We start from the raw sequence: 72,089 nt of genomic DNA on the forward strand, positions 1-72,089 counted from the left end.
AGAGAAGAGAAGAGAAGAGAGACAAATTATACAAGTTCAAAGACATTACATTTTTCTTTATTTCTCTTCCAATTATTATTACAAAACTCCACCCACATCCTCCAGCTGAGCTGAAACTTGCGGATGTGACAAGAGCCAAATTAAAGGCCCCTAGAAAAGTACTCTTGTCATGTGACTAGCCTTGCACGACATATGTAGTTTTTCCCATGATCACTACAAAATTCTGTTGCAGAACAAAACTGCAAAGCTGTGTCCACACCAAAACCATCCCTAACCCAAGCCTGTCAGTAATGCAACATTTCTGCAGATTTACTTTTACTAACAACAGTGAAACAAGCAAGAAAAATGGCCACATTGTACCCAGACCAAATCCATTGGCATTGTATGTCATGAGGCCATGTTGTCATGAGAGAGCAGTGTTTCTCAACCCTTTTTTTAGGCGAGGCACCCTTTCAATTCATGAAAAATGTCAAGGCACCCCAAACCAACAAGCCGTAACATGGCATCGCATCCGATACCACAAAAGCTTGGAAAAGTAACACATTTGGAGACGTTCAAAGTTGCAACTGACTGGGGCGACCTGTATTTACTTTATTGTGCGTAAATGGCAGATGAAAGATTCCACTGACTAGCATTAACTTATCAATTTAGACAAACATGTATTATATTACATAATTTAATTATCAGCCATGTTTCCGCGGCACCCCTGTTGAGAAACACTGAGAGTGCATCTTAATATGCGACCTTGCCTCCTCCACTTGCCTCCTCCACTCGCTTCTCGTCATGATGACATCACTGACAACAGCATTATATTTCAATATCTTGCAAAATCTCAATTGTAGAGTCTTTTTCTCGTTTGCAATTGGGATGGTGAATGAAAAACAGTCCCTCAAAAGTTGTTGTGGCTAGGCTGACAGCTAGGAAACTTTATCGTTTTCTCCACGGAGGAGGGGCCAGGAGGCGGGGCGAGGAGACAAGCGCAAGTGGAGGAGGCAAGGTGGCATATTAAGACGCACTCTGAGATAGATGCTTACCGGTCCTTCTTCTGTCACTCTGCTTGCTCTTTCTAGGGGGAAAAGATGAGAGATTTAGGTTGGTTTTACTTTGTTGTATTTTAAAAATATATATATGTTTTCTTTTTAAAAAAAATTTTAGGGGGGCTTTTTTACCTTTATTTGACAGGATAGTGAAGGTTATGACAGGAAATGAGTATGGAGAGAGAGAGAGAAGGGGAAGGGACGGCATAGGACCCGGGCCGGGAATTGAACCCAGGTCGGCCGCATAGCAAACGTGTGCCCTACCATTTGCGCCACGGTAGGGCCATACTTTGTAGTATTTTGATTGCATCAGTGAGTATACCACTGAGTATATTAAAAATGTGTAGTAGTTAAGTCCTCAATATGCCATAAATATGTGTGGTATGGCCACTGACACCATAAAGTATGTCATTTTAGGGGGAGGGCGTCACTTTTCTTCTCTTCTTTTGCATCAAATTGTTTATGTCTACTGTAAATATGTGACAAGCTATAGGAAAACAGGACACACATCTCTCTCAGAGTGAAACTGAAAAAAAGACTTTCAGGTCTTGAGGAAGATACTCAATGCTTTCAAAAACAATATTAAAACATTACATTACATTACATCTGAGCGGAATTTCCTGCTTTTTTCTGTCTCTACTTTAAGAAGTGAACACATTCAAAAGGCCCCACATTCATCAGATATCACCAGATGTCCATGTGTAAGGTGCCATTGTAAAGCTTAGACTCTGCACTATCAGACTATATGATCAACTCAATGTACCCCTGGGGCCTACTTGTGTCCTGTTTCCTTCTGGCTAGTCACATGCTCATAAAATGGAGCTGCCCATGTCCCTCTAATGTGGCAACCCCCATACACACATCTGGCAATCAGCATCAGAACCAGCATGCTGTGTGTGTGTGTGTGTGTGTGTGTGTGTGTGTGTGTGTGTGTGTGTGTGTGTGTGTGTGTGTGTGTGTGTGTGTGTGTGTGTGTGTGTGTGCGTGCAGGGGCGGAGTGGCCCACCTTTTCCCACCGGGAGAATTTTCCCCTTGGCGGCCCTCTTTAAAAAAAAAAAAAAACCAAAGCGAACAACATGGTTTCCTAACCAAAAAGACAAAAGCCACGAAATCTGCAGTCGTACTACATGTGGACATTAGTGTTGTCAAAATATCAACCTGAAGTGGAGAATTGTAGCCTACACCTTGATGAAATGCACAGCCAGTGGTGTAGTCTACGTAAAACGCAGGTATACGCACCCATTTCAAAATTTCAGGGATTACAGTATACCCACTTAAAATTGATTGATCCATTATTTACAATAGCACAGTTCTCTTCCTTACCACTTGGTGGAGTCTGTTCGTAACCCAAGTCAATAACCACAGAGCAAGTGAATCTGGACTGAAAAGACTGTAAACTGTAACAGTCGTGTGGAAATCGGAAAATAAATCATAATTTATTAATATTTCCATCCTTTGGTAACCAATATACATATCACAGGTTCTTCAAATACTGAAAACGAAACTGTGTTACTAAGATCTTGTAAACTTCCGCGATCTACGGTGTATGAAAATTATCAGTAGAGAAGGGGTGTGGCCAATTTACTGTTTGACACCGTCAGTGAGGTATTGCCGTCTGGTATACGGTATAAATACTGGCTAGTCAGCTAAATTCAAATATATGGAAGTAGAAAGTGGGAAGTCAGTGCTCATGAGTATACTTTCCAAACTTTAGGGCCGGGGAAGAACGCAGTGCGGCCGCATTATTACATTTCACGGCCGCGGCCCACCGGGACAAGTCCCCGATCTCCCGACGGCCACTCCGCGCCTGTGTGTGTGTGTGTGTGTGTCCTCATACTTGAGCATCTCCAGCAGATGACTATGGTTCCTCCCAGCATCAGGACCGCCAGCAGCAGACGTATGATGAGGACGATCCACACTGGGATGCTACAGGAGTCAACTTTGGTTCCTAACAAAACATAATAGCAGTTTCAAACATTTATAATGATCCACACAGAGATACTGCCCCCCTCAGGCCTGGAGTCTGTCAAAATGCACCACAACCACAGATATAGGTAGAGATTTGTCACTTACTGTATGTACTCTCACGGTAGCCTGGGAACTCCCATACTGCCTTTAGTTCTACACAATCATTTCGATCTCACTTGTGATTAGGTTTGGTGTTAACCAGGCAACTCTCACGGTGCATTACCGGATACTGAACGAGGCTGTTTGGTTGCAGTTCCACTCTATTTCCTTGTGGGGCGCTCGGCTTCTGGAGACCCAAATGAATGGAGTCCTATGGAGCTATACCCCGCAAAGTGCCCTCATCTCAGGATATACATTTTTCTCTAGTAATTCGAATTTTGTTTACTAAAGAGGCTATATAGAAAATACCCATGGCTGAGTGTTAGAGTGTTCGAGTAAAGCATTTGCTTAAAAAGCGATATTAAGTAAGGGTTAACGTTCGGCAAGAAGGTCGCTACCGTGGAATAGCAGCACGACAGAGAGAATCTTTAGACCCCGACGCGGAGCGGAGGGGTCTTGTTCTCTCTGAAGAGCTGCTATTCCACAAAGCGACCGACTCGCCGAACGTTAACCCGCTTATTTTATGGATATACTTAAATGATTCACACATGGCGGGGACATTTCTTTAGGCCTATTTAATGTTAAGTTTATTATAGTTTTTCATGTCAAAAGATTGTTTCTGCGCAAAACAAAACAGTGCCGTTGTGGAACACCGCTAGGCAACAGCTAGGTAGCCAGGACAACAGGTGTTGTCTATCACAGCAGCTGATTAGAGTCTTGTTGAAAAGTTGCTTTAGCAGTGAAAAGTCTTGTTGCCATTGACAGCGGTCTGATATAGACCAACCCGTCCGTTATCGAAAAATAACAGACGTGCGAACGTTGGGGAGCCCCATTGAAATGAATGGAGCATTCGACCGATGACGTCACACCATATAATAAGTGTTGATAACATCTTACACATAGCAAAATGCTAGCGTGTTGTGGGCAACAAAAACTCACCCTGGAAAAAAATCAAAAAGACATAATATGTACTCGTCATTGTCGTTCATTAAACTTTTGATCTAAACCCCATATTGAACTCCCAAGAACTACAAAGTTTGTACATTAAAATGAGAGCGCTCTTGACGAGAACTGGGTGACCCATAGGGTTTATAGGGAGCTCCATAGGTAGCCTGATTATCATTGATGTTCAAATCTCCTTGAGACTTGGTCTGACCAAGAGCTTAACAATTAACCTTTCTCAAACGGCATAGTTGACCTGCCACACTTGGTTTGCTTATGGTTGTTTGCTTATCGACAAAGTGGGAGGAGTTCCCTTATCTGCAGGAACTCAGGAAGTAGGCCTACTTGCTCTTGACCTGACTAGTTGCAACGCTGAAAGTGTTGCGTCACTAGGAGGGCACAGCCTGGCTACTTCATAGGGCTCCATATTGCATTCTGTTGATTGCCCCCAGTGGAAATGTTCTGGAACTGCAGCTACTAAGTCGGTACAATAGGACTCAACAATAAAGTGGCAAGGCTGTTCTAAAGAGGATGTGCCACAACCACATATCCTTTTAATGTGGCACGACAAAAATGGTCATGTAATGACTGGAATGACCAGCTGGAAATCCAAATGTTTGACCAAATTTTCAAAGACAGAGAAATATTTCACACTATATCTCTGATGAGAAACGACTGCAGACAAAAAAAACAGCTGTAACTGTAATTTTTGAGTCACAGAGAGATATCAATGTAAACAAATGTCATTACCTTGAACATGCAGTGGAAAGAAGTTTCCTCCACTGCCCAATCGACACATGTAAATTCCCTCATCCTCCACAGTCAGGTTAGACAGGTGTAGAGTTGTGGACACCGGAGAGCTTGAGTTGGATGTCTGCAGTCTACCCTGGTAACGCTTCTCATCTTTAGCCGTTAAATCCGTTAAGTCAGTAGGCCCACTGCCACACCCATCACAAAATGGCAGAAACACCCATGAAATGTCATCGACTTCACTCTGACTGTCTTCACACGAGCACTGCAGGAGTACAGACTCCCCAGGTGATCTGTAGACAGCCTCATATTCAGGGGCACCACAACCTGCAGACGCAGCACAGTATATACACAAGTTGTCTTGGTTTGTTTGTTGTTTGATGTCGGCATATCTGTCACATGTTTAAATACATAAGGGATACATGTTTTACAGCATGCTCTAGTAGCTCCTGTAGGCCTATGAACTAGCTGTCAAAAGATCCGCTAAAATAGCCTACATAAGATAAAGAACATTTTTTTTCATACAAGTACATCCCCATCTTTGTCTATTTTTGTCAAATGTAACTCGCCTGCAATGGTGTCCAGAGCTGCATAAAGCACGAACACAACCAGCTTCATCTCCAGGTCAATACAGATACACAACCACACTGACACTTCACTTTACACACGCTTCTATTTAAAATCCTGACTTGTGATCTGCTCAACTACACACACACACACACACAGATAGACACAGACACACACACACACACACACACACACACACACACACACACACACACACACACACACACACACACACACACACACACACACACACACACAGGCCTGACTTTAGACATGACGTGCTTCTGTTTGCCACATCCTGTTGGAACGTGTTGTAGGTCATCAATTGTCATGTCCTTCTTCACACATCTAACAGTAAGGAAGACAACACCCTACTGTGTTTGTGACAGATAGAGAGAGAGATAGAGAGATAGAGAGAGAGAGAGAGAGAGAGAGAGAGAGAGAGAGAGAGAGAGGGAAATGGAAAGAGATAGATGGGGGGAGAGAGAGAGAGAGAGAGATGGGGAGAGAGAGAGGGGAATGGAAAGAGATAGATGGTGAGAGCGACGACAGAGAGAGAGAGAGAGAGAGAGAGAGAGAACCAGACAGGGTGCATGGAGGGATAGGGGGAGAGAGAGAGAGAGAGAGAGTCATCAGCTGAGGCAGGAAGAAAGAGACCAGAGAGAGCTGCTGTTAATGAATGACTTTATTCATATAGAAAGTGTGCGTGTGTCTGTGTGTGTGCGTGCGCGCGCGTGTGTGCGTGCGCGCGCGCGCGTGTGTGTGTTTTAAAGACGGCATCTGCAAGAGAGACAGGATATGGACAGCAGTCAGTTTTCTGATATGTTCACCAGGCTTTTCAAAGAATAAAACGTCTTCTTTGAAATAGCAAAACTTAGAAGCAGTGTTGCCAGATTGGGCGGGTGCCCGACCAATTGGGCTACTTGGGATGAGCGTCTGCAGGTAAAAATCTGAAAAACGCCATTTGGCGTTTTTTTTTTCAAAGCCGTTTTGGGCCCATACATGTCAATGTAATTTGTTGAATTTGGGCGGAATTTAGCGCATTTTGGCAGTTTTTGAGAAGCTTTTGGGCGGGATTTAGTCAGACACATATGGCAACACTGCTTAGAAGTAATGAAGGGTCACCATTCATCTGTTTAGAAGGTGCAGGATTCAGTGGAAACATCTGTACGAAAAGGTGCAATCCACACACTTCGGGTCTTTTCTTCTGCAAAGCCAGTAAAAGATTTCCACAAAAAGACCTAAAGTGTGCAGATTGTCTCATTTTTGTACAGAAATAGCAAAATATTAAACACACTAGTTTGAGGAGGACATACTGTATACGGTATGTGACAGGACACAAACAAAAGAGGACATACACTGTGAGCAGAATTATTAGGCAAACATGCTTTTTGACCATATTGTCTTTTTCATGCATATTTTCAAACAGCAATCTATATGCACATGAAAACCTATTGGATCTAAGCATTCCAGGTGATGTATATTTGTGTAATAAATAATATGGGGGTGTTGTCGAAGGTGCCCAACACCTTATATCAGGTGTGCATAATTATTAGGCAACTTTGTTTTCTTTTGGGAAAACAACAACTGAACAAACTAACAAACCCTGAAAAGTATATAAACAATTTTGAAGTCTTCTAGAGGGATGCGGCTGTTTTGAAATATTGGTCAAGATATGATCAAAAAAATAGTTTGCCTAATAATTCTGCACACAGTGTAGAAAGGTGGTTGAGGAGCCTGTTCGGCAGACAGAACGTTGCAAGTTCAAGCCCCGCTCTGCCTGACCCCATCGATGTGTCCTTGAGCAAGATACTTAACCCCAAGTTGCTACTGGTGGCAGGGTGGTACCCTACGTGGCAGCCACTGCCACTGTTGTGTGAATGGGTGAATGTGAGGCATACAATGTAAAGCGCTTGGAGTGGGTGAATGTGAGGCATACAATGTAAAGCGCTTGGAGTGCTTGAAGGAGTGGAAAGGCGCTATCTAAATGCAGGCCATTTACCATTCACACATTCGGACACTCGGACAAGAACTGCCACTCATTTGTGAGGTGCAGAATGTGTACAGGCGATTCAGACCCAGCAGCAACTTAACAAACCAGCGAGATTGCCCGCTAACATATTAAACCTGGCATAGATAATGCCAGCAACTCTGTCTCTCATGTGTACCTCTCAAGTAACTGAGTCGCTTTGAGTGAAAGTGTCTGCCAGTGCCAAGTGTAATAATCTAACACTGTTATGAAAACCAAAAAAAGTGCAGCTGTTTGGGAAAGCCAGGCCTGGCCGGAATGTCTTCATGCCACCGAATGAATAACAAGAACTTAAAGAAGACAAAATCTGGAGTACCGTGCAAACTTTTTTATAAGGAAAATGAAGTTTGGCCTGGTGGTATCAAAATGTCGTTCCTTATTAAACACTGCCTCGTGTTTACGGGTCAATGAACGCATCTCAAGTGGGTTCCAGATCCACTATCATGTGTGACGTTCAGTGTCAGCTGAGGCCTATTATAATAAAATGGCATCGGTGGTGGCAACTCTGTCGCATGTCTACCTAAAGTAACTGAGTCACTTTGAGTGAAAGCGTTTGCTATGCATTATGATGTAACTTCTGTGACTGTGTTGAAAAGTGGGAAGAAATCACGGCAGCAATGTATCACTGTGTCATCAAAAGCTAAGAAAATCACATGAGTCACAGTCATCACAGATATCACAGTCACATTTTCTGCGCTTGGGTGGAGACGGGGGAGGGAGGAGGTATGGCGGTTCATGGTGAGTCTTTCATAGACGGGCAGCCAGTGTTGCCAGATTGGGCTGGTTCCCGCCCAATTAGGCTGCTTAGGATGGCAGTGTGCGGGTAAAAATGGCATTTAGCAGAAAAACCCGCCCACTTTTTGCCATGGAAATCAATAGAATTGGGCGGGATTTTGTGCTTCTAGGCGGGTTTTGAGCATTTTTTGGGCTGGAAATCCTCAGCCTCATCTGGCAACCCTGCGGGCAGCACCAAATCAGCTGCAGGTGCTGGAGCCAAAGCTGAAGCCGGTGTTGGAAGTGCATAGTTTCATCAAAACATCAAAGTGTCACCAAAGCAATCACAATAGTCACACTCGCCACAACGGTGACAATCACAGCCATCACAATCACAGATGTCACAGTCGCAATCACATCTTCTGCGTTACTGCGGTGGAGGTGGTGGTCGAGGAGGTACAACGGCGCCAGTTGGCAGATTATGGTGAGACTTTCATAGACTGGCAGCACAAAATCAACTGCTGGTGCTGAAGCCACTGTTGGAAGTGTATAGTTTACTGTGTCATCAAAGCAATCAATCACCTTTTCAGCGCTGAAGCCAGTGTTGGAAGTGCATCAAAACATCAAAGTGCCACCAAAGCAATCACAATAGTCACACTCGCCACAACGGTGACAATCACAGCCATCACAATCACAGATGCCACAGTCGCAGTCACATTTTCTGTGCTGCTGTGGAGAAGAGGGGGAGGGGAATGTATAGCCCCGGTTGGCAGTTTATAGTGAGTCTTTCATAGATGGGCAGCCGGTGCCAAAGCTGAAGCCAGTGTTGGAAGTGCAGATTTACTGTGTCATCAAAAGCCAAAGCAATCACATGAGTCACAATCGTCACAACAGTCACAGCCATCACAGTCACAGATATCCCAGTCACAGTCGCAGTCACATATGGGCTTGGGTTCTACAGCTGGGGCAGGAGGTATGTACGGTCCCGGTTGGCGCATTATGGTGAGCCGTTCATAGACAGGCTGGGCCACTGGAGCTGGAGCTGGCGGTGCCGGTGCCAGAGCTGGTGCCGGAGCAGGTGTTGCCGGTATGGCCGGTGCCGGTATTACTGGTACAGGTGTTGTTGGTGTGGCTGGTTGCTGTTTGTCGTTCTCAGTACTGGTGTACTGGATGAGGTACTCCGGGTAGACCTGGTTCCTCTCGAAGAGCACGTAGAGGCTGGGCCGCGCCTCGTCGTCCACGCAGCTGTCGTAGGAGGACGTCTTCCTGTCATCCTTAAAGGGCGGCGTGCTGAAGACGGCCCGTCCGAGAGCGGCATCCCCCACCAGCACCTAGAACAGAGTGAAGTGGGTAACACTTTACAATAACTATCCAAAAAAGCTTTATAAACACTTTATAAACTAGAATGGGCACTCGGTAGAGCGCAAACCTTCGCCTACGCCACTTATTTTTTTCTGGCCATCTTCAAAGTGTGGGGCATAACATTCTCCAAATTTTGGTGTTAGTTTCATTTAAATCGGACCGGAATATCGTAATATTACATTTTTGGCCCAGTCTTGACCTCTTATTCAATTCAGCATGCACACGTTCTTCTGGCATATAGTGCTTGGCAAAGAAAAATGTTTTTGACCTTTTCGTGACCTTGACCTTTGACCCAATCACTCCCAAAAAGTAATCGGTTGTTCCTTGGGTCATGACCAATCATCCCACTAAATGTCATAAAAATCGGCTCAATTTATGTTTTGACCTTTTCGTGACCTTGACCTTTGACCCAATCACTCCCAAAAAGTAATTGATTGTTCCTTGGGTCATGACCAATCATCCCACTAAATTTCATAAAAATCGGCTCAATTTACGTTTTTGACCTTTTCGTGACCTTGACCTGGACCTTTGACCCAATCACTCCCAAAAAGTAATCGATTGTTCCTTGGGTCATGAGCAATCATCCCACTAAATTTCATAAAAATCGGCTGAATGTATGTTTTTGACCTTTTCGTGACCTTGACCTTTAACCTTTCACCCAATCACTCCCAAAAACTAATCAATTGTTCCTTGGGTCATGACCAATCATCCCACTAAATTTCATAAAAATCGGCTCAGTTCTGTCTGAGTTATACGAAGTACAAACAAACATTTTGACCTTTTGACCTTTTCGTGACCTTTAGACCTTTTCGTGACCTTGACCTTTGACCCAATCACTCCCAAAAATGAATCGATTCTTCCTTGGCTCATGACCAATCATCCCACAAAATTTCATAAAAATCGGCTCAGTTTTGACTGAGTTAGACGAAGTACAAACAAACAAACAAACAAACAAACAAACAGACATTGACAAATAAATACACGGCGGGCAAAACATAACCTTCTGGCGAAGGTAATAATAATTAACTAATTATCAACAAAATGTTTATAAATGTTTATAAATGGGCAAGAAATACTATGTTAACACAACAGACACAGCACCGTCTTATCGGTCCTGGAAGTTCATTCTCCAAAGACCAGAAGGCGTGAAACCACATAAAACTCACACATTTAGAAGTTGATTCCCACTCCACTGTGCTGTCGTAGTTTGGTTCTTACTCATTTACAAGCATTTGTAAATGCGTTGTTAAATTTTAATTATAATTAAATGTTAATAAAGTGTTTATTAAGCTTTTTTGGGTAGTTATTGTAAAGTGTTACCGAGTGGAGTAATTGAAGTGGAGTAAAGGAAATAATTATGTCTAGCAGTGTACATAAATACACAAATGCAGTAGATACGAACCAGATAAATGTTATTGCACAACACCTTAAAGCTGTACTCTGCAGGATGGTGGTCAGAGTAGGTATTGCAAATATACTAATCAATGAAACTGTCTATTTCTGGAAATTCAAAATGGCAGACATGGGGAACATCCACCTTTTAACGTATTGAAAGTGCAATTTTCCCAGTCACAATGAAAACTTAGAAATTGATGGTGGTGGTAAGTATTTGTAGAAAAGATACCATTTGTGAATGGGCAGCATGAATTCTGGAAGTAAGATGCTTAAAATATTACACAGTGCACCTTTAAACATATAGAGTGCATTACAATATGCGACCTTGCCTCCTCCACTTGTGCTTGTCTCCTCGCCCCACCTCCTGGCCCCTCCTCCGTGGAGAAACCGATAAAGTTTCCCAGCTATCAGCCTAGCCACAATAACTTTTGAGGGACTGTTTTTCATTCACCATCCCAATTGCAAATGAGAAGAAGGCTTTACAATGGAGCTTTTGCAAGATATTGAAATATAATACTGTGGTCAGTGATGCCATCATGACATATTACATCCTGGTACAAGGAGACAAGCACAAGTGGAGGAGGCAAGGTTGCATATTGTAACGCACTGAGAAACATAAACATACCTGGCAGAGGAAGAGGAAGCGCACCACTTCATGTTGATCCGTGTACTTGTGAGCGCATGAGGCGTCACAATAAAAGTAGCTGCCTGGAAAAGTAAAAATTAAAAGTCTGTTATTGATGTAATAATGCAATTATTGAAAGTGAAGACATACATTCCGTGAAAAGTAGCTGCCTGGTTTACTTACTACCCAGGTATAAGATATAATTGTGGAACTGTACTTAGTAATTCGTTTTAAATTACTTAAGGGCTAAGGGGACACTAGCCACTGATGAACATGTAGAGAAAGGTAAGGATGGGGATTCGAACCAGCAACCCTCTGATTTTAAGACCACCTCCCTAAGTCTTTCTTTGGTTTTAGTAAACGCACACCGTGTGAGGTGCGCACGGCGGTCAATAATAAACTTTGAAGTACATGCAGTATATTTAATGAGACCAACATTTCGGATGATGACCCTGATCGAAGTTCTGAGTGTGTGATGACCATTGTTTTCCTAAGACCACCTCCCTAATCACTACTAGGCCACGCCTGCCTCACCTGTTCACCTTTGAGACCACCTCCCTAACCACTAGACTACCAAGGAGAGTAGAGACAGGAGGGCTTACTGACGTCATAACAGCGTAGTACCAAATGATGGCGAGGGGAGTACGGAAATTTTACTCTTCTTCCACGGTCAGTATTGGAAGCATCAGGGAAGCATGCAATGCCACTTCCGCGAGGGTCGAAGTGTGGAACAGGTCATAGGACAGCGTGAATGTTTGTTAGCTGTCCTTATATACTACCAGCAATTACTGCTGACCAACAGCTGCAGCTTATTTGGCCACAAATTATCCATCATGGTGTCGCTCCCACTGACCATGCAAAAAGGAGTATGGAAATTGTATCCATCGCACCCACTGACCAATGACCATGCGCAAGGGAGTTAATTTCCCATCCACTCGTGTCCTCAGGCAACGCCCCCATACTACACCGTGGACAATGCATTTCCCCCCGAGAGATTGTTCTTCTGTGTCGAGTTTCTTTGCCACTTCTAGGCCACGGCCAAAGAGGCTTGAGACATAACAGCGTAGTACAAAATGATGGCGAGGGGAGTACGGAAGTGTTATTTGCTATGTGTACATGATGTTTTTGAATCGGATCTAATAGATCGGATTTAAGTAGATCGGATTAAGACTTATTTTGTGACGTGTATACATGGCAATTTCACTTAAATGCGATTAAACGTCTGGGGAAAATAAAGCATTGCGATTGGACTGAGGACGCACGTGCTGAGTGAGCCAAATAAGGCGTGGGGGCGTGGTCGCCAAACCTCCGGGGAACTACTGGGACACAAGCTTATCTTCAGCCCGAAAATGAATTCCCTCAGTGGACTCAAGGCTGGTAAAATCCCCTTTGGGTCTGGTTCTTTCAAATGCTAGTTAGCACCCTCCTAGCTTAGAAAAACGAACTGGTGAAAGGGTGATGTGGAGTAACTTTGTTGTGCTTAATTACTTCGTGGGGCACTTTTACATCAATATATGGAAGCCACAACATTTATAGTCGCTTAGGGACTTTAAATTAAGCAAAACTTTCATGTGAAAATCAACAGGAAGTGCCGCCATCTTTTTTCTCACTGACAAAGAGCACGGGCTCTTGGCGCCATCGTGTGGTCAACGAGCATGCGTGGAACGACCGGATTTATTGTAATTCTGATTAAAAGGTTACATGACAGAGGAACGTGTTTAATCGGATTTAAAAGAGGAATAAACCACCCACTTTAATCGGACTTAAGTTTAAATCGGAATAAACTTAAATCCTGTTCGGTAAGTGTTTACATGATGTTTTTAAAGTGGAATTAAGTTTTAATGAGATTTAAAGTGAGTTAAATCGGATTTAAATGCCTCATGTAAACGTACCAATTCACTGTGGAACAGGTCATAGGACAGCGTGAATGTCTGTCAGCTGTCCTTAATTACCCCCAGCAATTACTGCTGACCAACAGCTGCCATTAATTGGCCACAAATTATCCATCATGGTGTCGCCCCCACTGACCATGTGCAAGGGAGTACGAAAATTGTATCCATCGCACCCACTGACCAATGACCATGCGCAAGGGAGTTAATTTTCCATCCACTCGTGTCCTCAGGCAACGCCCCCGTACTACACCGTGGCCAATGCATTTCCCCCCGAGAGATTGTTCTTCTGTGTCGAGTTTCTTTGCCACTTCTAGGCCACGGCTGCCTCACCTGTCCCGAAGCGCGTGTCCTGCAGGCCGTTGACGCGCCAGTCGATGTTCATGTGGCAGATGGTGTCTATGTACTCCGCCTTGGCCCCGTGGAACAGCTGTTTCACACACACCTCCCCCCCAGCCTCGTTCTTCATCTGATTCCTCTGGCTGAAATACACACACACACACACACACACACACACACACACACACACACACACACACGCATCATCAATGGGACAGATGACTACCAACTCTACAGTACTGAATATCTACAGTATTACTGGGTCTCAAGTGACCCACTTGTGCACTTCGGGCACTATGTTTCAGTGTGTAACTAATACGGCATACGCACTGAAACATGAACACTGAAGGGCACAAGTGGGCCATTTGAGATCCAGCATATCAACGCAGTCTCACCCCAAGTAGTCAATTTCTGATTACCTTGGACCAGACGGCAATTTTTGATGTCTTGGGTATTCCTTCCACGTCACATTTTGACTATGTGGCCTAACCCTAAACCTATCCCTGAACCTAACCTCAATGACGTTATGCTGCCACAAGGGGGCGACTTTGAGGACATAGTCAAAATGTGACGTGGAAGGAATACCCAAGACGTCAAAAATTGCAGTCTTGGGGTGTCAAAAATTGAGTAGTCAAAAATTGACTACTTGGGGTGAGACTGTGTAGAGCATATATATACATTATCTATGAATATTTCTGTCTGAAATACCCCTTGTAAAAACATGTGGGCCCATCAATTGTGCTGTGTTGACGAGACAGTGTGTCCAAACTTTTGGACTATACTGTATAATGTCTTTGCTGTTTAAGTTCCTTTTTGGTAAGTCAATTTTTATAAGCAGCATTCCCATGTTAATACGATAGTCTTGGTGTCCGGTGATCCTTCTTGTTTACTGTGGATTACTGATGACTGCACATCACCAGCACCTGGAACCTCGCTGTGCATAGAAGTTTCAGATCTTTGAACACCATAGTCTTGGCTTTACGTGCACGTACTGTAAATAAGCATTTTAATAGGAGAGCATATATAGTGTAAATATAGTGTACTTACAGCATGAAGAACCGCCAGAGCTTGAGGTTCTGTATTCTCTCCATGCTCTTCACTCTTCTCACTCCTCCTGCCATTTTGTCGGCACCTTTCTTCTCCATGCCCCCCATGGTGCTGTTGAAGCGGTGCAGTACTCTCTTGTACTCCGGGGATGTGGCGGGCAACTGGACTCTCTGCGGGGAAAAGGAGATCAAAACAGAGAGAAATTGTTGTGCAGTGGTTCTCAAAACAAAAGTCATGCCCATCAACACCAAAGCACCAACAACTGTATCAATAGAGAACCACACCTTGGAAAACACAAACAGTTTCATATACCTGGGAAGCACCATTCATAATGATGGGGGAACCAGTGAAGATATCCAGAACCGGATCAACAATACAAAGCACAGGCAAGCTTCACAAGATTAAAGGGCTCTACATACTTAATGTGCGCACTTTGGCGCATTTGGCGCGAGAACCATTAAAATGTGGCAGACTATTCATAGTCAAAAGCGCCATTAACAGGCTTTCGCTTGCATTTTTGGAAGTGTGCCCTCTGCTGTTCATGAGAGAAACGGCAGCATCTTTCGCAACTCGCAGCGTGAGTTCAGATGTATAAACATAGAAAGCCAAACACAGCTGCTGTAGGGCTACTGAAACGTCTGACTTATGACTTACCACAATGAAACATAGATTTGTTTCACTGAACAACATTTAAGGGAGAAGATAAAATAATTCTCTAGGACATTATATTATCCTTTAAATGATGCAGGGTCCATTCTGTAGTAGCCTACAGTAGCTGTAGCCTCTCTTCGCAACTCCTGCTTTGTCTGCCTACCTACATGGTCGCTGGTGGCGCACACCAAGTTACAAACAATGTGGGGTGCACGACCTCGCGCGTGGCAGCTTGCGGAGGGGCGTGTGACGTCATTTTGAGCGCACGCCATCGTCGCGAGGGAGGTATGAATGAGGTTAGCGCCAGTTACGCTAAGTATGAATCCGCCTTTAAGGAAGGTATGGAACTCAAAACAATACAGCAACAAAACAAAATTCCGACTCTACCAAAGCTGCGTCATATCTACTCTGCTATATGGTGCAGAATGCTGGAAAACAACTGAAGGCGACCTGCACAAACTCTCCACCTTTCATACATCATCCCTGCGGAAAATCATAGCATCTACTGGCCCAAAAACATCTCCAATGCAATCCCAAGAGTCACATTACACTGGACCGCAGAAAGGCAAAAGGAAGAAAGAGTGGCCTAAAATAATATGATGCCGCACCATTGAGAAGAAGCTCCAGCAGCACCATCAAAGCTTGGGGACAATCGAGAAGTTGGCTACAGACAGTTCAAAGTGGAGAGACTTTATAAGTAAATAAGTAAGTAAGTGGTTCTCAACCTTTTTCCCTTTTCTTTTTTTAAAATAAATGCCCACTTGACCTCGTCATGAGTGATCTCATCAGAAACCTGCCAACTCCCCCCTTAGTATTAAGAAAATTATAAAATAGACTAATGCTTCCCATTTATTACTGAGGGCTGTTGTTGAAAAACACTATCATATTGAGACATTCAGTATGGACTTCATAATAATTGATACAGTAGTTGCCAGTAATTGCTTTGTACTTCAATACAAAATGATTGTAACATGTAATTTTGATAATATTCTATTCTTCCACCAGATAGCGTTTCAAATTCATCTAAACTCCATGCATGATATTTGAGAATATAATCGCTATCCAGCAGAAACTTCATATCTCCACTATGTTTTACAATTATTTGTTCTTCATTCATTATAAAATATATTATAAAAGGCACAAAATATATCATGAAATAAAATCAGTACTATATGTATGCATGATAAATAATCGGTTAACCGACTGTAATGTTGGAATGTTTATTTCTTAAAGAAAATAGTGATTTTAAATAAAATAATAATGAAGAAAAGAGAAGCGATACACAAGGTGTCTGCTGGATAGCAACGATATGTAAGAAGTCAATCCTGGACCCTACCTCGTACCCTGTACCAGGAAGTAAGGAGCGGTCCCAGTGTTCCGGAATGGAGCTCAGGAAGTTAGGCTGCAACCTTTTGGCATATTTCTCACTGCAAGAAAAAAACACATGGTAAGAATAACTTAAAAAAAATAATGTGTGTGTGGTATTTCCAGAAGATAACCACTGTAATACAGTATGTAATGTGTATTTTGAAAATAAAACGGCTTCCTTTGTAGAGCGCCTACCCAGTATGTTAGCATGCTTTGCCAAATATGACAACTTTCCAGATGACTGAAGTCAAAGACGCTTCATTTTAAACTGCAGAGTTTCATTTTGGAGCTTGAGGAAGTTTCACCTTTCAATATTTGGGAACAAAGGTTAAAAGCCTTCAAGTTCCAAAATAAAGGGGTTATTTATCTTTTTTTTTTTTTTTAAACCTCATTTTCAAAAGTTCTGCATGGTATTCATATACAGAGTCCTGTGGGTGTTTCATGATTGCTGTGCTTAGGGGGGTGCGTGACTTACGAGACTTTTTGCACGTCTGCATGAGAGAAGAACACGGGACGCCTCCTGACCAGCCTCATCATACCACTGGCCATATTGGTCTGGATGAACTCTGGAAAGGTCAAGGTTAGAGGTCAAAGGTCAGTGGTGAGGGGTGCCCATGGGAACCCTGCAGGTTTGAATCAGGCCTCAGTTATATCCGAACCATATAGGTAATTCCCTAACCCTATGGGTAATTTCCCAACCCTCTGGGTCATTTGCCAACCCTATGGGTCATTTCCCAACCCTCTGGGTCATTTGCCAACCCCCTGAGTCATTTTGCAAACCTATTGGTCATTTCCCAACCCTCTGGGTAATTTCCCAACCCTCTGGGTCGTTTTGCAAACCTATGGGTAATTTCCCAACCCTCTGGGTCATTTGCCAACCCCCTGAGTCATTTTGCAAACCTATTGGTCATTTCCCAACCCTCTGGGTCATTTCACAACCCTCTGGGTCATTTTACAAACCTATGGGTCATCACCTAACCCTCTGGGTCATGGGTTTATCCTATGGTTCATGTTTTGTTTACAACTTTTGTTAATATATGTTGCCAAAGTTTTAATAAAGCTTTTTAATGCACAGTTATTCTTATGTTACCCTGCCACTCACCTATGAAGTTGAGTGTGTAGACATTCTCCCCGCTGGCGAAGTTGAAGGACTGCACTCCTTCCTGCAGTTTCTGCTCCAGTTTCTCACTCGTTATGGATGTGCTCTTTGGGTTCTCTTTCTGTTAGAAAAAAAACAACAACAAATTAACACCTTTGTGCAAAGTTGTGAACTTATTGTCACCAAACGTTTACTGACCAAGTCCCAGTGTGTTGAAAGTCTAAATGGATACGCCACTCCCAGGTCAAATTGAGGGTCTTCCCACAGTCGAGACTCTCCACTTGTAAAAAGGGTGTATGGAAGCTGTTTTTATTGGTAAACTTGTGTATGTAAACTGTTTTTTAGACTTGTTTATGTAAGCTGTTGTTCTTACTGGTAAAGTGGTGCATGTTAACTTTATTTTACTGGTGAAGTGGTGTATGTAAACTGGTCTTACTGGCGGTCAGTGCTCCCTCTACTGGTAGACTCATGTATGTAAACTGTACACTCTCCACAGTACACTCTCCACTGGTAGACTGGTGGACTGTACTAACTGTTTCTGTTTCTACTTGTTGACTGTTGCCTTTTTTCTTCTTCTTTGTTTTCAACCACTGGTTTGTGGTCTTCCTGGTAAACTGGTGTATCAAAATTGGTCTGACTCGTCAAGTGGCAAATGTAAAGTGCTGAGTGATAATGTTAAGTGGTCTTACCAGCCGTCGGTAGGCTACTCTCTCCACTAGTAGATTTGTGGATGTAAACAGATAGACATCATGAATTTAATACAACTTGTCTTACTGTCGGTCTATACTCTCTCCTCTGGGAAACGAGTGCCTGTAAACTGGTCTTAGCGGTGGTCGGTACTGCCTCCACTGGTAGACTTGTGTATGTAAACTGTTTTAACAGTTAGACATGAATTGATTACAAATGGTCTTACCGTGGGTCGGTACTCCCTCCACGTGTCCTCCGCCAGTTCCCAATACCAGGCCCATTGGGTTACCAGCTCAGAGGCCGTCAGGAACGCTGGAGACGACACCGAGAGACGACGCACCTCATCCATCCCGCTCAGGAACAACCCGAAATCCACTGAGGGAGTCCCATCACTACAGACCATATGAGAAAGAGAGGGGGGGAGAGAGAGAGAGAGAGAGAGAGAGAGAGAGAGAGAGAGAGAGAGAGAGAGAGAGAGAGAGAGAGAGAGAGAGGGAGGGAGGGAGAGAGAGAGAGATATCGAGAGAGAGAGAGAGAGAGAGATATCGAGAGAGAGAGAGAGAGAGAATGACTTGGAAGTAAGGAAAGGAGGTCACTTGCGCTCTAGCTTTCTTGGTGCTCACAGTCTGGGACTGTATTCAGTTTGGAGTAAGCTGGTCCACTTCAAAGGAGACTGGGCCAAGGACGACTGGAGCACACAGGATACGTTTTTCTGATTTTATTGTGGTGCGAGCATGTGCAAGCTCCTTTGAAGTGGACCTTCTTGCTCCAAAATGACTTGGAAGTGTTGTTACTCACTTGGCCAATGTCAAAAACGTAATGTATATAGATTAAGTTATAAACTTACTGGGTTGTTTTGGCTGAGTTGCAATAGTGACCATTTTATAAACTCACTGTGTGGTTTTGGCTGAGTTGCAATAGTGATCATTTTATAAACTCACTGTGTGGTTTTGGCTGAGTTGCAGTAGTCTCTCTCTATGTCCTCGTTGTTTGGGAGTGCGCTCCAGGTCTTCCCCTCCTTCCGCTGCCAGAGGTAGGGCACCCGGCTATGGGCTTTACCACACAGGGCTGTGGAGGAGGAACACACACACACATGGAGGAGGAGGAGGAGGAGGAGGAGGAGGAGGAGGAGGAGGAGGAGGAGGAGGAGGAGGAGGAGGAGGAGACATTTTGTTGTTATTATTATTATTGTTGTTGTTGTTTTTGTTGTTGTTGTTATTGTCCTATTTTTGCTGATAGTAGCAGTAGTAGTATGTTAATATTAGATAGGTTGTCAGAGAGACATCCAAACAGATTTGTGCACACACACTCACACGCCCACACGCGCGTGCGTGTGTACACACACACACACACACACACACACACACACACACACACACACACACACACACACACACACACACACACACACACACACACACACACACACACACACACACACACACACACACACACACACACACACACACACGTGAAGGTGTTGTTCTCACCTGGGTCACTGCAGCGATAAATGAGGTATAGGTGACAGAGCTCATCACTTCCTATAACAGGAGATAAACAAACAAATAAAAGCAAATTTTCTTATGAAAATAAACAAATTAATTTCACTATACCACTGAACTTTACGAAAATGCATAAAACACATACCGTTCAAAATGCAGTAGAAATTAAACAACACTTAGTGTTGACTTAACATCTTCTAGAGAGATCGCTAAAGGTCATCTCCCTGGGATCTTCACTGCAGAAAATGGATTTCATTTGATTGTTTGGTGAAGCTTAAAAACAATAGTCTGAGATTAGATTACCTGCGTTGTCTGGCTTGAATGGAAGGGCATTATTGCTCCTGGCTTGTCTGAGTCTTCCATGTGCCTTTTATGGAAAGAAATCCATGCAGTATTAGCAGAGACCTACAGGGGGTGCTGTGGTGCAGCACACTAAATTTCCCTCTTCACTCTCTCTGTCGTAATGACCATTTTCATGTGACATCAGATACCTTCGATTCAATGTATTTGAAGCAGGAAAGGTAACATCTGGTGGCATTAGACATAAACTTTACTCCACTCCACTGTTTCTAGTGAAATTTCCCATAGATTATCCAGAACTTGTCTGACATTGCGATGAAAAAGGCTAATTGAGGAAACAAAGCCCTAACAAATAAAAAACAGATCAAGACTACAGATCAACAACGTGCACAACAGACCAGTGTGCACATTTTACAGCACTTCTGTTCTAATAATGTCAACCATTACAACACAATACAAATAATTACATATACAAGCAAACTAACAGCATCTGTGGGACTGTGACAGCAGGGTAAAAGTATGTAGAAAAGCATCACTTCCTCTATGTAATGTACTCCACACAGACACACACACATACACATACACACACACACACACACACACACACACACATACACACACAAACACACACACACACACACACACACACACACACACACACACACACACACACACACACACACACACACACACACACACACACACACACAGTATGCTAGGCTTCAGTCTTACCCGTCGAGGTGCTGGTTCAGGAGTGTGTAAGGGCAGTGGGGGCATAGTGGGCCCTCTGTAAATGTCAGTGTGTGTTTGGGGGGCGTGAGGTGGCTCCGTGTGTGTTTGAGGGGCGTAAGGGGGCTCAGTGTGTGTTTGGAGGGTGTCAGAAGGCTCATGGTGTGTTTGGGGGGCGTGAGGTGGCTCCGTGTGTGTTTGAGGGGCGTAAGGGGGCTCAGTGTGTGTTTGGAGGGTGTGAGGCTGGTCATTGTTGTCTTGGAGGGTGTGAGGAGGGTCAGCGTGTGTTTTGGGGGGTGCGGGGGGCGTGCGAGGTGGGGGCTCGTCCTGGGATAGGAGGACGTAGATCTCATGTTCCTTCAGACCAATCAGGCCATGCTCCTTTAAGACCCACAGGTTATGGGTGGAGTGCAGATCATGAGAATAGGGACATCTGCGAAGATGATAAATATATAAATGAATAATAAACAATATTACACATGCTAATATCAGACCATGCTCCTTCAACACCCACAGGCTATGGGTGGAGTCAAGATCATGAGAAATGACTCTGAAATTATCGTACATTGTGTTTTTTAATCGTACAAAGGATAAAATGGACAAAATTATAGTACACATCTGGCAACACTGTACAAAAACAACAACAAAGGCGACAGCAGAGGTAACTATAACAACAACAACACAACACCAACAGGCAGCAGTCTACTTACACCATGTGACCCATATCTTATCAAGATCACATTCCTCACCAGCATATAACCTGGAATGCTTCCTCCTCAGAAGCTGCTATGCTATGCTATGCTATGTATTGGTGTGTGTGTGTGTGTGTGTGTGTGTGTGTGTGTGTGTGTGTGTGTGTGTGTGTGTGTGTGTGTGTGTGTGACTGTGTGTGTGCGCGCGCGCGTGAGAAAGAAAGAGCGTGTGAGAGACAGAAAGAAAGAGTGTGAGAAGAGAGAGAGAGAGAGAGATAGAGAGAGAGTATTGACAACGTGTCTTGTTTGTGGTTTATTGCTTGTTTGTTTCTGTAGATTTGAATCTATAGCCATTCTTTGTTTGTTTGTTTGTTTGTGTGCATGTGCGTGTGACTTTTAGCTTGTATGTGTGTGTGTGTGTGTGTGTGTGTGTGTGTGTGTGTGTGTGTGTGTGTGTGTGTGTGTGTGTTGGTCCTACCCAGGGTCTTCGCAGATGCCCACCATGTAATCTTCACACATGTGCAGGTTGTGTGTGTGTGTGTGTGTGTGTGTGTGAGTGTGTGTGTGTCTGTCTGTGTGAGAGATGTTTAGTGTGTGTGTGTGTGTGTGTGTGTGTGTGTGTGTGTGTGTATGTGTATCCATCTTACCCAGGGTCTTCGCAGATGCCCACCATGTAATCTTCACACATGTGCAGGTTGTGGCATCCTGTGCAGTCCAGCTCCTCACACAGCGAGAGGCTACACCTGGCCCTGACGAACACACGACCACCCAAACATACCTACACACACACACACACACATACACACACACACACACACACACACACACACACACACACACACACACACACACACACACACACACACACAGGTAAGAAGGTCACACAGAGAGAGGCTACACCTGGCCCTCACAAACACCCGACACACATACAAGAAAAAATTGTATTATTCTACCAGTCACACAGACACAAACACCCGACCATCTAAACACACCTGAGGGAAGCACACACACACGCACGCACACACACGCACACACACACACACACACACACACACACACCACAAACACACACACACACACACACACACACACACACACACAGACACACACACACACAAAAGTCTTAATATTCTACCAGTCACACAGCAAGAGGTTACACCTGGCCCTCACAAACACCTAAATGCACATGAGAGAAAACACACACACACACCAGTGTTTCCCACAGAACTTTTGAAACTATGGGGGCAGCCAGGATTTTTTTTGTCCGGGGGGGGGGGGGGGGGGGGGGGGGGGTGTCTTTTCACGGGTCTTTTGGGGGGGGGGAGGGTGGTTATTCACGCAGTGTAAATGCAAAATGGCAAAACAATGAGTACAGTATGACATTGGCGCATGGAGAAACTATAGGCCTACACCTACATTTCAGCCATTTATATTTTGAGAAATAAGGCTACATAATACACATGCAGGGGTCTATGTAATGAAAAAAATAATAAAACAAAATAGGAGCAGAGATAAGAATTTAAGAATGCTGTGAAATTGTTAACGCATAAACAAAAGGGTCTAAGAGGGTAGGCTATGCATTTTCCCCACACACACATTCTACATGAGGGGTGCTGGTCACAGGGCCAGTTTTTCAAAATTCCTCCCATTAAAAGGGCTGAACAACATATTACACATTTATGTCTATATTCATTTCAATATGCAGCCCAATGTCTCCTCTGCCTTGTCAATGAAGGCCTGTCACCTAACTCATTACAACTGTAAAACAAAGCCTGGGGAGTGTTAGTAAACTCATCCCAACTGTCCCTTCTCGGAAGGTTTTTTTTTTTATTGCTCCCAAACCCAAGTTAACTACAACAACTTGACAAGGCTTTTGATCCCTCTCTCTTTCAAGCACTTGTGGTTTTCTCTATAGGATGTATTTACTCCAGGAGGAAAATGCGAAGGAAATCGTAATTGAAATCGCTTTTAACAAACACGGAAATCGTAAAAAAAAAAAAAAAAAAAAAAAAAAAAAACATTTTCGGAAACTATGGCGGCCAAATTTAAACTATGGCGGGCCGCCATAGTTTCCTCAATGTATGGGAAACACTGCACACACACACACACACACATGCAAGCAGGCACACACACACACACAGACACACTGACACACACAAACACACGAGTAAGCAAAAGTCTTATTATTCTACCAGTCAAAAGAGTGTGTGTTAGACATGGCCCTTAAGAACAGCTGACCACCCAAACATACACACACACACACACACACACACAGGTAAGCGAAAGTCTTAATATTCTACCAGTCACATAACGAGAGGTTAGAACTGGCCCTTACGAACAGCCGACCACCAACACACACAGACACACACACACACACGCACGCACTCCACGCACACACCTCAGCGAAGGTATTTGGATTACGTGCGATAACACTCTTGACCTCCTTCAGAGATGCGATATTCTTCAGGTCTTTACTCTATCATGCACACACACAAACACACACCCACACACAGGGCTCCTGTACCTCAGCGAACTTGTCAGGGTTGTGTGCGATGATGGTCTTGACACACACACACACACACTCCACAATATCACACACACACACACACACACACACACACACACACACACACACACACACACACACACACACACACACACACACACACACACACACACACACGCGCACAGGGCTCCTGTACCTCAACAAACTTGTCAGGGTTGCGTGTGATGATGTTCTTGACCTCCTGCAGGGGTGCGATGTTCTCCAGGTCCTCGTACAGTATCATGCCTCCCTTGCTGCAGATCGCCCTGACGATGTCCAGCTTCTCCATGCTGACTGGCGCAGCTGGGTGTGTGTGTGTGTGTGTGTGTGTGTGTGTGTGTGTGTGTGTGACCGGACGTACTCAATTAACTGGTACATCAGATGAGTCTAGTGTGTGCATCTGTGTGTGTGTGTGTGAGTGAGGGTGTGTGTGAGTGAGCCGAAGTAGTCAATTAAATGGTACATCAGATGAGTCTAGTGTGTGTGTGTGTGAAAGCTTCTCCAGTGTTCTTCAGCGCTGTACATCACCATAAGAAAGTCCTGTATATTCTAGACCTGTAGTGTGCATGTTCTAGTCCTCTCTGTCCCGGCTTCTCACACACTGTGCTGGTGGTAGCAATGACACGTGGCTAGTCTAGTCTGTGTGTGTGTGTGTGTGCCTCTGCCGTCTGTGTGGAATGGTTCCAGTACGAGGTCACCATACCAGATAAACAGGTCCGTCACCTCCTGACGAGAATCAGCTGTCCCCCATGTCATACCACTGACAAATACACACACACACAGGGAAGGATGAACGCATGCACACACGTAAACACACACACCCACATACACACACACACACACACACACACACACACAGACAGACACACACACACACACACACACACGCAAGCACGCACACACACACGCACAAGAACGAAAGAATGAACGCACACATACAGTAAATGTTGCTCCACTCTGGAGGAACTTGAAACATTTCTGCTGCCACAGGCTTCCTTTCTCAGTAGGCTACATCATCATCTGCTCTGTGGCATCTAATGACTTCCTGTGGCTCAGTGCAGTGGTGTAGTCTACGTAGAACGCGGGTATACGGAGTACACCCACTTCTAAATATCAGGGATTTCAGTATACCCACTTAAAATTGATTTATCAATTGTTTTGAATAGCACAAATATATACAGTATGGCCACTTCAAAAAATGCTCAACTATACAGTATACCCACCATAAAAAAGTAGACTACACCCCTGGCTCAGTGTGTGTGTGTGTGCGTGTGTGTAAGTTTGTATGTCAGCCTCAGTGTTATGGAGATATCTCCGGGCTCACAGCATGTGTGTATGTCAGTCTCAGTGTGGTGGAGCAAGCTCCTGACTCAGAGCAAGTGTGTGTGTGTGTGAGTGCGTATTAATATGCGACCTTGCCTCCTCCACTTGCCTCCTCCACTTGCTTCTCGTCATGATGACATCACTGACAACAGCATTATATTTCAATATCTTGCAAAAGCTCAATTGTACAGTCTTTTTCTCATTTGCAATTGGGATGGTGAATGAAAAACAGTCCCTCAAAAGTTGTTGTGGCTAGGCTGACGGCTGGGAAACTTTGTTTTCTCCACGGAGGAGGGGCCAGGAGGCGGGACGAGGAGACAAGCGCAAGTGGAGCAGGCAAGGTCGCATATTAAGACGCACTCTGTGTCTGTGTTTGTGTGTATGCGAGCATGTGTGTTTGTCTTTGTGTGTTTGTGTGTATGTGCGTGTGTGTCAGTGATGGAGCGATCCCCTGACTCATAGCAAGTGTGTGTGTGCTTGTGTGCATGCATGTGTGTGTGTGTCAGTCTGAGTTAAGGATGCAAATCTTAAATCTTTCAATCGATCAATGCATTAAGAGACCCAAGTGAAATGGGTATGTGAAGAATGTGTGTGAAGGAGATATGAATAGTGGGAATATTTAAATCACTTAATTTAAAATTGAAATAGAATTAATTTAGATGAGGTATTTTACCTCAAAATTTAATACAATTGTTTAGATTTAGTAGCTTTTTTTCGAGAAACATTGAGATTTCGGGGGGGAAACGCCGCTTTTCAATTAATCGAAAGTCGATCGATAAGGCTATCAACTAATGATTAATGAATTAATCAATAGTTTGCATCCCTAGTCTGAGTGTGTGTGTGTGTCAGCCTCAGTGTGATGGAGCAACCTCCTGATTCAGAGCAAGTGTTAGCTTGCTGAGCTGAGGAAGGAGACATCCATAACACCATTTATTATCACTGTGTGTGTGTGTGTATGTTTGTCTCAGTGTGTGTCTATGCGCAAGCGAATGTGTATGATAGTCACCCCATTTCATTTCATGGTGTGAAGCAGACTTTAATCCGTTTCTGTGTGTGTGCGCGCGCATGATAGTGAACTCAATTCAACCTCTCACATGTGAACAGAAGACACACAGCTGATCACGCACCCACGCACGCACACACACACACACACACCTCGCGTGTGAACAAGAGGCATGTTAAAGGGACAGTGTGGTCAATTTCAACATGCAGTTGTAATGCTCACACTACCCTGGACTTGTCAGTACCTGAGATTTTTTCTTCTTCTTCTTCAGCCGTTTCCGAGATCCTGGTCATTGTAATGGGGGCAGCTCTTTGTTTACATTTCAAAAAAACATTTTTATTTATTCCCAAAAACATCCAAAAGGTTATAAAACATCAGCAGACAACCAGCAAACAGCAGTACCTTTTGGGAAAATATTTGGAGTTGGCCTATGTTTCATTTTTTAAAAATGTAAACAAACGCTGCCCCCATTAGAATTGGTCATATCTCGGAAAGGGCTGAGCCGAAAAATGTGGCATCACCAGGTACTGACAAGTCAAGGGTAGCGTGAGCAATACAACTGCATGTTGAAATTGACCAAACTGTCCCTTTAAATATAGGGTACCTGTTACTGCTAATCCTGCTGCCCTCGGGTCTTTGTACATTCGGTCTGATTCTCACAGCAGGTCGCAGGTTCATTTCCCAGCAACTAAATCATATCTCACAGCACATCATGGGTTCATATCTCACAGCAGGACAAAGGCTCATATGCCGGCTCATATGCCAGCTACAATGGGCAGTCATGGGTGAGCGGTTAGGGCATCAGACTTGCATCCCAGAGGTTGCCGGTTCGACTCCTGACCCGCCAGGTTGGTGGGGGGAGTAATCAACCAGTGCTCTCCCCCATCCTCCTTCTTGACTGAGGTACCCTGAGCATGGTACCGTCCCACTGCACTGCTCCCCATGGGGCGCCACTGAGGGCTGCCCCCTTGCACGGGTGAGGCATAAATGCAATTTCGTTGTGTGCAGTGTTCACTTGTGTGCTGTGGAGTGCTGTGTCACAATGACAATGGGAGTTGGAGTTTCCCAATGGGCTTCCACTTTCACTTTCAATCATATCTCATATTTGGCCCTCGATACACTTGCTGTAAGGGCCACTGCACATCGGCTCCGTCAAAAGTTTGATTCCATTGTTGTCAATACAACCCTGCACACCGACGCTGATGTCCGCGGACGTCGGCAAGCGATTAGAGGTGAGTTCTATTTTGTCGGATCTGCCCATTGACTATCCATGCTCTGTTTGTGTGAAATTGGGTTTAGGGTCAGAATTGTGCCGGAAGCAAAAGTCAGGGTTCCCACTCTAATTCAGATATAAAATTCCATGATTTTCCATGACTTTTCAGACCCAAAAAACAAAATTCCCATGACCATTTCGGTACAAAGAAATTATGTTAAAAAGTTTTTTTAAAGTGTGAAAACTGAAGATTATCATCTTCACCCCTAGAGCCGACACCGAGCCACCGCCAGATTCAGTGGGCTCATTGCATTCTAAAATGTTGCACATCACAGTGCAAAACTTAACTGTCTCTGGCGAAGCGTTGTAGTATAACCAGTAAGAAACAATGTAGTACACCAAACAAAAAAGTGTTTGCTTTTACACAACTGTTCCAAAAATTCCATGATATTCCATGACTGTACATGCAAAATGGTAAAATTCCATGACTTTCCATGACTGGAAAAAACATTTATGAAATTCCATGACCCGTGGGAACCCTGAACAGTGCTCCGCAGTGCTGTCAGAGCCAATGTGCGGAGGCCCTAAATCTGAAATTACGCACACCACTGCATGCAGCTGACTAGGGCTGGGTAAAATAATCGAGTTAATCGATAATCGATCGAATCGAAATTCACATAATCGATTCACAGGGCACAAAATCGATTTTTTTGGTTCTTTTTCTTTTTGTTCTTTTTGTTTAATTTAGGTATATGGAAAATACCCAGTAGGTATTAGTCAATTAGGCCTAGGCCTACTTATTACAAATTAGCAATCTGTTAACACTGTCAAGCCACAGCCCTTTGACATTTTTATATAAAAATAGGCAACAGCATCTTTTGGGGGAAATCCTGGCACCAAGAAGGGAACGGATTGAATCGATTCGGAATGAATCGAATCAAATCGTGATTAATCGATTCAAAGCCCTAAGAATCGAAATCGAATCGATACAGGAACATGGCTGCGATACCCAGCCCTACAGCTGACTGCCCAACATACGCTTCAGAAGCACATGACCAACACGCACAATACTGGCGGTATCATCCAGGGGGCAGAGAGCGATCTGGTAACTTGAAACAGAAGGGGGGAGAAAAAGATGGACTCCCTGGCCAAGGAGACGATACTGCTATTGCTTCTACATTTGCATGCTCCTTTATCAAAGTGCAAAGGGGAAGTATGATAGCATAAATGTTTAATTTAAATGCTGTCAGCTGAGACATCAAAACCAATGCAAGGGGGGGAATTAATTACGAAAAACTAAAGATGAAAGACCTAAATACAAAGACATTATTAAAAATTGAGACAGGCATCCAGATTTGACATCAATCTTTCACAAGAGCTGAACATAAAACAGCAGTGAACAGCTATGAGAGACATGAGAATGGCAAGCTGGTTCAGTCACTTACCATACCTGAATCACATAACTCAGAACACGCCGTAATATAAACCTTGTAAGCCAGGAGCCCAGTAGATATCACATGCTAGTGAGGCTCCTTTATTAGGTTAATTACCACTTCTGACTATTGTTCTATTGAGGTCACTCACTCAACCCCCATAACACAGATACATTCACACACACAAACGCACTCGCACACACACACACACACACACTGTACGATGTGTAGAAAGAAAAGAAACGAGAGGAGCTTGACATTATGTGCGATCGAGATTCCGCAACGGCTACATGCACATGTAGACAGCAATACATTCTGGCTGAAAATGTTGCTTGGTGGTTATATTTCCTGTCCAACCTATCAAATTGCAGTCATGATGTGTCGACGAGGTGACATGTCACATGGTGTCAAACTATCGCGGGATGAATGTGACTGCAGACGGACCTAGCAACCCCAGCAGTTGCTTATCCCCGTTGATGCTCGTCTGCAAACCGCCTCTGAGGTCAGGCGCCCATGAACTGGTTGGCCAACAACTCACTCACGTGTGTGTAGGTGCCTTGTCTCACACCCCTACACAAGTTTGCACCGCTCACCACTTCAGCTCCTCCTCATCACCTCTTATGGTGCCTTCCCCAGAGGTAGGAGCTTCCTAGTAGGCAACAAAAAGGCAGCTACCTCCCACTTGAAAGCGTTCCAACCAGCAAGTCAAACAAACTACAAACATGGAGGGACAAAAACTACATATCCACTTCTCAAAGATGTCAGCAATGTAAACAACATCATGCGTTATTTTCTTTTAGCCGCATTTCATCTTTGAAATATGCAATGTCAATATAACTACACCTTAGAAAAGTTAACAGGCTGTTTTGCAACCGTTAACCTGTCCGAATCAACTTTATTTGTCCATAGAATGGTGATGTGCAGCATAACACTGTGCGCTGCCATTGCTGTGATGACATCACGATAGTTAATGGGGCGAAGTCGGTTTGCTTCGCTTTTGCCCCAGCTCGCGACTTGAACATTCCGCTTTAACAGGCGTTCCAATGCATTTCAGCAAGTAGGAGGTCAGAAACATCCCATCTCCCAACCCTGGGGAACGCACCATTACCCCACACCTCAAACGTGATGTGCTGGTAGATGGTGTGCCGTGACGACAGATTCTCGCACACGTGCTTTGTCTATGTCGATCGACAGCAACAAAGTCGATTGCACCTACTTTCAGAGGCGGATTGTCCGTGAGATTTATCCCGATCATTGGGTCATTCCAGCTGGAATCAGCAAATGGTCCCCACTCGACCCCCTCGGATTTGCTTGAAAAAAATATATGTGATGGCTTAAACATCCAATAGAACATATTCACCATTGCAGATTTCAGCTGTGCATACTTTTCCCACAAAAAATCTGTAAATAAGGACACCCCCTCCCCCTGATTTGGTGTCACTGCATGAGTGACCATATTCAGACTTAATTATCTCCAAAACTATTTGTGGTAGGTCCATTATTTTTTCAGGGCTAAGAGTCATAGACCTGATGAGCATACATTACAATTTGCAGCACTGTATGCCAAATTACACCTTAATACTGGCCCTCTACTTTTCTTTGAAATTAAAATTGCAAGGGTTTTCAGATGTCCATAAAAACCTCAAATTTTAAACATTCAAGGTTCATCCTTGGTACATGGTCAGATATGTGCCATGACTTTCACATCACATCATATTTGATATAAGGGTCCAATGGTTGTTGAGATGCAGAGGTCCAAAAATGGGCAAAAACTAATTTATACCATTATTTGGAGCAATATTCCCAATCTATGACACCAGTTGTGAACTTGCTGTTTGGTGTCTCTGAAAGATAATATTATTATTCATAACATATCTAAAATTTGGGATGGTGTTTTGCCTCATTATTTTTATAATGAATTTTAAAAACTCATTCCTGTGTGACATGCAGGTGTACCTTAGAAGCCCTGTTACCTTAGAAAAAAATTGGGTTTACTACACCTAAAATGAATAGCCAAGTCAGTGTACACTAAAACCTAACATCTCTGATACCAAATAGGTGATTTTATACTTGTTCAGCTCAGTATTTCAGTATATCTGACTTAACCCTCAATTCCATCCTAAGAAGGTGGCCAATCCCCTTGATTTTTGTGTTCCATTTTCACACAAAGATGGCGGCTCATGGAGCCAATGGCATAGTTCCAAAATAGTTCCAGGAAGTCAGCATCATGGGAAAGAAACAAAACACCATTGTTTGGAGCAATATTTCCAATCTATGACAGCGGTTGTGAACTTGCTGTTTGTTGTTTCTCGAAGAGGATATTCTTATTAACAACATATCTAAAAATTGGGATGGTGTTTTGCCCCTTTATTTGTATAATGCCTTCTCAAATCTCAATGCAGTGTGGCATGCATCCCTCAAATCCATCCAAAGTGGCGTCATGAAAAAAAAAACCCACCATTTTTTAGAGCAATACCTCCAAAGTATGACACAAGCTGTGAACTTGTTTTTTGTTGTGTCTGTAAGAGGATATTTTTATTAACAACATAGCAAAAAAATAGAATGGTGTTTTGCCTCATTCCTTTTAATGATTGTAAAGTGCATTGCGGTGTGACATAAGCCTGTGATCAAATAGTGCAGAGGGAAGCGGAAGTGGTGAATTGTTCTGGGCCAAGGACATGGGGGAATCAAGATTGGGTACTCATTACATTGCATGTATTGGGAAGGGGTCTCTTCAGACGACTTTATCCCGGGCCCAGGCAAAGCTGTTTGTTCAGCTCAGTATTTCTGATTTTTGTCAGGGATTCTGGCCTCATCTTTTTAAGTGTACTATCGGCCAGATGATCAAGTGACTACGCAACATGTTCTCACTGGCACTACGTTAGCAACAAATTCAAGATGGTTGAGAGAAGTACCATTTTGAGAGAAGTCATAAAAAACAACCTCTGGAATTAAAACAAGGTGTTGATATGATTTCCTTGATGCTACCTTGACTTCCTTGATGGTGATTTAATATTTGAAAAAAAAAAGATGAAATGTATTAAACAAGTCAGGAACTTTCAATGCTCTGGCCTGTGACAAATTATTTTATACACACTTAGCTTTCAATCACCAGCTGCATCTTATGAGTTGACTTTATAAGGTAGCTTGCCATTGTCATTGATAATGCATTAGGTATCTGCACTCATATTGTTGTGTGCAATCATCCGTCATTGGCAATTCAATGAGGAACACCTGAATGAAACTTTGAATGAAACTTTATTGTCATTGTACAGGTGCAACAAAATTGGTACCTTGAAGAACAATGACAACATAGGTATCGATTTCAGTAAGGATACCACCACCATGCTCAGGGCACTTCGGTCAGGGGAGGATGATGGGGGGCGGGAAGTTCTACAATCAGGATACCTCTTTTCAAACTGTCTCCTCCTATGTGTCATCTCTAATCAACTTTTACTTTCCTATTCGACCATAAAACAGTCCCACCCCCGCCAACAGTCACCACGACAGAGGTACCCTGACTGTAGAACTGTGCCCCGCCCCCAATCCACCACCATATCTGAACGCTTTTGCATGCTGCAAAGCTTCCTTTCGGCTTCTATCTTTTCACCTGGATCAATGTAATGATGAACATTACAAGTAATGAACATTGTCTACAAGTATCCAAGCCATGATTGTTGTAATCACTGCTGCTAACCTGCAATCCAATTGTCAGCATTGCAGTGGTATAATGTTATAATGATGCAAGCAGCTGAATTAGATCGCAACAATATGACAAGAACCACATGGTTGTCTGGTGCCAATATGAACGTATGTGCCTTCAATTTTCACCTGATATTAAATACTGCATGCAAGCAAACTCTTCTAACTAAAACTCAAGGATCATGCTGTCAAAATAGTCTGAGGTAATCTCTAGCCAGTATGAATTAAGTTATTTTGCAATACAGCTGGTAACTTAACGAGTAAGACACAAGCTTCATAGCAAATATAAAGTTACAGTTGCTGATTGAAAGATTAGTTAGGATGGGAGTCCTTGTTGCAAACAAGAGTGCTACAATTCTTTAATCCTCTCCTATTTCATCACTTTATTCCAAGACTACTACTACCGCTACCAGTACCCCTACTACTACTACTACTAAAATGATGATGATGATGATTATTATGATTTTACAATTAAAATAATTAATGTCTATCAAAGCCATGTGCAATATGCTATTCTTGCTGTGTGGCAGCAATCAATTCATTTACAAGTGTTATGGTTTCCCTAGAATTTGCTTTGTCATTCACAGGGTAGCCATCTTGTTTTCACTATTAAGGTGACATCAGAGCCATGGATTTGAGAGTTGTGACAAGTCGGTTGGTGACATGGTCCTCATAGCTTCAAGTAATTGTAGCCAATTGAGATTTTGAAGTCCGTTATAAAAAGAATGAGGCAAAACACCATCCCAATTTTTTTATATGTTGTTAAAAAAAACATCCTCTTTCAGAAACACCAAACAGAAAGTTCCTAACTAGTGTCATAGATTGGAAATATTGCTCCAAACATTGGTGCAAATTATTTTTTTCCCATCTTTGGACCTCTGTATCTCAACAACCATTGGAGCCTTTTGTTAGATATACTATGATGTGAAAGTCATGGTATATATCAGACCATATACCAAGGATGAACCTTACATGTAGAACTTTGAGGTTTTTACAGACATTTGGAAACCTTAGAACATATGATATCTACAAAAAGTAGAGGCACATTATTACGATGTGATTTGACTTACAGTGCTGCAAATTGTAATATATCGTCGGCTTGCTACCAAAACCGCCTAAGTCCGATTTTGGGGTTTTCGGAAAACAGGGAAAAACTAGGCGCCAAAGGGGGCGCCAAACATCAGTGGCGGTTCTAGGAAATCTGAGACCCTGGGCAAAGAGCAATTGTGAGTCCCCCCTAATAATTTTGGTCAAAGGAGTTTTTTGCAGAACTTTACTCCCCTACCACATCTGCATCATCCTGTCATCCTGTCTCTGTCATTGGTCCACTACAAACAGTACCTGTCTAAGATGTTAATTTATTTTCTTTATTTATTTTGAGTGAAGCTGCAAGTCAAACATGAAATAGTTCCTAAGGAAAACAAAACACTTAAAAATATATATTTGATGCAGCACACCAAGAACAATGCACTGCACATTATTTTGATAGTTATACTATTCTTTTTTATTTTTATTCCAAACTTTAATCCTGAATGACAAAAGACCAACAAAGGTCGGCGTCTGCGCCTGCACTTAACACCCGTGTATTGCTTGGTGCGTGCACTCCCATGAAGTAGTAATCACTCAAAATAATGGAAATAAACTTTAATTCTGGAAATGTTGAATAATTGAAATATTTTTGTAGACCTTATAACAATTTAGCATGCTGGTAAATCTCATGTCTACCAACAGATTTCCACAGATTTCCAGAGTGTGCCAGAGCAATTGCCACAGTGGTAATACATTCATTTCTCTTATCAGGACAGATTCAGATTACAGTGCCACACAGAGTAAGCTATGCAGTGGCCTCCAATCTCCATGTTGAGGTCCCATCAGTCATGGAGGAGGATGAAGGGGTGGGGCACTTCTTTTGGTCCTTGTACCTCCTCACGAACTGTCTCCTCCTTGTTTATCATCTTTGATTAACTTCTGCTATTTTCCATGCTCATAGAACTGCCCCACCCTCCCAACCTTGCCCATGACCGAGGTAACCTGGTCATAGAACTGTGCCCCGCCCACTTCAACACCATGACCGTGGCATTCAGGATATGGTATAGAAGCACTACTGGATCCTTTAAACATTTGTAGATGGTCATCCTACTGTATGTGCAATAATGTATTGTGCTAGTGTCATAACCCCAATGCTGTTCAAAATGTACATTATAAAACATTAGATAAAAGTATGAAATAACAGCTAGTCATAAGAGGATGTAGTCTTTGGCAGTCTTCTATAAATCTGTGATAACATCAAGTAAAGCACATGATTAAGAATTGCTCAATTCGTTTTAAGGCTTCAATCATAATTAATGTAAGGCTACAACCATTGTGTGGTAACAAGATTATCTCAGACAGATGTCTAAGGATGAAGTTTTGAAACATGGCCATTGTCTTTGAAGAGAGAGAGAGAGAGAGAGAGAGAGAGAGAGAGAGAGAGAGAGAGAGAGAGAGAGAGTGTGTGTGAAAGAGAGAGAGAGTGTGAAAGAGAGAGTGTGTGAAAGAGAGAGAGTGTGTGTGAAAGAGAGAGAGAGAGAGAGAGAGAGAACTCTTAACAGATGTATATAAACTGTTTCTTGCATCAAAAATGGCTAAGTCAAGTTACCCAAGTCATTCACATTGGCAGACCAATTGTGCACAGGGCCCCAGGATGAATAGATAGGGCCCCCATATCACCTGCCAAGATCATAATAGGGCCCCTACCCCTGCCACCTGCAGGAGGGCCCTAGGCCTACAGGCAAATGCCCTCCTTGTCCTCCCTATAGCTACGTCCCTGGTCATTCATTTTCTCATAGGCAGTGTGTGACTTTATACATACAGATATTTGACTCTGGTGACTGTTGTGATTGATCAATAACCCTGGGAGAAAGGCAGGGTGATGCAGCTGTGGTAGGGGAGTAAGTTTATGCAAACATCTCATTTTGACCAAATTCGGACTTAGGCGGTTTTGGTAGCAAGCCGACGATATGATATTCAGGTTTGGGACTCTTAGCCCTGAAAATATAATGAATCTGACACAAATAGTTCTGGAGATAATTGAGTCTGAACATGGTCACTCATGCAATGTCGCTAAAACAAGCGTAGGGGGTGTACTTATTTACAGATTTTTTGTGCCAAAAGTATCCAGAGCTGAGTTCTGATATTGTGGATATGATCTATTGGATGTTTAAGGCATCACATACATTTTTTTCAGGCAAATCCGAGGGGGTCGAGTGGGAGATTTTTCAGAAATTTGCTGATTCCAGCTGGAATGACCCCATTGACAGTAAATAGAATGGACGCCAAATCAACGCTATTTGCCATTCAACGCTTTGAAGCCAGATTTGGGAACATTCCAACTTACATTCCACCTTAGCAACGCCAAACGCAGGTGCTGATTGGACAACAACAAGACTTCTAACGGTCAATCAAACCATGTTCTGATGCTCATTGGTCAATTTAACTTTTAATATCTCTCTAAAATAAAACATCACCACAAAAAATCACCACCCTGGTAAGTTGGAGAGCAAGGGGACCTACTAGTTGAGCGAAAAATGATCCCCCTAAACTGGCATTTAAGGGAGATACAGGGTTTTATGTCTCTCATAGGAATGAATGGGATTTGGCCATTTTTTGGTCTTTTTGGGTCCAACCTTGGCTCCAACTTGGCTTCAACAATGAAATAGAATTTTGGCCTCCATTCTATTTACTCTCAATGATCCCGATACACCGACCATCTTAAGCTGGGCTTACACTGTGCGACTTTTGCCTCGATTTTGCCAGGATTTTCGCACAGCTTTTTGGGAATCGAGCTGATTTTTTGCTCAATTGCAGGTCATCGTATCGTGCAGTGTACATGGGGTAACGACAAGCGATTTCGACTCATGATCGTGTAATCGCAGGGTCGCAAGAAAAACAAAACTGTTTGAAATCCTGGTCGTGCCTTGCAATTAAATTGCACAGTTAAAGCAGTGCTACCACCCGATTTGACAATAGTTACTAGGGCTGTGCGATTCGCTCTTGATCGCGTCCTCATCTCCACCTCAGGTGCGCATGTTCCCTCCTCTGCAGTCCTGGGAGGCACGCGTGTCCTCGTGCGGTGTGAGCAGGAGCCTAATACCCACGATTGAAAATATTGCACAGTGTATGCCCGGCTTTAGATATGACGTGAGAGGCCGTCTGAAGTTTTCCGGCGGCCCAGACATTCATAAGTAATTTAAGAGATGGCAATTTGCCCAAAATATCTTAGAACTCTGCATGTTGAGAAGAACATGTCAGGAGACAGAAAGTGGGCAACCTGCTGATGAGGAAGTACCAGATGATGAGGAGGTGCAAGCCAGATGGTCTACTGAACCAGAAGAGGAGACTTTTAATTATTTTGCCTGCCCAAAGTCTGTGTTTATGGATTCATTTTTCAATTATCATCCTCAACAAACCCCAAAAAGAAAATGGCCAAAGGGGGGGGGGGACGACATGCTCTGTTTTGCACAGTGTGCTTAACCTTTTCAAAGTCCTCTGCTTTTGATAGTTATTTTGTGAGAGAAGGCATGCACGATTAGAAACACATACACCAAAGGCTTGACGATTAGAAACACATACACCAAAGACTTGAATAGCCCAAAAAAAAGTTACCTTCATCAAGAGCACACAAAGGTGACATAGCTAGTCGCCTAGGGGGAAATCTCCCAGCATCAGGAACAATCTGGAGGAAACGGCAGGTGATGGATCGTGTGGTCAGTGTCATTGGAAGACAAGGTCTGGGCTACCGCGGTTCAGAGTTCGAAACTGCCTACGCTCATGTACAATGAGTGTAAATAGCTGCATCATTTTTAAAAAGTAGATGGGGTTTTAAAGTGTGGAAGAGGGGTACGGATGTGTGGTTGAGGCATTCAAAGAGCTGTGAGAACAGTGGTATGATGATTGATCAAATCCATGCTACTGTAATTGATGTAAGGGTTAACGTTCGGTGAGAAGGTCGCTACCGTGGAATAGCAGCACGACAGAGAGAATCTTTAGACCCCGACGCGGAGCGGAGGGGTCTTGTTCTCTCTGAAGTGCTGCTATTCCACAAAGCGACCGACTCGCCGAAAGTTAACCCGCTTATTATATGGATATACTTAAATGATTCACACATGGCGGGGACATTTCTTTAGGCCTATTTGATGTTAAGATTGTTGCTGCGCAAAACAAAACAGTGCCGTTGTGGAACACCGCTAGGCAACAGCTAGGTAGCCAGGACAACAGGTGTAGTTGAGCAGCTGATTAGAGTCTTGTTGAAAAGTCGCTTTAGCAGTGAAAAGTCTTGTTGCCATTGACAGCGGTCTGTTATAGACCAACCCGTCCGTTATCGAAAAATAACAGACGTCCGAACGTTGGGGAACCCCGTTGAAATGAATGGAGCATTCGACAGATGACGTCACAACAATATAATAACATGTGATGAACCATGGCCTGTTATTAGGTGCGTCTGTTATTGAGACAGGAGGGTGAAAGCAGAGATTCTTTAAGTATATAGAGATATGCCAATGTAATAGGTTACTATGGGCACCTAACATGACCAGGTTCCGGTCTGCCTAAAGGGCCGTGTCATAATACTCCTAGCATTGAATAGAACAGTCCTTAGGTCTGCCTAGGTCTGCCTAAAGGGGGATTTCTCCCCACTCCCCCTTGCAATAATAGAACCCGGAAACAATGGGCCAATGGAACCTCTCTCTCTCTACTCTCTCTGGTGAAAGGGTGCAGCCACGGCAACTTCCTGGAGAGGATCCTGCTCCTGGGCATGTGCGACGCCAGTCTACAACAGCATCTACTAAAGGGGCAGTTTGGTCAATTTCAACATGCAGTTGTATAGCTCACGCTACCCTCGACTTGTCAGTACCCGGTGATGCCACATTTTTCGGCTAAGCCCTTTCCGAGATATGTGCTATTCTAGTCCTTTAACAGAATGCATAGAGAAGAGCAAAGCATAAAAAATGGCAGATGAAAGATTCCATTGACAAGCATTGACTTATCATTATTTAGACAAATATGTATTATGTTACATAATTTATTTATCAGCCACGTTTCCGCGGCACCCCAGTTGAGAAACACTGTTCTACCCTGTCAGCACAACAACTTTTGGGGGACTCTTCCTTGTTCAACCTCCCAATTGCTCATGAGAGAATGAACTTTGAATTATTCTTTTGTGAGATATATGGTCAATGGTGCATGTTTATATAGTGATTTGAACCCAGTGACCATTTCGTTAGTTTATCTGTAATGAACTATGTCTTTGTGGTTGAAATATTCACAGCACCCGCTGTTCAGTTGGCAGTGAGAAAGAAAGACCACGAGCTGGAATTATTGAAAATGAAAGTGGAACACCAGCAGGAGAAAATCGTGGAGCTGACAAAAGAGAGAGATTTTCTGAAGGAGCAGCTGACAGCAGGTATGTTTCAATGTGTAAGTAGGCTACTGTAAAATGAAGTATAATCTGAAATCATTATCATGGCGGGAATATCACTTTCTTTCAAGGATTAATAGAAGTTCTCAACTGCTGTGTGACTGTTTCTATGCATAAAGCTGGTCACAAAGTGATTGTCATACCTGTTGCAAGTCCATGCAAGGGCCACGCGTGCATGTTATGCGTGCATAAGTGCAGGTGATGGATCGTGTTGTCAGTGTCATTAAGGTGATTGGAAGACAAGGTCTGAGCTACCGCGGTTCAGAGTTCGAGGCTGCCTACACTCTGGAAGACTGAAGTGTAAACCATGGCAACTTCCTGGAAATGATCCCGCTCCTGGGCATGTATGACACCCATCTACAACAGCATCTAACAGATGTAGCAGAGAGAAGAGCAAAGCACAGCATGAAGCTGGGTCACGAGCAAAGAAACTCAACAGAACAATCTCTTGGGGGGAAATGCATTGGCCACGGTGTAGTACGGGGGCGTTGCCTGAAGACACGGATGTAAAATGAACTCCCTTGCGCATGGTCATTGGTCAGTGGGTGCGATTCCGTACTCCCTTGCACATGGTCAGTGGGGGCGACACCATGATGGATAATTTGTGGCCAAATTAACGGCAGCTGTTGGTCAGCAGTAATTGCTGGGGGTAATTAAGGACAGCTGACAAACATTCACGCTGTCCTATGACCTGTTCCACACTCCGACTCTCGCGGAAGTGTCATTGCATGCTTCCCAGGTGCTTCCAATACTGACCGTAGAAGAAGAATAAAATTTCCGTACTCCCCTCGCCATCATTTCGTACTACGCTGTTATGACGTGAGTAAGCCCTCTTGTCTCAAGCCTCTTTGGTCACGAGGCAGAGGTTCTTTGGTCACTCTGCTTTCAAAAGAGACAATCATGAAGGTAATGAGAGTCATCTGCCAACTGATTAAGGAGTCCATTGCAAATGATGTCAGGGAAGCAAAGATATTCTCTGTCCAAATTGACACAACCCAGGACATCACAGCAAAGGACCAGAGCTCTGTGATAATTTATTACGTCAGAGATGCGGTTCACAAGAGGTTGGTCGCCCTGGTTGACTGTGAAGCCTCTACTGGACAGTATTTTGTAGTAAGTCTTCTCAAAGTCTCACTTGCAGCCCTCAACCTGAATATGTCTTGTTGTGTAGGATGTGCCACCGACGGAGTGGCCAACATGCAGGGCACCTACAAAGGATTCTCTTCTCATCACCTAGCCTGGGTCATCTGAGGAGAAACATGCACACAAGTTTGAAGGCCTTGATGACACCATGAAACTGTGGTTTACTAGATAGAATATAAAGAAATACAAACAAGACATAAGTATATGGCACAACATCACGTACGACAAGCCGGTCCTTAGAAAATGTGCCCACATGCCTGCATTCACCGTACAAATGGGCAGTGATAGCTACTATTTGGAGATCAGAGCTAATCTGCAGCCCTACTTAACTGGGAAACACTTCTGATGACAGCGCAGAGTTACAATTATGTTGAAAAACAATGATTTTGCATTGGAAACGCACGTTCTATTTTGTTCCCACGGACCGCCAGGCGGTGCTTTAGCACTGAATGATCCATCGCATGCTCATGCAGGTCGAGAGTTAATAACAAAAATGTCACCTGTGACCCGGGTGACGCGCATGCGCAATCCGTCCTACTCCGGAACTTAAGGCATGCGCGCCCCGGAAGTCCTTGCTTTTCATCTTCTCGTGCGAAACATCAGGTTTGATGAGAGTTTGCGTTCCGATTACCAGTCTTATGTTTTTACAGGGAGCTGCGGTATTATTCGCCCTCCTTTGGACTGTGAATGCAATTTTGACCTTCGAAATTGGTGAGTACTGAAGCCTTCGGGCGTTTTCTTGTTCTCGCCCTGTGAAGGATTTCTAGCTGCGCGTCTCACAGGTGTTCACACCTGACGGCGCCTCACTATTGTTAGCATTGTGGCTAATGTGATACTGCGTTGTGCTCTGGTGTGGGTGCTTTCGCCTGTTAGCCTGTAGCGGTCGTTTGTGTTTTGAAACGCCTTGAGTAGTTTTTCACGCTCGGTAACAGTCGTATTCTGGGTTTGTTTGGCCGTGGGTGATTTCGCCGTGGGCTACCCACGGACGCAGGTGGCATTTCCGCCGCTTTGGCTAGTACTGTTTTTCTGTTTATAACTTCCTTGTGTTACACTACTGTTTCGACTGTTACGCGTTGTCTGTATTGTGGACCGTGGGTGTTTTTGCCCCTCAGCTCCCGATTACTTTCAAGTTTTGCCCTTTTTGGATGCTATCCGCGACTTCCCAGTGTCGCCTCCCTACTCTTGGAGAAAAAGCTTTTCCTGGCCGAGGGTGCTTGCGCCTACGCGCCAGTGACTGTTTCTGATTGTTTCTGACCGGGGGTGTTTCCGCCTCCACGGCAGTTATTAATACTTGAGAGTGTTCCCGCTCCGTTTTGGTTATTTATTGCTGTCCAGGGGTGCTTCCGCCTCCTCGACAGTTTGACTACTACTCCCTACCGTGTTTCCACTCATTCAGTGTTGTTTTTGTTATTGTACAAAAAAAGAACAATTAAGCTTACAGGGACACTGGCCAGGGCTACTGGAGGGAATGCATGTGTGATAGGGTAACTGTGTGTGTGTATATGTGTGTGTGTGTGTGTGTGTGTGTGTGTGTGTGTGTGTGTGTGTGTGTGTGTGTGTGTGTGTGTGTCTTGGAAAGTAATGCATTACCTAGACTTTAACCTTGTTCTCTTATTTGCAGCCCAGACGACCACACAGGTCATCAAACAATACGAAAAAAAATCGTTAAGATGTATCAACGGGAGAGCAACATTATGGCAGCTGCCTTTAATAAGTCCGGCGTGGACCGGCTCACAATGTCCCAGACGGCTGGGATTGCTGAGCTTCATTTAACAGCTCCAGAAAAGCTAACTGAGCTGCTGGTGCAGCAGGATGGCCCCACAAGGCTCAAAGCCATAGCTGACAGATGCTCAGAGGTCATTTTGCAGGATCCTGAACTTTGAGCGAAAGTTGGTGAGATGAAGAGAACTGGAAAACTGCTGCCATTTAATGTGACACTATGGCAAGACCTGCACACATACCTCCACAATCGGTACAAAAAGGTAGGACCACAAGGAAATTATTCAATTAAACACTGTTAAAGGCTTCCTTTTCGGTAATCATACTGTCTGTGTAATTAGACGCTACAGTAAAATGGCAGACGTCAACGAGCAATACGACTGTCTGGCTGACACCATTGGGGAGAAGGAGATCCACACATCCTGCAAGGATGTACGGCAGTGGGCAGAAAAGGGTAAGAATAAATTTATTATCATGTTCAGCAAGACACATCACATAGTTTGACAATCACTCAGGTGCTGTGCATCTTCCTGACAAATAGATGTCACATTTGGTTAGAAATACTTTGAATGGTTAGAAAAAACTTGGAAAACCATTATTCATAATCACATGAAATAGCATTTCAAACCCATGGGATACACTGCACATCAATTTACCTTACTGTCACCAAAATTGTAATGGCTATGGCTATGTCTTAATCTGTTACTTAGAGCTCTCGGTAATGTCATAGCAATGTTGTGATGATGTAGTTGAGCATTTGCAGCAAAGAGTGATTAGGCCCGCCGGGGACCCCAACTGCACCAAGACTACCAGGTGTTTCGGGCCAGATGTTATACTATTGGGTTGCTGCACTTTCTAATACAGTGCATTGTATTGTGTAATGTCAATGAAAAAATATTTCAATTGACAATGTTCTTTGGAATCTACAATAATTTTTGCTGTGTCTGTATTGGTGTATCTGCAGCCTCTGACATCAGCAGTCTTCTGCAGGACAGAGCAGAGGCCACATTCCTGTCGATCAAATAGAGGAAGCTCGACTTCTACAAGGACCAAGGTAAATTAAACTGAATTTCCAATGTCTTAACATGGCATCATGAAAATGGTCATACACATACAACTGCATATGCACTGTCTCCCTAACAGACTCCAGCACGCTCAGAGCTAGGCTGCGAAGCAAAATCCACCAAGAGCAAATATCACTGAAAAATCTGATGGCCAAATACAACCGTACACCACTTGTACTGCTCATTAATGTGGAGAGTGTGACAGCCAACCGTGCCACAAACACCAGCAACCCGCAGGTCTGGCCGTGGAATGAAGTGGAAGGTATGCTTAGAATTACTAGTCATGGCTTTACACATGTAAATGTACAATAAATATTGTGATACTGAAAAAATTACAACTATGTTGTAGATGAAAAAGACTTAATCAACAAAATAAAATAAATGTCGTTACCACAAAAAAAACGGCTGAAGGAAGGCTCCTTGGAGGGGGCGATGGCCCAGCATTCTGCAACCCTACAGTTGCGGGCAGTGTTGCCAGATTGGGCGGGTGCCCGCCCAATTGGGCTACTTGGGATGAGCGTCGGCGGACAAAAATGAGAAAAATTGGCCATTTGGCGTTTTTAAAGCCGATTTGGGCCCATGGAAATCAATGTAATTTCTTGAATTTGGGCGGAATTTAGCGCATGTTGGCGGTTTTTGAGAACCTTTTGGGCGGGACACATCTGGCAACATTGGTTGCGGGCACAGGCACTGCAGTATGCTATAACGACACACAGCTGTACAGGTGAAAGTGAATTCTATGGCACAACACACAATCAATATGTATGGATCTATTGGTGAGCAGCATAACAGTTCAATGTCAATGGTCACTGTACACCATTGTACTGTTGGTGCTATTGGTTACTGTTGCTGTGTATTTACTTTCCCCTATCCATTATTTAAGTTAACAGCTGCATGGGTGGATGATTTTTTTTTTTTTTAAAGGTATTTTCTGGTGTTTCGTCCTGAGGAGGTTACAAGAACATAGCAACATTTGTTTATTTGTTGAATCCCCATTAGCTGTGGCAATGCCACAGCTATTCTTCCTGGGGTCCTTTTCTTCAATAAAATCAGTTCATAGAGTTAAAAATTACATCTGAAGATCATACAGAAAACAATACATTAAAAATAAGCAAAATACATTCAAATTACACAATTTAATACAGCCTGCTAATAAATATAAATGTATCAATATAAACATCTACCCTTTTAAAAATAACTCTTTCCTAAAAATATCTTGACTTGTTTTTAACTGTTTAAATATTGACTAGCTTTAGAACTAATTTGTGTGATAAAGGTTGGCATACTGTTCCATGCATTGACCGCTCTGTATCCCACTGTTCTTTGTAGGGCATTGGTATTTGCACGGGGTACTACAAATGTCCCTGTCGTTGCAGACCTTGTATTATAAATATGGGAGTTAGACGTTTTACAGAATCTGTTATATTGTTTCAGAGGGGTTTTATTATTTAATATTGCCCAAGTTGAGGTCAATAAAGAGGCCATTAATTTATCCTCAACTTTTAGCCAGTGTAAAGAAGAGTGCATATGTGTAATGCTGGTATATTGTGAGCATTGTAGAATTAGTCTTGCTGCCTTGTTTTGCACTACCTGAAGTTTGGCTAGATGTGTTCTACACGCATTAGACCATATTATGTTACAATACTCCATCTGACTCAGAACCAAGGCACTTATTACACTTTTCATTAATTCTTGTGTGATAGCATTCCTACATCTTCTAACCAATGCCAGGGCACAACTCATTTTATTGACTATTTTATCTATTTGTTTTGACCATGTCAATCTACTGTCTAAAATTACACCCAGTAGTTTTGTTTCCTTTACTTGTTCAATAGGTATTTTGTTTATAGAGAGCTGAATCACTGGGTCATTTTTTAAAGAAAAGTTCGATCCAAAAATGCTTTTTGTTTTAGCTATATTTAGGACATGTTTGTTCTGTTTCACCCAAGCTTCCACTTTTTGTAACACATCATTTAATGCCACTGTTAGACCTGAAGTGGACTTGGCAGAAGCATACACAGTTGTATCAGCATACATTGCAACCTTTGCATCTTTTATATCAAATGGAAGGTCATTAGTGAAGATGGAAAACATTAACGGTCCCAAACAACTTCCTTGAGGTACCCCGCATTCAACCTGTACTACATCAGAAAAGCAACCATTAAAGTAGACTCTCTGAGACCTTTTGGTCAGATAGCTTTTTACCCAGTGATTTGCTGATGGTTTGAAACCATAACATTTCAACTTAGAAAGAAGCAAGCCATGGTCATTTACATCAAAAGCTGCTGTGAAATCTAAAAGAACAGCGCCACAAATATGTTTGTTCTCTATAGCTTGCAACCAATCGTCCGTCATTTGAGTCAGAGCTGTACATGTAGAGTGCCCTTTCCTGTAAGCATGTTGGAACTCTGTCATCAAGTTGTTTTCTGCTAAATAATGCAACATTGACTTGTTATTAACCCTATGATTTATTTTCCCATTTTTGTTCACTTATTTGCAACCCAGACGACCACACAGGTTATTACACGCTACGTGAAGATTAAAAATATATCAACATGTGGGCGTCATGGCAACAGCTTTCAAGAAGGCCAGAGTGGACCGCCTAAAGCTGGGCTTACACAGTGCGTCTTTTGCCCGATTTGGCACTCGCATGACTTTTTGGGAGTGGGGCCGATTTCTTGCTCAATCGTGAGTCTCGCATCATGCAGTGTACATGGGGACCAGCGATTTTGCCTCACGGTCATGTAATCACAGGGTCGCAACAATATCAAAGCTGTTTGAAATCCTTGTCGCGCCTCCTGAGTAAAGCCAGGCATACACTGTGCGATATTTTCACTCGTGCGATATTTTCATTCGTGGGTCTTAAGCTTCTGCTCACACGGCACGATGGAATTTCACTGTTTAAAAGTTCACAGCTCACGACTCGCGTCCTCACACTACATGAGCCGACAGTCGGATGCGAGCTAAATGCTTCCACCGTACGACGCGACAGGCATGTTTCCCCGGTCTGCAGAGGAGGGAACATGCGCACCTGAGGTGGAGATGAGGTTGCGCTCAACAGCGAATCGCACGGCCCTATTAATTTGTGCATATGAAGTGTCAAATCGGGTCGTAGCACTGCTTGAACTGTGCGATTTACGCACGAGCCACAAGCAGAATTTCAAACCGTTTTGATTTTCTTGCGACCCTGCGATCGCGCAGTTCGATTCGCTCTTGATTGCATCCTCAGTTATGCATGCTCCCTCCTTTGCAGCCCCAGGAAACACGCGTTGTGTCGCACAGTCGGAGCATTCTGCTCGCATCCGACCGTCGGCTTGTATTGAGGACATGAGTCGTGAGATATGAACTTTTAATAGCGAAATTTCCTCGTGCAGTGTGAGCAGGAGCTTAATACCCACGATTGGAATTATCGCAGTGTATGCCCAGCTTTACTATAACCCAAACAGCCTCCATTTTTGCAGATGGAGATGCATGTTGCAGACGGCCTCCATTGCGAGCTGTAAATTTTGCTTGTCACCACGACCAACCGACTGCACATGCTTGCTTTCAAAGCAGTTGACCAAGACGCAAAATACTGCCAGGATCATCCAAGAGGCAGAGCCAGCAGTATTGCGATTTGAAAATGGGGAACACAGATGGCAAGGAAAACATAAAGAGGGGCTCCCTGCTCCTATATGTGCACGCTCCTTTTTCAAAGTGCAATTAACTCAATGAGATGCTTTTAAAAGTTGCTGCCATTGTCGTTTTCATCAGAAGCGCACACGTGGAACTATGCAGTCTCTTTCGATCGTCCCCTGCGAGTTTGAAGAGATCGCACCTGGCGCACGCATTTCAGTCATTGTTTCGCCAGTAGTGAAGCTTCTTGAGCGACCAGAGCGAATTTTCACGATCAAACTCAAGCTTATCTTAAACAAATTTGCTATGACGCGGTTCGGCGAAAACCAAGGCTGTCAAGACAGAGCCGTTATGTGATTAGCTGAATCAAACATGCAGCGTCCAGAGTGAATAAAACAAGTTCATGCCGAAACTTCTTCAACCACCCCAGGTACCTGGGTCGCGTTGGTAGCGCTTGATATACACTGGGCTGCCGTGTCCCAACAAACGTAGAATTGACATTTCATACTCATGTCAACAGGTTTATGGACGAGTCATGCACACGCTCACGTATCCTACAAAAAGCTTTTCTTTCTCCTCTCCACACAGACCACAACCAGTGTTGCCAAAAGAAAATCAGCCAAAGTTGGTAGATGAGATCATGACGTTATGTATGAAGTCACACTGATCTACAGAAAACGTGCCCACATGCCACGGGCCCACCTTGCGGTGCTAGGTACTTTTTGGAGATCAGAGCTAATCTGCAGCCCTGCGTCACCGTGGGAAATGCTTCTGACGGCGGCGCAGAGACACAATTATGTTGAAACCTATGAATTTGTCACTGAAACTGCACGTCTTAAAAGGTCGCCAGATGCACAAAAAAGTCGCTAAAGGCTCTAGATTTGTTTTTTAGTCGCCGGGAACGTCAAAAAGTCGCTAATTTGGTAACACTGACCACAACTCAATATGCCTGCTTCTTCTAGAATGTTGTGAGCGGTATATGCCACTGTACCATACCTAAAAGCCCAACTTTAATCTGAAAAATCAGCTGCTAGTTGGAGAAGCAGGGTTGTGCGCTGACTCCCGAGGAGTGCCAGAAGAAAGTCAACAATCTCTTGACAACTTACAAGCAGTGTTGCCAAAAGAATATCAGCTAAAGTCGCTATTGGCTTGCTGAAAAGTCGCTAGATGTCATGACGTCAGTGTCACGCACGGTGCGCTGATCTACAGAAAACGTGCCCACCCACATGCCTTCATCCACAGTAAAAATCGGCGGTGCTAGCTACTTTATGGAGATCAGAGTTTATCTGCAGCCCTGCTTGACCGTGGGAAACGCTTCTGACAGCGGCGCAGAGACACAATTATGTTGAAAACAATGAATTTGGTTCTGAGAAGCATTTCAGAAGCGGGCGCTGGGGGCACTCACAGAAATCACGGGACACATGAAAAGAATCGCCGACGCACAAGAGGGAACATTACAGCACATGACATGAGCACAATTAAATGTCACCTTTCACATATCATATTTGTCACTGTGTGATATGATGGGTTTTTTTGGGCGCATTTCGAGTTATATTTTTGATTGTATTGGGGTGGGAGTTAATAAGCAAGGCTTCATCCCACTCCTTTTCAGATGCACTTAATGATGGTATTTTATTTTTAAGACTTTTAAAAATGGCTGCTTATTAGACTTATTATGCACGTCCTCAATGCAATGCATTTCGCTGTTGCACCTACACAATTTGGGCAGAATGGGGCAATATCTCACCATCACCGTAGCCTGGCTTGACTTGTTTGTTACATGCCAGAGCCGTATATTAATCTATCGGGGAAAGCAGGGTTCCCGCGGGGTCTTAAAAAGCCGTGAAGGCATTGAATTTGAGAATTTGGAAATAATACCTTAATAAGCTTTGAAAAGCCGTGAATTTTCGATGCCAAATATAAATTGTCATTTTGCATTGTTCATTACTCAACAGTCATTATTTTTATGATCTTTAAATTGTTTATATAAAAATTGTACGAGTGGTCAAGTAAATGGTGGAACTGGAGTTGTGGGCGGAACCATCACGCGCGCACACACGGAGGTTAATTCAATGAACACAGAGATTTTAACGTTACCATCGCCACAGAGCTAAGCTAAGGTTGTTTACGGAAAGTGAGGTGAAACGTCGGCAACAATGGGCAAATGTAAGTTTAGCCAGGCTTGCCAGTCCTTTAAAGGGAAAAAACGTTTTTTTTTGCATGTGGGGCCTTATTTCTGGAATAAAACACATCACTCTACACACCCATACCACTTTTTTCCCATTTGATGCAGTTTGGAAGATTTTGTGTCAGACGGTATCCACTCAACGGTAGCCGTAGGGGCAACATTTCCAAGCCCATAAATGACTTTCCCCCACTTTTTAAACGTTGTGCAGATGTGCCATAGTCGAATCAAACACTTCCCGCGTCTGTCACACCCCCGCCTACTTGTACTCATTTATTTCTGAAAACGGCAATGAAGGCGGCACCGTGACGTCATCGGCTGGCGACACCATTTATTCTGACAGCAGGCGGTTGAGCTTCCTTCACTCGCTCAATCAGCTAGGACTGCAAAACGCTTGTAAACATTAGCTTTTTGGGAGTAATATTTGGGTTTTGCAAAAAATGGTTCGAATGTGTACATTCCCAGGATGCGAAAACAAGATGACTAGATGGACATCCTTGTCTTTTCATCGGCTTCCTCTGCAAAACCGAGAAGTATTGAGACTGTGGCTTATCGCAATGAGAATGGATCCTAACATCAGACCGCAGCGATTGCGACGCGCTGATCATCGAGTTTGTAGTGCCCATTTCTCTGCCGATGATTTTTGTCCACTAGAGGAAATGAAACCTGGCCAAAAATCTCAGTATCGAATTCTCAAGACCGGCGCTGTGCCTACGGCCACCGAACAACGCACAGAGGAAACTACGGTAAGCTAGCTTTCACATGTCCACGAGCTAATTGTATGTGATTACCCTGTACTTGAATCAGTGCAAAGTCTACTGCTAGCAAACATTCAAACAAGCCAAATTATAAGTTGTGTGCACCATTTCCAAGTTGTCCGTTTTGTCGGAAGCAGCAGTGGGTGCATTTGGAACATTGGGGAACAAAATTGAAACGTAGAGGTAAAACAGTTGACATGACAAAAGCAGGCTACCTGTGATGCAAAAGATTCCCTGATTGTCGCTCCCAACGCAGGACGCTCCCCGGTCGGCTCGCTCCCACTAGCCAGACTATCGATTGCAAAATAGAGCTCTAGACTAGCTCTACTGCTGGGTGCATTTGTGAACGGTCTCCCAGAGCGATCAGTGAACAGTCATCATCAAAGCCTTGACTTTTGGAGCCGTTCACGAATTACCAGTACATCAACAATGGAATGCTGGTTTGTTTCGAACCACACCGTATTTTACTTTCATTGCGTCATGTTGATTGTACGATGCAACCCATAGGTGAATGAGGTGTGTATGGGGTATTGTAGATGCAGATTTCCAACGTCATGAAAGCCAGATAGACAGGCATGCAAGATATGCATACAAAAAGATATAAAGACATCATAAACACTATCTTTACTGTTGCAGAAGTTTGTAAAAAGGTCCAAAATAAAAGGTTTAAATGAGGAATGGACATGGTTCAGCTGTGTTGATTTCTCTGAATACTACAGTCACTGACTTGTATGTATAGCCTATGTCTCAATGTCAGATGAACAAGAAAGGGGATTCATCATAGTCCCAAGCTGATGACATTGATGCAGTGTGATGTCTTATTTATGTATTCCTTTTTGTATTTATTTTCTCTTTTAGGAAAGTGCCAGCAGTGGTTTCAGCCTTGCAGTGACCGAATTATCTTCACTTCCTCAGTCAACTCCTGAGAAAAGCCAACACGGTGCACTGGAGGAACCATCAGGATCTAGAGGGCCATTTGACTCTGCATTGAATGTGCTTATGACAAGCACCACCCCCCCCCCCCCCAGACTACAACAACACCAAAAAGGCGTTCGTTATCTGGGAAGTACTATGCCTTGGCTCCCACGTGGTCGCAACCATTCTGACAAAATACACACTGTTTTATTGTGCACCAGGTCCATCTCTAATAGTGAATGCATGAAAACCTGTCATAAATAGCTGCTCACACACTGAAATCAAACCCTGTCCTGGTTTTTGGAACACATATTGAAAATTTCACTGAGCATTTCCTTTCAATGTTTCAGCTTTGTATCCGTCGATGGACTTCCCTGCTGTACCACATCACTGGGGTGCATCGATGGGAAGAAGGGAGCAGTGAGCACACCTGTTTCCACCCCCCCTTGTCTGATGAGGAGCAAGAGAGAGGGAGGCAACAGGCCACAACTAAAGCAGGTAATATGTCCATACATTTGTTTATACCTGTGTACAGTGTGTGTGAAGGTATTCAATCACTCTAGGTGAACAACTGAAATGGTTATATCTAAAATAGGGGAGGGGGGTGGTCTCACAAAGTGTATGCTTGAAGTAGTATGGGAAGCATTCACCTTCATTTGATTGACCGCTTTGCTTTATTGCTGCCATGTCTTACTGGAAGCTTGTGTGTTGTCTTTGAAATGGAATCGTAATGGTCAATATCAGTATGCAGCATTTGCCCAAGGGCCCACATGTAATGCTGGTGGGTGCCCTGCAACCTATCGGGGCCCTGTGTGTAATTGTTCTGCCATTGACAGTCTACTGGTAAATAAACAAAGTTTCATCTTTATTTCCCCAGGTGAACTCTGTTGGTCCTTCCCATATTCCAGGCAGTCAGGGGATTGAGTGTCAAAGCCCATCTACCAGAAGACGACACAGACCTTCAGAAGGACCCTAATTGAGCGTGCCTTGGAGATGAGGGATGATGCTAGTATAGCATACACAGAGCAGTTCAAGAAGCCACGTTGCAAAAGACTGCTTCAGAATATTGCTCCAGTCGCCAGACTAGACAAAAACTTTTTAGTGGCTAGACGGACCAGTCGCTTTGGAGGATTGAGAGCTAAGCCCTATTAGACCCACTGACTTTTTCTTTGAATCCAACACCCAAGGGTCTTCGGGGTCACCATTTCACACTTCTCCAAAATCATCTATAACTCAGAGTTTTGGCCTTGACGCTACAAACCTTGCAACTTCTAGTTTTCAAATATATACTGAGAATTATCGCATGGGACGTGACGGGGGGGGGGCATTAGAGGTGTTACAGGTCCATCTAATTAGTATTCAACTAGCAGAGAAACAGGGTGACTTTCAATTACTTTTTTACTCGCTGTAAGAAAACTTTCTAAATGCTCTTTTTACTTATTTACACTGTTTTCTTGCACTGACTGAAGACCTTTACCACTTTTTTGTACAGTTTTGTTTACACTCAATCTAAATGAAAATTGTTTGGATTATATTCACTTTACTGTCATATTAGTTTTGTTAGGCTTTTCAGAATACAACCATATGTGCCACTTTAACATATATGTTTACAGTTAGTTGAAATACTTGAAAAAAAGTCAAGGTGTTGCAAACTACCTCAAAGCCCCTGAGAGGCCTTGGACAAAAAACAAAACAGGACTCAGCATTTTTCATTACTGTCTGACTGTAGCTTATGCTGTGTTGTCGAATGAATGTCTTATTATGAATGACATTTTGTACAAATAAAGCCCAAACACAACTGATCTTGGTTCTTTCCATTTATTGAAAATGTACAATAGATTGTAATGATATTATAAAATGTACAATAGATAGTAATGACATCTATTCAGTATGATATATGCATTAGGTATATGCTTGTCAAAAGAAACTGATAGTCTCTGGCAGTGCCTCTGAACACAATTGAGGCAATAATGAATTGTAAAACGTGTTTGCAATGCTTGCCAACTGCTGTCGGGGCTTGGACATTTCCTGTTGTATCACAGTGCAGGTAGGCTGTCGGATGTAGCCTATGAACGTTTTTGAAGGTAATATAATAATGTAAGGTATGCTATTCGAATATACTGAGGAGCTCTGTCTACTCTGCATGCGTGAATCCAACATATAATAGTCTCCGCTGGGAGATGGATACTTGCTTCTGATAAGGCTCACGATGCAGCTGGGAATCACCTTTCTGTGGCCTGGTCCCAGTCGTAGCCCTCCAAGTGCCCAGTCGAGAACAATTCTATATGCTACTAGCCGAAATTGCCTACGGAAAAAATGATTACAGTGATTAGTATGCAGTAATGCATGAGAACAATACTCTGAATAGTAACAGTCTAACGGTGACAATTCAAATCTGCATCACACGTTCGTTATCATACTACTTACTCAACAGACAGCTGTCCATTTGATACCGCTGGCTGGGGCTGTGTCCTCCAGTTCAGTTTGGGAACACGAAAAAACGTTCCTATGACTCCACGGTTCATCAAGGCACGGACATCCTCTAGAGTTGTAAGACAGCATGCGGGTCATTCCAGCTGGAATCAGCAAATGGTCCCCACTCGACCCCCTCGGATTTGCTTGAAAAAAATATATGTGATGGCTTCAACATCCAATAGAACATATCCACCATTGCAGATTTCAGCTGTGCATACTTTTTCCACAAAAATTCTGTAAATAAGGACACCCCCTCCCCCTGATTTGGCGTCACTGCCTGAGTGACCATATTCAGACTTAATTATCTCCAAAACTATTTGTGGTAGGTCCATTATTTTTTCAGGGCTAAGAGTCATAGACCTGATGAGCATACATTACAATTTGCAGCACTGTATGTCAAATTAAACCTTAATACTGGCCCTCTACTTTTCTTTGAAATTAAAATTGCAAGGGTTTTCAGATGTCCATAAAAACCTCAAATTTCAACATTCAAGGTTCATCCTTGGTACATGGTCAGATATGTGCCATGACTTTCACATCACATCATATTTGATATAAGGGTCCAATGGTTGTTGAGATGCAGAGGTCCAAAAATGGGCAAAAACTAATTTATACCATTATTCGGAGCAATATTCCCAATCTATGACACCAGTTGTGAACTTGCTGTTTGGTGTCTCTGAAAGATAATATTATTATTCATAACATATCTAAAATTTGGGATGGTGTTTTGCCCCATTATTTTTATAATGAATTTTAAAAACTCATTCCTGTGTGACATGCAGGTGTACCTTAGGAGCCCTGTTACCTTAGAAAAAATTGGGTTTACTACACCTAAAATGAATAGCCAAGTCAGTGTACACTAAAACCTAAAATCTCTGATACCAAATAGGTGATTTTATACTTGTTCAGCTCAGTATTTCAGTATATCTGACTTAACCCTCAATTCCATCCTAAGAAGGTGGCCAATCCCCTTGATTTTTGTGTTCCATTTTCACACAAAGATGGCGGCTCATGGAGCCAATGGCATAGTTCCAAAATAGTTCCAGGAAGTCAGCATCAAGGGAAGGAAACAAAACACCATTGTTTGGAGCAATATTTCCAATATATGACAGCGGTTGTGAACTTGCTGTTTGTTGTTTCTCAAAGAGGATATTCTTATTAACAACATATCTAAAAATTGGGATGGTGTTTTGCCCCTTTATTTGTATAATGCCTTTTCAAATCTCAATGCAGTGTGGCATGCATCCCTCAAATCCATCCAAAGTGGCGTCATGAAAAAAAAACCCACCATTTTTTAGAGCAATACCTCCAAAGTATGACACCAGCTGTGAACTTGTTTTTTGTTGTGTCTGTAAGAGGATATTTTTATTAACAACATAGCAAAAAAATAGAATGGTGTTTTGCCTCATTCCTTTTAATGACCGTAAAGCGCATTGCGGTGTGACATAAGCCTGTGATCAAATAGTGCAGAGGGAAGCGGAAGTGGTGAATTGTTCTGGGCCAAGGACATGGGGGAATCAAGATTGGGTACTCATTACATTGCAAGTATTGGGAAGGGGTCTCTTCAGACAACTTTATCCCGGGCCCAGGCAAAGCTGTTTGTTCAGCTCAGTATTTCTGATTTTTTTCAGGGATTCTGGCCTCATCTTTTTAAGTGTACTATCGGCCAGATGATCAAGTGACTACGCAACATGTTCTCACTGGCGCTACATTAGCAATAAATTCAAGATGGTTGAGAGAAGTACCATTTTGAGAGAAGTCATAAAAAAACAACCTCTGGAAATAAAACAAGGTGTTGATATGACTTCCTTGATGGTGATTTAATATTTGAAAAAAAAAAGAAATGTATTAAACAAGTCAGGAACTTTCAATGCTCTGGCCTGTGACAAATGATTTTATACACACTTGACTTTCATTCACTAGCTGCATCTTATGAGTTGACTTTATAAGGTAGCTTGCCATTGTCATTGATGGTGCATTAGGTATCTGCATTCATATTGTTGTGTGCAACCATCCGTCATTAGCAATTCAATGAGGAACACCTGAATGAGACTTTATTGTCATTGTACAGGTACAATGAAATTGGTACCTTGAAGGACAATGACAACATAGGTATTGATTTCAGTAAGGATACCACCACCATGCTCAGGGCACTTCGGTCAGGGGAGGATGATGGGGGGCGGGAAGTTCTACAATCAGGATACCTCTTTACAAACTGTCTCCTCCTATGTGTCATCTCTAATCAACTTTTACTTTCCTATGCGACCATAAAACAGTCCCACCCCCGCCAAAAGTCACCACGACAGAGGTACCCTGACTGTAGAACTGTGCCCCGCCCCCAATCCACCACCATATCTGAACGCTTTTACATGCTGCAAAGCCTCCTTTCGGCTTCCGTCATCTCACCTGGATCAATGTGATGATGAATTTTACAAGTAATGAACATTGTCTACAAGTATCCAATCCATGGTTATTATAATCACTGCTGCTAACCTGCAATCCACTTGTCAGCATTGCAGTGGTATAATATTATAATGATGCAAGCAGCCGAATTAGATCGCAACGATGTGACAAGAACCACATGGTTGTCTGGTGCCAATATGAACTTCTGTGCCTTCAATATTCACCTGATATTGAATACTGCATGCAAGCAAACTCTTCTAACTAAAACTCCAGGACCATGCTGTCAAAATAGTCTGAGGGAATCTCTAGCCAGTATGAATTAAGTTATTTGGCAATACAGCTGATAACTTAATGAGTAAGACACAAGCTTCATAGCAAATATAACGTTACAGGTGCTGATTGAAAGACTAGTTAGGATGGGAGTCCTTGTTGCAAACAAGAGTGCTACAATTCTTTAATCCTCTCCTATTTCATCACTTTATTCCAAGACTACTACTACCGCTACCACTACCACTACTACTACTACTACTACTACTAAAATGATGATGATGATGATTATTATGATTTTACAATTAAAATAATTAATATCTATCAAAGCCATGTGCAATGTGCTATTCTTGCTGTGTGGCATCAATCAATTCATTTCCAAGTGTTATGGTTTCCCTAGAATTTGCTTTGTCATTCACAGGGTAGCCATCTTGTTTTCACTATTAAGGTGACATCAGAGCCATGGATTTGAGAGTTGTGACAAGTCGGTTGGTGACATGGTCCTCATAGCTTCAAGTAATTGTAGCCAATTGAGATTTTGAAGTCCGTTATAAAAAGAATGAGGCAAAACACCATCCCAATTTTTTTATATGTTGTTAAAAAAAACATCCTCTTTCAGAAACACCAAACAGAAAGTTCCTAACTAGTATCATAGATTGGAAATATTGCTCCAAACATTGGTGCAAATTAATTTTTTCCCATCTTTGGACCTCTGTATCTCAACAACCATTGGAGCCTTTTGTTAGATATACTATGATGAGAAAGTCATGGTACATATCAGACCATTTACCAAGGATGAACCTTACATGTAGAACTTTGAGGTTTTTACAGACATTTGGAAACCCTAGAACATATGATATCTACAAAAAGTAGAGGCACATTATTACGGTGTGATTTGACTTACAGTGCTGCAAATTGTAATATATGATATTCAGGTCTGGGACTCTTAGCCCTGAAAATATAATGAATCTGACACAAATAGTTCTGGAGATAATTGAGTCTGAACATGGTCACTCATGCAATGTCGCTAAAACAAGCGTAGGGGGTGTACTTATTTACAGATTTTTTGTGCCAAAAGTATCCAGAGCTGAGTTCTGATATTGTGGATATGATCTATTGGATGTTTAAGCCATCACATACATTTTTTTCAGGCAAATCCGAGGGGGTCGAGTGGGAGATTTTTCAGAAATTTGCTGATTCCAGCTGGAATGACCCATGCCTGGTTAGAATCACCCAGCCGTTCACCTCCTGGACGCAAATCCCATTCGATACAGCACAGACATTCATTTTCGGTTTTCATAATAGAACGTGTCCACAAGAGCACCACCAGATACCATCTGTTCGTGAGCGCGCTACTGGTTGTAGCTTGGTCCGCTGTTCCAGCCTGTCTCTGCCTTCTTCTTTCCAACAGCTCCTCATCTGTATACTCAGGCTCAAAACGATACGGACGGCCATCATACACAAAGTCATCTTCGAATTCAAAGTCAGAATCTTCTGCCATCTTCTGTAAAAGAGGAAGTTTTCACAGCCTTGCTTGCTAACTGCTTAATTGCAAACACAGACCGCAACATGCAATGCAATGGCAGCCAGCTTACGGCTGTCAAAATAAATAGTGTCGCCAGCCGATGACGTCACGGTGCCGCCTTCATTGCCGTTTTCAGAAATAAATGAGTACAAGTAGGCGGGGGTGTGACAGACGCGGGAAGTGTTTGATTCGACTATGGCACATCTGCACAACGTTTAAAAAGTGGGGGAAAGTCATTTATGGGCTTGGAAATGTTGCCCCTACGGCTACCGTTGAGTGGATACCGTCTGACACAAAATCTTCCAAACTGCATCAAATGGGAAAAAAAGTGGTATGGGTGTGTAGAGTGATGTGTTTTATTCCAGAAATAAGGCCCCACATGCAAAAAAACTTTCTTTCCCTTTAAGGGGAACTGTAATCCTGTGGGGGTCCGCTCATTTTTCCGACGCACCATTGGTCCGATGCGTCAATGTTCCGAACATTTCCCATTGATCCTACAGCACTTAGTCTCGGATAACCCTTTGTCCCGACAGTCCAATGTTCCGACCAAAAGCTGCTTTAGATCACCGTCATCTCTGACAGCCTGCGCAGTGGTCATGCATCTGTCTGTGACAGGTTAGGTCTAGGTAGGGTTGCCAACCGTCCCTTGAAATACGGAATCATCCTGTATTTAGAGACAAAAGTACGGGTTCCGTATTGAACTGAAACGGAACACGGGACGTTAAAATGCTGGAAATTACATCTAAAAATTGCTACATTTTTTGGGAGAGGACCCCCAGATCCCCGCCACAATGAAGTGTCCCGTATTTTTTTCATTGACAGTTGGCAACCCTAGGTTTAGGGAAAGTTTTGGTCAAGGCACAAATTTAAAACTCAGAAACATTGCAATAGCCTACTGACAGGTTAAGGTTAGGAATGGTTTTGGGTAGGGCACAATTGTAAAACTTGGCAACATTGCATTAATGACAGGTTATGTTTAGGGGTGGTTTTGGTAAGGGCACAGCAAGACCGACTCAGACGGCATCTATGTGCTCGTCGCAGCGCATGCAGCTGAAGTCTACTTGGCACCGGGAAAAGCAGGACATACGTCCTGGGATGATGACCAACCCCAAACAGCCATTGGTCGGAACATTGAGCTGTCGGAGCAAAGGGTTTCATTTAATTATTTCGAGTTAGTGGGCTGTAGGATTAATGGGAAATTTTCGGAATATTGACTAATCGGACCAAAGGGGTGTCGGAAAAATGACATGCTACCATCCTGTGCAGACAGGCATCATTCTTTCAACTTCTTCTATCTTTGAAATCCAGGCTGAGGTTCTTTCACAGGGCTTCACATTTTTCCTCACTTCTCAGTTGTCCAAGGACTGCCTGGAAAATTTCTTTGGCTGCATTAGAATGCGTAACCCAACACCCACAGCACTGGAATTTAAGCACGCACTGAAAACCATCTCAGTAGCACAATTTCTTAAATGCCCCTCAAGAGGCAGCGTCTGACAACGCTGCAGAGTTACGGATGTGTTGGGAAAACAATGGTCTTGTCACTAAAAACACAAGAAAAGCCGCCCTATTCATCAAGGAGTTGCTAGTAGTGGGGGCATATACCTTGTCAACAAACATTGTTAGCATTTCTCCCCCAGATAATACTGGTGGCACAAATGTGGAGTCCAGGTTTATATACTGAGCAGGTGCAAACAATAATGATTTTGTGTGTCTAGGCGGATTTTGAACATTTTTTGGGCTGGAAATCNCTCCTTTGCAGACCCGGAAAACATGCCCATTGTGTCGCACAATGGGAGCATTCTACCCAAAGCCGACTGGCTCGTATAGAAACAATCAGTTATAGGCCTACATGGGTTCCAGCTGTTGGTAATCAATCGAAAGCGTACACAGCCAGGGATTCCAAAATGCCAGGCGGCTATGTGTTTATCATCTTAAGTCCCATTGGAGCCCTGTAAAGTGTATGACAAGGAACTGTTGTCCTGTCAACTTACGGTTTTATACACTTACTCTCATACTGTACTGTCTGTGACGTTTTGAAGAGCATATTATCATGTCACTATGTTGTGTTGCCAATGCTCACAAGTAGAGATGGGATTTATGGCTCTTTGACGGGATCCGGATCTTAGTGCAATGTTTCCCAACCAGGGGTACGTGTACCAATAGGGGTACGCGAGCACACTGCAGGGGGTACTTGGAAAGATGTTTTTATCATAGCAAATGTATGGAGCAGTCACATCCGGACAGAGAAAGCGATATAGAACATGAATTGGGGGGTACTTATGGCACAGCTAAGAGGTTTAGGGGATACGCAAGACAAAAAGGTTGGGAAACACTGATCTTAGTGGCTTGTTCCTTTCAAAGAGCCGTTTAAAAAACTAGCTCTTTTGTCTCTTTTTTAAATGATTTATTCAGTGTTTAGAATGTAATAATTTGACTCTGCCTCGAGGTAATTTTGTCCAAACAACAACTGTATATTCTCCTGCTTCTAAAGACTGTTTTTGCCACTCTTTAAGGCAAACAATTGTGTTTCCCCCCAAATTGAATTACTCTGGTCGAAGTCACGTGCTTAAAATTAATGAAAAATTAACAAAATAACGGCCGAGTGGCTCCCCCAGCTGTGATCCGATTTCCATCGTTCACTTCAGGGAGCCGTTCAAAAGAACCGGCTCGTTCGTGAACGACACTCACAAGGCAGGGTTTTGCTGTCGGCGGCAGATTCTAATTATTTGGATGCTAACGCCACTCAAACATCCTTCTCAGGTGTGACTGTTGATACATTAAAACTTGATTTACAAAGCATTGGAATTGATTCTGATGTACTCACAATAAGATAATTATCCCAGAATAGAGTTAGTAGGCGTACAGAAACCACTACAACATCCAGCTGACGTTTTTTTAGCATGCACTACACTGGTCCGGGAGCGTGTCTATGTTCCCACAGCCCATTGGTCCCCACATCACTAAGATTTTTAACATTATTTTTAGGCCTATTGGTTCTTTCTTAGTTTACTTAGAAATGTGGGAACATTGAGTTGTAGAGCATATGCCTTCTATTTGAATAATTTCTTAAAATTGTGGGAACATGGAGCAGCATTAATAAGCTGGGACCATTTGGGCTGTGGGACCAATGGGCTGTGGGAACATAGAGCTGACCTAGCCTAGAAATCTAGACGCCCCTAGCGACCGCAAATTGAATTTGCTCCCGGGGGCAGTCTAGCGGACCCCGGTCGTTTTGCGAGGCTGAAAGTTATCCGATGACAGGGCCAATCAAATCGCGAGGGGGGCCGGGCTACCTAGTAAACAGGAAACTTTCTAAGAAGAAGCATGGTGTCCGTCCGTGCTACGTACAGCACGAAAGTGTTTACTTAATTTAAAAAGCCTGGATGATAATACATTTCGTGGCTGACATGGATTGATGTAATAATAGGCCTACACCATGAACTTATGGGGCACAAATAGATCTCAACACATTACCATTTGATCATTCGATGTTTTAAACTAGCTCGGTAAGCTAAGTTGAGCATTTTACAGAACCAGATAGTCACACGTTATTATCAGACCACTACTGTAGGTGTAGAATGAAATTGCTGCCCCAATTTCTAACAAGACACATGCCATTAAAAACGAGACATTTGGGAGCTTTGGAAGTCTTTGAGTAGCTTACTAAATAGATGGGAATGACACCGAGTCTACCAAGCTAGTGGCTAGCTAACCTGTCGTCAACAACACAGACGTATCCAGGTTAGGGTTAGTCTTAGAAAAAAAAACTAGGGTTAGAAACAAAAAACTAACATCAAAAAGATAACTAGCTCCGTTATATGAAGGTGGGATCGATAGTCTGGCTAGTGGGAGCGAGCTGACCGGGGAGCGTCCTGCGTTGGGAGCGACAATCCGGGAAAGTTATGGGTAGCTGGCTAGCTAACGCCGAACATGCCATGTTGACAACAATCATAAATATAACCATTTAACAAGCCCCACATTGCTCGACATTTTGCTGATTGATCAAGGAGGGTCATGTGGTTGAAAACGAGGCATTTTTGAACTGTATAAGTGAAAACACGATTTATTAGGAAACTTGTTTGTGGCTGTGGTCATCACACGAATTCACTGCTACGACGGCTGGAAGTCGCCGCTTCACCTACAAAGAGGCCCTCGCTAGTGGCTAGCTAACCTGTCGTCAATAGCAGAGCTAGGTATCCAGCCTTGTATTATATGCCTGCCCCAAATTCTAATAAGATTCATGTCATTACAAACGAGATATTTGGGAGCTTTGAAAGTCTGTAAGTCGCTTACTAAATAGATGGGAATGACACCTGGTCTACCGACCTAGCGGCTAGCCATGTATTAGTTATGGGTATACAGCTAGCTAGCTAACACCGAACATGCCATGTTGACAACAATCATAAATATAACCATTTAACAAGCCCCAAATTGCTCGACATTTCGCTGATTGATCAAGGAGGGCCATGTGGTTGAAAACGATGCATTTTTGAACTGTATAAGTGAAAACATGATTTATTAGGAAACTTGTTTGTGGCTGTGGTCATCACACGAATTCACTGCTACGACGGCTCGAAATTGCCGCTTCAACATCAAAGGGGCGTGTCGCGTGTACGAGACAGCTGTGACGTTACACAGAAGTGTGTGGGGATTGGTTGTTTGCCATCCAATTGCGTGACGTTGAGTGCTGAAGCAACCGTTTATCCCGCCCACACTGCTGCCCAGCTCTCCTAGACCCTGGTACAGCTTTTTGCTGTACGGGTCTGGCTGCGCTAGGCTATAGGTGACCCCCACTGGTCCAATGGAACTTCCAATCTTTAACACCTAGCCGGCTAGCATTTTGGAATCCCTGGCTGCGCCTGCACTCAACCGTTTACCAAAACAAAAAATGAATGTATTGTATGAGGAGGACATGAGTTGTGAGATGTGAACATTTAAATTTCCTCGTGGAGTGTGCGAGAGTTCAATATCAGAGGATTGAAAATATCAAGTATATGCCCGCCTCTAATGGTACATTTGTGAAATTTTGGACCTGAAGTACCCTCACAGTACCTTTTATTTCTGAGCAGTGTTGGGCTACTTGGGATGGCCGTCTGCGGGTAAAAATGACCATTTGGTGTCTTTTATGCCAAAATCGGGGGGAAAAATGACCATTTGGTGTCTTTTATGCCGTTTTGAGCCCATTGAAACCAATGTGATTTGTTGAAATTGGATGGAATTTAGTGCATTTTTGGCGGTTTTAGTGAACCTTTAGCACGGTGGTTTGAGCAGACAAATTTGGCATCACTGTTTCTGAGAGTGCGTAGTACTTGTGGGCAACTCTTGCTAGTATTTCTTTTGACTGCAAGTCATTGTATTTCCTCATCAGGGTGATGGTGACCAGACGTCCCGGTTTGACCGGGACAGTCCCGGTTTGGAGTTGTGTGTCCCATGTCCCGAGCAAACTCTCTCGGGACACACATATGTCCTGGTTTTGGCCACCCACTACATTACGCCATGTCTATCAGGGTAAATATATGGAAAAGATTACATGTTTAGGCCTACCTGCCACAATTAATGGCAACCAGCGCTTGTATGAAAAGTCTGAAGGAGTCAGTTGCAATTTGTCATTCCGACCTCTAAAATTGCTTAGAATGCAGGAAATTGCATCTAAAAAAAAAAAATGTTCCTGGGGGAGGACCCCCAGAACCGCCCGCCAAATATTGTACTTCAGTCACGGACGAAGTGTCCCAGTTTTAGACTATAAAAATCTGGTCACCCTACATCAGGGTGATGGCCGACTGGGTACAGTGTTGCCAATTAAGCGGGCAACTGGGTACAGTGTTGCCAATTAAGCGTCTTTGACGCTGGATTTAGCGACTTTTTGCCGTCCCTGGCGACTAAAATCCTCATCTAGCGAAATAAGCAACTTTTAAAAACCCACCTTTTCAGTGACCAAATCATTGTTTTTAACGTCATTGTTTCGCAGGGTTGTGCAGGGCTGCAGATTAGCTCTGATCTGTAAAAAGTAGCTAGCTCTGCCCTTTTGTACTATGAACACGGGCATATGGGCACGTTGTCTAGGTATCAATTGCTACGTGTACATGATGTTTTGAATCGGATCTAATAGATCGGATTTAAGTAGATCGGATTAAGAGTTATTTTGCGACGTGTATACATGGCAATTTCACTTAAATGCGATTAAACGTCTGGGGAAAATAAAGCATTGCGATTGGACTGAGGACGCACGTGCTGAGTGAGCCAAATAAGGCGTGGGGGCGTGGTCGCCAAACCTCCGGGGAACTACTGGGACACAAGCTTATCTTCAGCCCGAAAATGAATTCCCTCAGTGGACTCAAGGCTGGTAAAATCCCCTTTGGGTCTGGTTCTTTCAAATGCTAGTTAGCACCCTCCTAGCTTAGAAAAACGAACTGGTGAAAGGGTGATGTGGAGTAACTTTGTTGTGCTTAATTACTTCGTGGGGCACTTTTACACCAATATATGGAAGCCACAACATTTATAGTCGCTTAGGGACTTTAAATTAAGCAAAACTTTCATGTGAAAATCAACAGGAAGTGCCGCCATCTTTTTCTCACTGACAAAGAGCACGGGCTCTTGGCGCCATCGTGTGGTCAACGAGCATGCGTGGAACGACCGGATTTATTGTAATTCTGATTAAAAGGTTACATGACAGAGGAACGTGTTTAATCGGATTTAAAAGAGGAATAAACCACCCACTTTAATCGGACTTAAGTTTAAATCGGAATAAACTTAAATCCTGTTCGGTAAGTGTTTACATGATGTTTTTAAAGTGGAATTAAGTTTTAATGAGATTTAAAGTGAGTTAAATCGGATTTAAATGCCTCATGTAAACGTACCAAATGTGTCAAGAGTGACGCCATGACAACTTCTGGCTACTTTTCACCGAGCCAAACAACTTTTTGTTTGCCACTCTGACTGGGCAGGAAAGAGTAGGGTCCAGTAGAAGAGCTCTTTGGGGTGAGGCAGATATAAGAATATTTGGCAGAGGACAGAGGTTTTTTTTAAAAAAAATTTTTAACTTTAACCCCTTGACGCGGTTTTATACATTTGTTGTTACCAGTATGGTAATGACCAAGTTGTGGTGCATTACTTAAGGACCTGTGTTGTATCAAAGTATTGTAGTGCTATGGTACTTACATTTCAGTGACTATTACAACGTGCCACTGGAGGTACGGCGCGCATTAAGGGGCTACGGAGCCTTATTCAGAATGGTGCAAGACAGAAAAGGGGGAAAAAAGAAAGGTGCAAACGTTGCATACCTGGGTATGACAATGGAGCCACCATTTACAGAGTTCATCAGGTGTTATCAATTACAAAGACCAGTTAAAAGACTAATGCTATTCAGACATCACAAAGCCCAATAGATTGCAAAGGAAAACAGGACATGTCCAGCTCTTCATTCATTCCATTTGGGTACAGAGCTTTATTGCAAGTTTATTCAAGCCATAATTTTCTTCTGATCATTTGTAGATTCAACTTGCAGACATTTTCTCTCTTTTTTGTGTATGAAGTCATATACAGAGTTTTCCAGTGGCAAATATATCTGCAATCACATTGGAGTAGATATTTGTCAGTGGGGGAGATATTCCGAGGTTTGATGTTCCTTAAAAAAAACAAGGTTAAAACAAAACTAAAAAATACACAGTTATATTACACAGCTGTAAAATTAAGTCATTGTGATATAGCTGAATCACCCTGTATGGGGATTATTATTATTATTATTTTTTATTTGACCTTTATTTAACCAGGAAGGTCCCATTGAGGTAAAAACCTCTTCTTCCAGGGAGTCCTGGCCAAGACAAGATTAACTAATGAGCACAGTCTCAAAGATGACAATGTAATCTTCAGGAGTGTAAACATCTTTCACGATGCAGCATTCTATTACGCTGTACATGGAGTCACACATTTGCTTAATGCTGTCATCATGCTTCTTGACCAGATGAAAGTAGGTGTTGCTGACCTAGTACACTGATTCTGATATCCACAGCCATCACTCTAGACAATGATTTTCTCAATGTCTGTGTTTACTTGGACCAGGAGGTTAAAAGTATATAAGATAGATGAAAACAGACATGTTATAGAAAACAGAGATATTTCTGTTAAAAACAAGTACATTAGTAAAAGTGCATTAGCAGCATAATAAAGATAAGAGTTAAAAAGTTAAAGAGGGAAGGGGGTCACAGCAGCTGGCATTGTCATTAAATCATCATCACAACTACCACTATACTCATGAACGGTGTGACGTTTTCCATGTGCGTTACGCCCATTTGTGGGGGAAAACAACCCATGCAAGTCAATTGGTGATGTTGGGGTTTAATAAACGAAAGATACGGACCTCTAGACTAGCGCTGCTCAGACGCAACATGCCGAAAACGTGTTGGATTGCCGGCTGTTCAAATAATACAACCAAACAGCCGTGGCTGAAGCATGGAATGTGTTCATTTAGGCTAGCCGATGTTGCATGTAAGTCAATGAGACATTCGGTTTGTTTTCACCCACAAGGGGCGTAACGCAAATTTAAGAGCAAAGTATCCGGATGGTTGTTCATGAGTATACCAAATGCGAGGGAAAATAAAAACATACAAAATGTGGTGTCTGGTGTCCATTTAACCACTGTCAATCACAGCCATCATTCGCAGCACCTGAGCGCAAGTAATTACGAGGCCTGTGCTGCACCTGTGAAAGTCTTGGTAATGGAATGAATGAGGGGGACCCATGGGTCCAAATAAGGTGCTGTTTCCATGTAGCAGGGTATTGTTTTCTCTTGTTTAGGTGTAAACGCAACATGTGGATAAAAATAAATCCTCCATTGTAACAAAATGTGTAAATAGAAATGTAAACTCATTTGTTAGGGTGAGAGAACCCAACCATCAAACACTTGATTCGACTTTCCCCGCAACAGGTTAACGTGAATAACAAGAGATGCAACTGTCGTACAATTCAAAGTTCTTTTTATTTTCTGTTAGTCATTCTTCCTTGTATTTAAAATATATGCCTCTTGGGCTCAGTCAGATATGAAAAATAGAGGTCATGAATATATATATATATATATATATATATATATATATATACAGCATTCAAAAAGGGCAATCGTTCAACAGGTACAAAATTGTGCTAAATGTGCAAAATGTGCAAAATATAGAATTGCACTAGAGGTAGACCAATGACAGCTATTCACAGCAAACAGGATTAGTAAAGAAAATACACAAAAACAAATGAAAAGAAACACACAAAAAACCCCACACTAAGAAAACAAAAACATAGCAGCCATAAGGACAAGTATCAAGATGGCCACTGCACACACACGCTCACACACACACTTGTTAGACTACCTCCACAGTGGGTTTACATACAGTGTTGAATCTCGCCCTCAAACCCGTGCCTGCAGTTCACCTAGGGAGCGCTGTCGAGACAGCAGAGGTCATAAGGCTGGCGCTAATAACTGACAATTGTGCTCGCTGTCTGCTGAAACTTGACAATATTACTGTAAGTTCTGTGAAACCAATGTGGATTTCAATGAAATATACAATAACATGGGAGTTATGTCCTTCTGATTTCCTACAGCTTTGGCATTTATGAGTCAGGCTCCGCTAGCATCTTGCTAACAAAATTGCTTTACGGCCGTCGTGATCACAGCAATGCAGCCGGCCGACCAATCCAAACGCAGTGTGTGAAGCCACTCGTGACGTCATATTGACAATAAAGACGTATTTTACAAAGATCCAGCAAGTTTAAACATTCAAACTAACTGCTGTTTGAAAGGATAATCTATCCTGCCTTTTGGAAAAATAAAATGAAACGATGATACCAATTCTCTCCCAAAGCAATGGCAGCATCGTGGTTGAGCTCCATGGGACCTCCATGGGACGCCTCTGCGCTCCTTGGCGCTCCTCTGCGCTGTCTGGATGGCGCCACATAGTGGACAGTACCACCCGGAAAAAGTAGCGAGATTCCTCTCTCGTACTACCCATAAACTCTCTCTGCTACCTTGTCTTTTGGTCCCTCCCTACCAGGCTTGTACGTAATTCCAAATTGAATGAAATTGAGTTCAAAGTAATGCCATAATATGAACACCAGGTGGTGGTGTTCTATGTACTCTCAATGGGTGGTGTAGCTTAAATTCAAAGAAATTCAAGGTAATGACACCACCTAGTGTTCGTATTATGGCATTACTTTGAATTCAAATTCATTCAATTCGGAATTTCGTACAAGCCTGCTCCCTACAGCAAAACAGGTTCCAAGAATTTAGTTTTATATTGCACGATGCCCAATGATACTTAATTGTTCATTCATTAATCCCTATTACACGAAAGGACAAAAAAGAAAAAAGGTTGGGAAAAGAACAGTGATGCCCCCCTTCTCTAGTGACACTGCATCAGTGTAGTCGAAGGCACCAACTCCTCATCCAGATCAGGTTTGCGCAAGTCGGGATATGGGTCACGCCGGGTACCAGCTGGGTACCGTGCATCAAGGAAACTTTGGTTCTCTCGAAGCGGCACGCAAGTGGTCAACCACAAAGGGCACGAAGTGGAAGCACGCCACCAGTGATACTCGAGTTTGCCTAGCTCAGCATACAAGCTCCAAAACAGTAGCCGACTGCCAGCTGGGTTCACGCCGGTGCGGATGGACAGGGCTTTCCCGTACGATGGCTCGACCACAAACGGAGGGACAGAGGGAGCGGTGTGCAAGCACCACACTCTACAGTATCGAAGACACAGCGTTTTGCTAGCTAGCTACCACCGGAACGTTTTAGGCTACACACCGGAAAGAAAGGGGAGTGTCGTTTACCCCGTCAGAATAAAAGTTCAGCATGACCACCGGTCACACTAGCATAGCTCATGGCTGGGTTTACTGACTTAACGCTTTTGTCTGAGGGCACAGAAGAACGCATTGCAGGTTCATTGTCCACTGAAAGTGTTTTATCTGCAGCCTTCTCAGCTTGAGGCTGACAAAAATCTGTAACCATACCACAACCAAGATTAATGGAAGCGACATTAATCTTGGTTGTGGTATGGTTACAGATTTTTGTGTCTGAATTTCAGACGGGTGTCTGAATTCAATACACATGTCCTTGGTCTTGGACACATGTACATTGTACTCGCTTTTGTCTGGGAGCACAGAAGAACGCACTGAAGGCCCTTTGTCCTCACTGAGAGTGTTTCACTGGATTGCGCTTTGTCTGCAGTCTTTTCATCTTGAGGCCCGATGCTTCAGTCCTTTTAGAAATGTTGAAATTCTGGCCAAAAAACACACTCTATGGTTTATTTTGATGATTGCCTTCTGTGCCTGACTTATATTCCATATCTGCAGTTATCCATGATCCAATGGTTTTGAGGCCAATACCAAATGTGGAACAGAACAGATTCATCAATAAAACATGAGGGGGTCATGGACAACACAGCATTTTAACATCATCTGTCCAAAATTGGAACGAGGCGAAATTTTGTTTATTAAAATGTTTTGCTTGTATTTCTTGCAACCCTTGACGGTGCACTGTTGGGAGCGTAACAATGTTTCCCGGGTCCTATGTTCCTCTATGTCTTTGTATGGGACTGGGGAAGTTAGTTTAAAAAAAAACAAAAAGGGTTCTATGTTCCCCGCATTGTATGTTTACTAGTTTTCAAATTGTGCCCTTCCCAAAATCATCCCTAAGCCTAACCTGTCAGTAATGCAATGTTTCTGAGTTGTAAATTCGTGCCCTGACCAAAACTATCCCTAAACCTAACCTGTCAGAGGTGCAACAACAACCTGCGCTTTGCCATGTGCGGCAGTAGTCTACTTGGAAGCAGCGGGGAACAAAGAACCCCCTTTTTTTTTAAGGGTCCTAAGGACACGGGGAACATAGAGATGACCCCGCCCTGTTGGAAGCAGTCTGGTTGTCCTCTTCGAAACGTCACGTTTTCGCTTCTGTGAAACACCCATGTTGGTATTAATTTCATCCATCTTAGAGTTGCAGTTGGTATAGCAGAGTCATTCTCCTTGAATCCAGAACATAATTCTGTTTAATTGGAACATTTTCAACAAGAGTCTGGATATACACCTTGCGTATCTCCCAGGAGGGCATGTGTGACGGAGGTCATCTTGCACCTGTTCACCCCCCCCCGAACCTGCATCCTCGTCAACTACAACGGTTCGGCAATGGGAGACACAGTACGATACCGCTGGGCCAAGAGACTAGTCTCTCGGCCCAACGGCACGAGACTGTATGAGGCTATCGGAGGGAGGTTTACCAACGTTCCACGCCAACTCTGTGCTAGTTAGCCTCCGTTACACATGGAACAGAATTCGTTGAAGATATATCTTCTCTCAGCATCAGAATGTAGCTGACAACTTCTTTTCTTTGACTTAAAGCAGTGCTGGGATGTGCCGGGTGGGTAAATGGCTGTTGTTAGTCTCTCCTGTTTCAATGCGTTTGTGTAGGTCTCTCCCTTCAGACGCTTTTCTTTTATGATGTTTCTCGTCCATGTATCCGGCATTGGACGCCTTTTTCGAATCCCAAACAACTCTCTTGTCTTTTACATGAACATTTTCAACTAGAGTCTGGATATAAACTTTGCGCGTCCCCCAGGAGGGCATGGAACAGAATTCGTTGAAGATATATCTTCTCTCAGCATCAGTCTGTAGCTGACAACTTCTTTTCTTTTACCTAAAGCAGTGCTGGGATGTGCCGGGTGGCCCCAAGGCCATTGGTAGTCTCTCCTGTCCCATTGTGTTCTTGGAACTCTCTCCCTTCAGACGCTTTTCTCTTATTATATTGTTTTTCCATGTATCTGGCATTGCAAGGGCGCCTATAAATAGTCTTTTTTTTTTTTTTTTTTTTCCGACTTTATTTGATAGGACAATCGAACCCGGGTCAGCCGCATGGCAGGCGAGTGCCCTACCGGTTGGCCACGGCTGGGCCTAAATAGATAGTCTTTGTTTTAGTTACAGCCAATATGAAAACAAAGCATACAAGACAGGAATGGGGGGCAACAGCTCAGTACACAAGACATGTACACAAGGACATTGCGCACCATACATGCACACTCAAACACAAATACGGTCAGACATTACAAGCACATACTCGCACAATAAGCTATACAACCACACCATAAATCACAGTCATATACTAAGACGAACAGCAGACATGCTGGGGGCTTGGTGGGCTCTGTTTCCTCCTCTTGTGGAGATTTTTTGAGCCGTTCTCACTCCTAACTCTGTAAATGGTTTCAGTGGTATCACCTCCACGTTTTTCACAGTGAACACACTGTAGTCCTTCACATGCTAGTCTGGCATTAAAACTCAACCTTACTTTCTTGGGGCTGACAGTATTCATTTCGTTGGTTGAGTCTTCCTTTTTCTTTTTAAAGTATTTTTGGGGACTTTTTGCCTTCATTATTGACAGGACAGTGAAGGATAGACAGGAAATGAGTGTGGAGAGAGACAGGGAGGGATCGGAAAATGCCCCTTTGGTGTCTTTTTTTTTTTTAAAGCTTGCTGCAACAGGAGACCGTAAATGTCCTTGACATGCATGATGGGATTTTGCTTGATCTTTTTCCGTCCAAGGTGTGGTCTATCACTGATCCATCATTCAGTCTCCCCAACATTAATCCAAACATATTGGGATGTTATTTTCAACAAAAGGTTTCAAATCATCTTCAAGAGCTTGGTACGCCTTAAAATGACATGCCTTTTTTATATGGGCAGCGCAAATCTTTTCTTGTTTTTTGTTGATACAAGCAACACAATGCCCAGTCAATACATGCATTTACATCTTTACAATGATTGAGGTACATGGTATACAACTGTTGAACATGAAGTTAATTGCTGGTTGATGTACGATGCAAATGTAAGGGTAAGTCAAGTATGCTGCTTTGTTTAGCTGCAGACGATGATCACCTATGAGATTGGCACACAATTGCTCCTCGTTAACCTGCACAATAGGGCCTACCTGGAGGCTAAGTTTTAATTGTTTTTTGTGGGTCGATAGGGTGGAAGTAGGGAGGTGGCATGGCATGCTGAGTTAAGGAGGGTGATTGGGACTCTTAGCTTGAATAAAAATATTATCTGATTTTCGGGAGCAAGCCGTATTGGCCTGAATATTAGCTGTACAAGTATATCATGATTACCATCACATTCCGTCACATTTCTAGTTCTCTACTTAATTCCACAACAAAACTCTAACCCTTTGTTTAAAAAACATTTTCTTTCGTTTCTGCCATTGTGATATTTCATGGGAGGCTATTCCATTATATAATTCCTGTATAAAAGAAAGATCTACATGCTGCTATCTTCTCAGATCACCACCATCATCACCATGTACAGTCTAACTCTGCGGAGGGAAGAAAGGACCTGCGGTACCTCTCTGTTTTACAGTTTGGGTGGAGTATAGTCTGCCTCTCAGTGGGCTCGGCAGGGCTGCCACAGTTCCATGCAGGGGGTTGGTGTTGCCCAGGATTGATGACAGTTTTGTCCTCATCCTCCTGTCCCCCCACAGGATCAAGGCTGCAGCGCAGAACAGACACAAGTCAAAGTCAATTTAATTATCCCAAAAGG

General features: G+C 43.2%; 2 protein-coding genes and 1 long non-coding RNA gene across 3 annotated transcripts; all 3 read right to left on the reverse strand.

Annotated features, from left to right (window-relative positions):
- Window positions 1–7,001: 7,001 nt before the first annotated feature.
- Window positions 7,002–18,954, reverse strand: LOC134464705 (protein mono-ADP-ribosyltransferase PARP12-like). Its single transcript, XM_063218062.1, has 8 exons — window positions 18,795–18,954; window positions 17,885–18,002; window positions 17,258–17,348; window positions 16,751–16,841; window positions 14,764–14,933; window positions 13,711–13,859; window positions 11,489–11,571; window positions 7,002–9,437 (listed from the first exon to the last, which is right to left on the reverse strand). The coding sequence occupies exons 1-8, from the start codon at window positions 18,915–18,917 to the stop codon at window positions 8,958–8,960; spliced, it is 1,305 nt and encodes a 434-aa protein (XP_063074132.1). The 5' UTR covers window positions 18,918–18,954; the 3' UTR covers window positions 7,002–8,957.
- A 551-nt stretch (window positions 18,955–19,505) lies between these two features.
- LOC134464311 (zinc finger CCCH-type antiviral protein 1-like) lies at window positions 19,506–21,181 on the reverse strand. The gene is made up of 4 exons (XM_063217777.1): window positions 21,103–21,181; window positions 20,374–20,437; window positions 20,059–20,109; window positions 19,506–19,636 (listed from the first exon to the last, which is right to left on the reverse strand). Exons 1-4 carry the CDS (start codon window positions 21,145–21,147, stop codon window positions 19,506–19,508), a joined length of 291 nt encoding a protein of 96 aa, XP_063073847.1. The 5' UTR covers window positions 21,148–21,181.
- A 109-nt stretch (window positions 21,182–21,290) lies between these two features.
- On the reverse strand, window positions 21,291–24,355 carry LOC134464706 (uncharacterized). The gene is made up of 3 exons (XR_010038037.1): window positions 24,316–24,355; window positions 22,439–22,569; window positions 21,291–21,532 (listed from the first exon to the last, which is right to left on the reverse strand). It is a non-coding gene; the product is annotated as an uncharacterized LOC134464706 (long non-coding RNA).
- Between the last annotated feature and the right edge of the window lie 47,734 nt (window positions 24,356–72,089).

Source organism: Engraulis encrasicolus, chromosome 15 (assembly GCF_034702125.1).
Source record: "Engraulis encrasicolus isolate BLACKSEA-1 chromosome 15, IST_EnEncr_1.0, whole genome shotgun sequence".
Taxonomy (NCBI): Eukaryota; Metazoa; Chordata; class Actinopteri; order Clupeiformes; family Engraulidae; genus Engraulis; species Engraulis encrasicolus.

Excerpts from the sequence above, each read along its gene's own strand:
- LOC134464705 (XM_063218062.1), bottom strand. The coding sequence starts at position 18,917 with ATGGATGAGGTGCGTCGTCTCTCGGTGTCGTCTCCAGCGTTCCTGACG. Across the intron at positions 16,842-17,257 it reads GCAGACGTGCAAAAAGTCTC|TGAGAAATATGCCAAAAGGT; the intron begins GTAAGTCACGCA and ends TTTTTCTTGCAG. Across the intron at positions 13,860-14,763 it reads CTCTGGCGGTTCTTCATGCT|CCAGAGGAATCAGATGAAGA; the intron begins GTAAGTACACTA and ends TGTGTATTTCAG.
- LOC134464311 (XM_063217777.1), bottom strand. The coding sequence starts at position 21,147 with ATGCCCCCACTGCCCTTACACACTCCTGAACCAGCACCTCGACGG. Across the intron at positions 20,438-21,102 it reads CTGAACCAGCACCTCGACGG|GCACATGGAAGACTCAGACA; the intron begins GTAAGACTGAAG and ends TTTCCATAAAAG. Across the intron at positions 19,637-20,058 it reads TTATCGCTGCAGTGACCCAG|CCCTGTGTGGTAAAGCCCAT; the intron begins GTGAGAACAACA and ends CCTCCTCCACAG.